The sequence below is a fragment of the Amborella trichopoda genome, chromosome 1 (assembly GCF_054954075.1).
Source record: "Amborella trichopoda isolate Santa Cruz 75 chromosome 1, AtrichopodaSantaCruz75HAP2 v2.0, whole genome shotgun sequence".
Lineage (NCBI taxonomy): Eukaryota > Viridiplantae > Streptophyta > Magnoliopsida > Amborellales > Amborellaceae > Amborella > Amborella trichopoda.
Genome location: NC_142336.1, coordinates 167,993 through 228,940, shown reverse-complemented (window position 1 = coordinate 228,940; position 60,948 = coordinate 167,993). Strand labels below are relative to the sequence as shown.

At 34.7% G+C, this 60,948-nt stretch overlaps 3 protein-coding genes across 9 annotated transcripts; 1 reads left to right on the top strand and 2 right to left on the bottom strand.

Annotated features, from left to right (window-relative positions):
• Positions 1–23,420: 23,420 nt before the first annotated feature.
• LOC18425138 (NAC domain-containing protein 67) lies at positions 23,421–24,893 on the top strand. Its single transcript, XM_006829706.4, has 3 exons — positions 23,421–23,695; positions 23,820–24,124; positions 24,257–24,893. The coding sequence occupies exons 1-3, from the start codon at positions 23,512–23,514 to the stop codon at positions 24,710–24,712; spliced, it is 945 nt and encodes a 314-aa protein (XP_006829769.1). The 5' UTR covers positions 23,421–23,511; the 3' UTR covers positions 24,713–24,893.
• Positions 24,894–25,143: 250 nt separating this feature from the next.
• Positions 25,144–38,086, bottom strand: LOC18425137 (rhamnogalacturonan I rhamnosyltransferase 1). 7 transcript variants are annotated; one of them, XM_088861415.1, is made up of 10 exons: positions 37,991–38,086; positions 37,619–37,876; positions 36,973–37,334; positions 28,592–28,659; positions 28,355–28,443; positions 28,108–28,270; positions 27,713–28,002; positions 27,393–27,597; positions 27,152–27,309; positions 25,144–25,784 (listed from the first exon to the last, which is right to left on the bottom strand). In XM_088861415.1, the coding sequence occupies exons 3-10, from the start codon at positions 37,301–37,303 to the stop codon at positions 25,505–25,507; spliced, it is 1,584 nt and encodes a 527-aa protein (XP_088717541.1). In that variant the 5' UTR covers positions 37,304–37,334; positions 37,619–37,876; positions 37,991–38,086; the 3' UTR covers positions 25,144–25,504. The 7 variants fall into 7 exon arrangements, with proteins under 7 accessions (XP_088717541.1, XP_006829768.1, XP_088717622.1 ...); XM_006829705.4 differs by lacking the exon at positions 37,991–38,086 and having other exon boundaries at positions 37,619–37,907; XM_088861496.1 differs by lacking the exons at positions 37,619–37,876; positions 37,991–38,086 and adding an exon at positions 37,440–37,566.
• Positions 38,087–52,210: 14,124 nt separating this feature from the next.
• On the bottom strand, positions 52,211–59,698 carry LOC18425136 (cytochrome P450 716B1). Its single transcript, XM_006829704.3, has 5 exons — positions 59,507–59,698; positions 53,350–54,385; positions 53,127–53,259; positions 52,945–52,999; positions 52,211–52,846 (listed from the first exon to the last, which is right to left on the bottom strand). The coding sequence occupies exons 2-5, from the start codon at positions 54,305–54,307 to the stop codon at positions 52,532–52,534; spliced, it is 1,461 nt and encodes a 486-aa protein (XP_006829767.2). The 5' UTR covers positions 54,308–54,385; positions 59,507–59,698; the 3' UTR covers positions 52,211–52,531.
• Between the last annotated feature and the right edge of the window lie 1,250 nt (positions 59,699–60,948).

The window sequence follows — 60,948 nt, the reverse complement described above, 5'->3', positions numbered from 1 at the left end:
TTTGGGCTGGTGAGTATATAGGATTAGAAGCATGTGCTTCTGGATAGGTGATTTGATGAATGGGTGAGTGTGAAGGTGAACGAATTGCCAAAGGCGAGGGTTCCCCTTCATATGGAATTATACTTCTCATGGGTTGTTTATCTCGGCGAGAAGTGCCTCGAGAACCCATTTGATTTGATAAAGGTGAGAGTAAAGTATTAGTATTATTCTTATTCGCCTCGAACAGCTGTAAAGCAAGGGATAATGGCGAATCGTCGTTGGAGTCAGTGTTGCCCCCTGCAAAAAATCAGGAAGAGAATTAGAAGACCCGGGAAGGTGTTCGATGGAAAAATCAAAGGCGGACAAGATAGCCTGCCATCGGGCAAATATTTGTTTTGAAACCAAATTTTGAACATCTTTTTGCAAAATATCTTTGGCTGCTTTGCAGTCAGTGCGTATTAAGAAATGTTGATTTAAAATACCACTTTGGAATTTAAAAACACAATGAACTATGGCTAAGAGTTCTTTCTTGACCATGGAATAATGAGTTGAGTGGGATTCCAAGCTTTAGAAGTATAACGAAGTAATTGTTCTTGAGAATCAATTTTTTGTTTAAGAATGCCTCCTAAACCTTTGTCAAAGGCATCACATTCTATAATTTTGAAAGCAGTTGGATGAGGAAGGGATAGACATTCTAGAGTCTTTACCTTGCGCTTAATTATCTGTACTGCTTGAGTATGAATATTTTTCCATAGTGGAGGATTCTTTTTGAGTCTATCATATACAGGTTTAGAATCTAAGGCAAGGTTAGGATAGAAATCACTAACATAATTTAAACATCTAGGAACCTTTGAAGTTCCTTTTTATCAAGCATTTGATCAGGGAACTTATTAGCAAATTGTATTGATCTATCTATAGGAATAATAGTTCCATGATGGATCATATGACCTAGAAATCTAATATTGGTTTTGAATAAGGTTATCTTTTTTGCTGAGACGACTAATCCATTAGTTTGGATAGCGTGTATAAAAGCATTAATGTGTTAAATATGTTGATCGATAGATTCAGAGAATATTAAAACATCATCAATATAAACAATCATGAAATGATGATAAGCATTAAAAACATCATTCATTATTTTCTGAAATTCTGATGGAGCGTTCTTTAAACTAAATGGCATAGCGTTCCATTCATATTGACCGAATGGGACATTAAATGCTGTTTTATATCTATCTTTTTCTTGGATTTGTATTTGCCAATATCCAGATTTCATATCAAATTTTGAAAAGATACTAGCTTGAGCAACTTTATCTAATAGATCTTTTTTATTAGGTATAAGATATCTAATCCATTTTAAAACTTTATTTAAAGGTTTATAATTCATGACTAATCGATGAACTCCTCGTTCTTTTTCAGCATTTTTATTTACATAAAAGGCTGCACAGCTTCAAGGTGAGGAGCTTGGTCTTATGAGCTTTTTATTTTGGAGATCAGCAATCTCTTTGCGGCACATATCTAATAAGATAGCATTCATTTGTATTGGTCTAGCTTTTGTAGGTATTTGTGTTTCATCAAATCCTTGTTCATATGGTAAAGTAATAGTATGCTTTTTCCTTTCCCAAAAAGCATTAGGGTGTTCACTGCATAATAAAGTTTCTATAGGATGTTGTATTGATTGGAATTTTTGTTGAATTGAAGGAGTTTGTATTTGTTCTTCAATAGACTTATATTTAATTTCTTGCTTTAAAGTACAAAGAAATCTTTCTTTATTTTATAACTGACGTCTAACATTATTTAATTCTTTTAATTTTGGTTTTTGTATAAAATTAAAATGTATTGGAATATTGTGAATGGTTGAAGATATTCCTGTTTCATCTATGGTTAAAGGATATAGTAAAGTAAGAAATGGGACTCCAAGTATTACGGCTTGGCTTAACCCTTTTACCATAATGAATGGTGTATCGATACATTGATAGTTGTTACAAACGGAAGCATTAGATAATTTGTATTTAATAAATAATCTACTTCCATCTGCTGTATTTAGTATTTGAGTAGTTTTATCAAAGTATTTTGAAGGTATAAGTCCTTCATTGATACAATTCAGGTCAGCTCCAGAATCAATTAGAGCTGAAGTTTCAAAGCTATAATCTTTTGCAACAATAATCTTAACTTGGACAAACCATTTTTGTATTACTATTTTGTCTATTAAGTTGACAGAAGGAATAGTTACTATTTGTGGTTTAGCTTATGAAGATTCAGGAATATCTGATGATGGATTTGGTTCATATTTCATCAGTTGATCCAATTCTATTTCATCTGTTTCTGAATCTTGTTGAGATAGTTGTTGTAGTTCTAATGATTTAATCCTATTCTTTAATTGAACTATTTCAGTTTTTATTTATTTTATTTCTTTTTTGAGATCTGAAATTGTAGGTTCTTTTTGTTGAGAAGTGTGTTGTTCACTTACTCTTTTCATTATTGAAGCAAAAATATATTCATCAGGAGACTTATTTATTGGAAGTGATTTTGCTTTATTTTTTGTGATAGAAATAAATTGAGTAATGACAGCTCTTTTTTCATCTGGATCAATAATTTTGTCAATAATATCTAAGATGAAATTATCTTCTTGAGTGAGTGTCTGTACATTATGTGTTGGTATAGGGCAACTACAACCATTATCTTTTATTGAACTGGATGATTCTGTATCTGAAATATTAGTGGAATCAGAAGAGTCTGTCTACATAAGATCATCATCTTGGATTTGATCTATATGAGAATTAGTAGAAGTAGAGGACGAAGAATCATAATTGATTATATTATATAATTTTGATTTTATTGCTTCATCTAAATTTAATGATTCTATTTTCTTTTTTAATTTACATTGATGTTTATAATGACCTACTTTACCACACTTATAACATACTGGTAGTTTTCTTTTTCCCTTTGTATTGGGAGAAAACTTATTAATGAGTTTTCTTTTCGATTTTTTATAATATTTTTTCTTATCCTTATTTTTAGATTTATATTTTTCCTTTTTATATTTTTTCTTTTTCTTATATAAATTATCAGGCATATTTTTCTTATCAAGATAATATCCGAATTGTTCGCAAAAGTCACCAAGTTCTTTTCGCTTAGTGATTTTTCATTTATCTAATTGTCTTTTGCGTTTCATATCTGTGCATAAGGCTAATCCCTCAGCACATATTTCTGCGGAGAGTTCTCCTAATGTATATGATAAATATACTATAACTCCATTATGTTTCTTTCGCAGTATTTCTTTGACTTTTTCAGCGAATAGATATGGTAAACCAGCTATAAATTTCTCTTTCCAGTGGTCTAGCTGACAGTCTTCTCTTATTAGTAATCTTGAGAAAAATATATCTTTATACCATTTATAATGAGATAGGGTAGGACAGCGTAAATTGGATAGCAGATCTTCTGATCTAGCTGCTAATAATGTTGTACTGCCTATAAAATGAAGTGTAATGGTATAGATTAGAGTGTTGACAGCATCACTCTCAGTATAAATTATTTCTTGGTTTTGTTCATTTCTGGCGGTCCATTGTCTAGTATTATTGAGGATTCTTTGTTTAGTTTCATCATCTACATAAAAATCCCACCAGCCTCGTAACCAGCCAGTAAATCCATTAACTATTGCTTTTGCAACCTCTTGATCAGGGTTGCCTGCCATTTTATTTGCAGAGGCATACATTGTCATATGTCGCATAACATCTAATATTTTTAATTCTGATAATCCATCTATTTGTCAGTTTACTATGGATCTGCCTGAGTATGATACTGCCTGTTGTATAGCGTCTTCTTCCATTTGTATATCAACAGGTGTAGGTCTCTTGTGATATGGTAAAGCCGTTATTGGTTTCCAATTCTTTCCATAAGCTATTCTATTGAGATCTATGGGAGTAGTATCCATAAATGCATTTTCTTGATTTTGGATAGTATTTTCTATAATAGGTTCTTCCTGGAGCATCATTTTTCATGCTCAGGTAATTTTGCTTTTCCTTTATCAGAAGACTCAGGAAGTGAACTAATAATAGTTGGAGGAGGAATATCTATTTTAGGAGAAGTATTCCTTTAATATCTAGCTGAGATAATTTTGATATTAATTGGTCCATTAAGGATTTATTATTTTCCCCAATGTGGAATTTATTTTTATTTAATTCCGGAGGTGGTTTGAACAAAACTGCCTTTGGTATAGGTGTAGCAGAAGGTTGTTTTGTTGAAACAAGTCTTTCTATTCTTTCTGCTTGTTTACCTAGAGATTGCATATATAAATTAATATAATTATTCTGTTCCACGATATAATTTCCTTAGGTAAGATTTTATATGGAGTGGCAATAATATCATATCGTGATTGTGGTTGTGATGGCTCATCCTTAACTGGGATGGCTGCTTTTAGTATTATACTCTTCTCAGGTGGATGAGTACTAGCAGTGGTTGTACCATCTGTACTGATATAAGTTTTCTCTTCTAATGTTTGAATATTTTCAAATGAAGGAATAGTAATATTATATTGAGTACATACTTCTCTTAACCATATAAAAAATCCTTGGTTTAACCTTTCTTTTTTAAGAAATTTATTATATTTTTTATGCATTAATTCTATTAATCTTTGTTGAAATGTTTTTAAATACCATTCTCGAATATGTTTATTTTCTTCAGATAAATAATCTTTTCGGATATATTCTTTATTAACTTTTCTCCGTTTTCTTTCTAATTTGGCCGCTAAATATGCCGCCATATATTAGTCAGAATATTGGTCATATGGATCGATTTCTTTTTCTATATCATCTTCGATTTGCAGAGTTAATATTTGAAAATCTTCTATACTAGGTTCAGGAGTATTGGCGATACTTGCTTCAAGAGTATAGGTAGGAATAACAACATGATCAGTTGTTCTACTTATTCCTTGGAAGTGTAAATCTGACCGTGGTATGGATTGTATAGATGAAGAAGAGTGGGTAGGAGGAGGTAGTATTATAACATCAGGATTAGTAGAATAAGATTTTCTACTTGGTATTTTATTTTTTATATTTCTTTTTCTATTAATATTGATATCATCCTGTACTTGTAATTGTTGAAATTTTATTTCAATATTACCATCCGGATGTTCAATTATTTGATTTGGAATACTATTTTTCGGTACTTCTTGGGGCTGATTTGCATGTTGTAAGGCCCATGACTGTGGGAGGATAATATCTGACCACTTAATTGTTTTGGGTACAATCATATTGGATTTTTCCATATTTTTTTGAAATGATATGGTTTGATCTTTTTGATCAAATTATCATAAATGACATTGAAGAAAATATTCAAAATTGGAATATTCCTAAGGTACCAATGCATGACATTTACCATAAGGGATCATTTAAATTCAAGATGGGATATGCCATCAAGACAGTAAAAGAAAGTTTATCTGTTACTCAAAACCAAGAAGATTTTCAACTACTATCAAGAAAAGTTATTGAAAAACATAAAGAAAATAAGTACAAATATTTACACATTGGCCTTATACAAATAGCAGTAAAACCTTTGACCCGACTAGGGTCGAACACTTCTGTGCTTGTATGCCTAAGAGATACAAGACACAATATCTTCACAGACTCGCTACTTGGCGTGGTTGAATCCAGCCTTTATAGTGGTCCAATATATTTTAATTGTTTTTCAAATTTTTCAGCCTCTTTAACTGATCCAAATATTCTAGATATACTAACAATAAATTTAAAAACTCATGGTTTTAATATGCTCCATGGTTCTCAAAATCTAGCAATAGTATATAGAACATATTACAAAGTCATGAATACATAATGTTAGAAGTCAGTTACAAAATAAAGAAAGATTTCTTTGTACTTTAAAGCAAGAAATTAAATATAAGTCTATTGAAGAACAAATACAAACTCCTTCAATTAAACAAAAAATCCAATCAATACAACATCATATAGAAACTTCAATATGCAGTGAACACCCTAATGCTTTTTGGGAAAGGAAAAAGCATACTATTACTTTACCATATGAACAAGGATTTGATGAAACACAAATACCTACAAAAGCTAGACCAATGCAAATGAATACTATTTTATTAGATATGTGCCGCAAAGAGATTGCTGATCTCCAAAATAAAAAGCTCATAAGACCAAGCTCCTCACCGTGGAGCTCTGCAGCCTTTTATGTAAATAAAAATGCTGACAATTGTTTTGGGTACAATCATATTGGATTTTTCCATATTTGTTTGAAATAATATGGTTTGATCTTTTTGATCAATTTTCATAATATTTGGACATAAAGTATTCATGACTTTGTAATATATTCTATATACTATTGCTAGATTTTGAGAACCATGGAGCATATTAAAACCATGAGTTTTTAAATTTATTGTTAGTATATCTAGAATATTTGGATCAGTTAAAGAGACTGAAAAATTTGGAAAACAATTAAAATATATTGGACCACTACAAATGCTGGATTCAACCATGCCAAGTAGCGAGTCTGTGAAGATATTGTGTCTTGTATCTCTTAGGCATACAAACACAGAAGTATTCAACCCTAGTCGGGTCAAAGGTTTTACTGCTATTTGTATAAGGCCAATGTGTAAATATTTGTACTTATTTTCTTTATGTTTTTCAATAACTTTTTTTTATAGTAGTTGAAAGTCTTCTTGGTTTTGAGTGATAGATAAACTTTCTTCTATTGTCTTGATGGCATATCCCATCTTGAATTTAAATGATCCCTTATGGTAAATGTCATGTATTGGTACTTTAGGAATATTCCAATTTTGAATATTTTCTTCAATGTCATTTATGATAATTTGTTCTTTGTTTTTTACTCTAAGTGTTTGAGATGAGGTTGCATTATTACTTGTAAGATTCTTAATTAAATTTGCCATCCGTAGGTTGCGGATAATGACAATCTGGATATTCAGGGGTCCAGCGTTTTCCCTAAGCGGCTCTTCCTAGCCTTGGCGGCACTTTGCAATAGACTTTCCCTTGTCTCTTGTCTTAACTCTCGGACCAACTTTCTTGGATGTAAATTTAACTTGGTTTCTTTAGTAAATATGTAACTGTTATCTCTTACTTATAGTTTTACTGTTAAAGAATAATATTACTGTTTGGTCAGTCTAACTGTTTGCACAGTTCCACTATTGGACAGTTCTACTGTTTGGCTCTGATACCAAATCGCCCAGGATCTACAGTCCTAATGTTTGATTCTTAATTTAATTAGAATATGATGTTCATTATGATGTTTATAAGAAGTAGACTGATTTAGGCTAGAGTAAATATGTAAACAAGAGACTATTGTATTTAACAAGTTCTTGTAGGATTTTGTAATAATTAAGGATAAAAAAGAATATGCAAAATAAAGGGATAATAGAGATATCAATCACGAACCATTGAGCATAAGATAACTCGCCAATCTTTATACTGAATAAAATTTTAAACTGCATTTTATCATGATATAAACAGATAGCACAACTTTTATAGCAACTGTATAGTTTTTACATCAAAGTAACAGAGCAACTGGAATAATACAACTATTACAAACTCTTGAAGAAAAGAAAAAGAAAAGATAGAAAATTGAAACTTACTGTGTACAAATACAATAACTGGAAAATAGTTTCTAGTGTTGTGGACAGTATGAAGGGAGAGATTTTAAGTTGCAGTCACACATAATGGATATAGAAAGAAAAGTGAAGCATAAAACTTGATCATATGTTTAGAATATGATGAGCTATGAAGGTCAGGATAGCTCTGATGTTTGATGCAATACTCCGAACTCAGAAGAATAGTAATGAACTGAGCAAGAATGGACTCAGAGAAATAGAAGAGAGAGAATTCAGAGAGATTGAACTCAGAGAGAGAGAACTCAGAGAGAGAACTCAGAGAGAGAGGCAGGGAGTAGAAGAGGATAGTTGAGGTTGCTGAGTTCGACCTTGTTGAAATGAGGTGAGGTCCTTCCTTTATATAGGCGAGGGAGGTTGCTTCGGGACGAAGCAAAGTGACACATCAAAAGGAAGGGAATCAAAATAAAGAAGGGATTCCTTTGTCGTGAAGTAAAAAGAGGTTCAGCAAAAAGGGAAGAGACAAAAGAAAAAAGAGAAAAGACAAAACAGAAAAAGCATTATGTATAGTGCTCTATTTGTTTGTTTCCCAAGTGGCTACAGTAAGCGCATCTTGGTATAGTGCTTCTTGTCGGAGACGTGGCCATGGGGAACAGTGTCTTCTTATCTTATATGATAGTGGGTGCAGTGCTTCGAATCTTGAAACAGTCTTTTTATCGTTTTCTGTCGGCGGGGTTTTGTCTCTTATGGATCTTTGTCGGTGGAGACTGTTCCTCTTTTGGATTATTGGTATTGCTGTTGGTGGTGATGTTGGTAGAGACTTTTTTCTATTCACGGTCGTTGACTGAATTCGTCTGGATCGTCTTCTTTTGGATCTGTCTCTTCTTCTGGATCAGCTTCACTCAATTGAAGATATCTATTGGTGTGAAGTGGGGAAGACTGTACAGTTTCTTCGGAAGATACTGGTTTTCTTCCGGCCTCAGCAAAGATTTCTTTCATTTGTTTTTTTAGTTCTTCCTTAGATGCATTGGGATTGGTTTGCAACATATTTCGTAAGTAGGTTAGAAAGTCAAAAGAGGTATTGTCTGTATTTGGGCTTGGCTGGTATTTAGGTGTCTGTTGGGGTATTCTTTTTGGTGCGGTACTGGTGAGATCCATTTTGAAAATGTCCCACAATTTTTACAAAGATGGTTTTCCCCAATCGAGGAATATAGGTATAGTCATTTGTATTATTGACTGAGATAGTATAGTCCCATTTCATTATCCATGGGATCTGATATAATGCCATGAAGTATAGGTGAGTGTCAATTGTATTGTCACTATTGTTGTATTGCACAAATTGTTCCTGCATGTTTTTGAAAGCAAGAGGTAGAACCAAAGATGTTGAACCCCACACCAAGAACCAATTTTGAAACCATGTGGGGAATCTTTCGAAAACAGGTAGCCGGAACTGAAGATACCAGCTGTGTGTGTTATTTGGATTTTGATAATAAAAGAATTTATGCCAGAATTTTATGTATTCGGCATATTTATAATATTTATACGAGAAATCTGGGTTGTGTAATTTCTTTCCCTGTGCGGGATTGCAACCCCACTCGTCATATCCTGGGCGATTTGGTATCAGAGCCAAACAGTAGAACTGTCCAATAGTGGAACTGTGCAAACAGTTAGACTGATCAAACAGTAATACTGTTCTTTAATAGTAAAACTATAAGTAAGAGATAACAGTTACATATTTACTAAAGAAACCAAGTTAAATTTACATCCAAGAAAGTTGGTTCGAGAGTTAAGACAAGAGACAAGGGAAAGTCTATTGCAAAGTACCGTCAAGGCCAGGAAGAGCCACTTAGGGAAAACGCTGGACCCCTGAATGTCCAGATTGTCATTATCTGCAACCTACGGATGGCAAATTTAAATAGGAATCTTACAAGTAATAATGCAACTTCATCTCAAACACTTAGAGTAAAAAACAAAAAACAAATTATCATAAATGACATTGAAGAAAATATTCAAAATTGGAATATTCCTAAGGTACCAATACATGACATTTACCATAAGGGAAATTCAAGATGGGATATGCCATCAAGACAATAGAAGAAAGTTTATCTATCACTCAAAACCAAGAAGACTTTCAACTACTATCAAGAAAAGTTATTGAAAAACATAAAGAAAATAAGTACAAATATTTATACATTGGCCTTATACAAATAGCAGTAAAACCTTTGATCCGACTATGGTTGAACACTTCTGTGCTTGTATGCCTAAGAGATACAAGACACAATATCTTCATAGCCTCGCTACTTGGCATGGTTGAATCCAGCCTTTATAGTGGTCCAATATATTTTAATTGTTTTCCAAATTTTTAAGTCTCTTTAATTGATCCAAATATTCTAGATATACTAACAATAAATTTAAAAACTCATGGTTTTAATATGCTCCATGGTTCTCAAAATCTAGCAATAATATATAGAATATATTACAAAGTCATGAATACTTTATGTCCAAATATTATGAAAATTGATCAAAAAGATCAAACCATATTATTTCAAACAAATATGGAAAAATCCAATATGATTGTACCCAAAACAATTGTCAGCATTTTTGTTTACATAAAAGGCTGCAGAGCTCCACGGTGAGGAGCTTGGTCTTATGAGCTTTTTATTTTGGAGATCAGCAATCTCTTTGTGGCACATATCTAATAAAATAGTATTCATTTGCATTGGTCTAGCTTTTGTAGGTATTTGTGTTTCATCAAATCCTTGTTCATATGGTAAAGTAATAGTATGCTTTTTCCTTTCCCAAAAAGCATTAGGGTGTTCACTGCATATTGAAGTTTCTATATGATGGTCAGATATTATCCTCCCACAGTCATGGGCCTTACAACATGCAAATCAGCCCCAAGAAGTACCAAAAAATAGTATTGCAAATCAAATAATTGAACATCCAGATGATAATATTGAAATAAAATTTCAACAATTACAAGTACAGGATGATATCAATATTAATAGAAAAAGGAATACAAAAAATAAAATACCAGGTAGAAAATCTTATTCTACTAATCCTGATGTTATAATACTACCTCCTCGTACCCAATCTTCTTCATCTATACAATCCATACCACGGTCAGATTTACACTTCCAAGGAATAAGAAGAACAACTGATCATGTTGTTATTCCTACCTATACTCCTGAAGCAAGTATAGTCAATACTCCTGAACCTAGTATAGAAGATTTTCAAATATTGACTCTGCAAATCGAAGATGATATAGAAGAAGAAATCAATCCATATGACCAATATTCTGACGAATATATGGCAGCATATTTAGCAGCCAAATTAGAAAGAAAACGGAGAAAAGTTAATAAAGAATATATCCGAAAAGATTATTTATCAAAAGAAAATAATCATATTCGAGAATGGTATTTAAAAACATTTCAACCTAGATTAATAGAATTAATGCATAAAAAAATATAATAAATTTCTTAAAAAAGAAAGGTTAAACCAAGGATTTTTTATATGGTTAAGAGAAGTATGTACTCAATATAATATTACTATTCCTTCATTTGAAAATATTCAAACATTAGAAGAGAAAACTTATATCAGTACAGATGGTACAACCACTGCTAGTACTCATCCACCTGAGAAGAGTATAATACTAAAAGCAGCCATCCCAGTTAAGGATGAGCCATCACAACCACAATCACTATATGATATTATTGCCACTCCATATAAAATCTTACCTAAAGAAATTGGTAAGAAGCAGGAATTAATTCCTCATATCGTGGAACAGAATAATTATACTAATTTATATATGCAATCTCTAGGTAAACAAGCAAAAAGAATAGAAAGGCTTGTTTCAACAAAACAACCTTCTGCTACACCTATACCAAAGGCAGTTTTGTTCAAACCACCTCTGGAATTAAATAAAAATAAATTCCACATTAGGGAAAATAATAAATCCTTAATGGACCAATTAATATCAAAATTATCTCAGCTAGATATTAAAGGAATACCTTCTCCTAAAATAGATATTCCTCCTCCAACTATTATTAGTTCACTTCCTGAGTCTTCTGTTAAAGGAAAAGCAAAATTACCTGAACATGAAACATTGATGCTCCAAGAAGAACTTATTATAGAAGATATTATCCAAAATCAAGAAAATGCATTTATGGATACTACTCCCATAGATCTCAATAGAATAGCTTATGGAAAGAATTGAAAACCAATAACGGCTTTACCATATCACAAGAGATCTACACCTGTTGATATACAAATGGAAGAAGACGCTATACAACAGGCAGTATCATACTCAGGCAGATCCATAGTAAACTGGCAAATAGATGGATTATCAGAATTAAAAATATTAGATGTTATGCGACATATGACAATGTATGCCTCTGCAAATAAAATGGCAGGCAACCTTGATCAAGAGGTTGCAAAAGTAATAGTTAATGGATTTACTGGCTGGTTCCGAGGCTGGTGGGATTTTTATGTAGATGATGAAACTAAACAAAGAATCCTCAATAATACTAGACAATGGACCGCTAGAAATGAACAAAACCAAGAAATAATTTATACTGAGAGTGATGCTGTCAACACTCTAATCTATACCATTACACTTCATTTTGTAGGCAATACAGCATTATTAGCAACTAGATCAGAAGATCTGCTATCCAATTTACGCTGTCCTACCCTATCTCATTATAAGTGGTATAGAGATGTATTTTTCTCAAGATTACTAATAAGAGAAGACTGTCAGCTAGACCATTGGAAAGAGAAATTTATAGCTGGTCTACCATATCTATTCGCAGAAAAAGTCAAAGAAAGACTGCGAAAGAAACATAATGGAGTTATAGTATATTCATCATATACATTAGGAGAACTCTCCGCAGAAATATGTGCTGAGGGATTAGCCTTATGCACATATATGAAACTCAAAAGACAATTAGATAAACAAAAAATCACTAAGCGAAAAGAACTTGGTGACTTTTGCGAACAATTCGGATATTATCTTGATAAGAAAAGTATGCCTGATAATTTATATAAGAAAAAGAAAAAATATAAAAAGGAAAAATATAAATCTAAAAATAAGGATAAGAAAAAATATTATAAAAAATCGAAAAGAAAACTCATTAATAAGTTTTCTCCCAATACAAAGGGAAAAAGAAAACTACCAGTATGTTATAAGTGTGGTAAAGTAGGTCATTATAAACATCAATGTAAATTAAAAAAGAAAATAGAATCATTACATTTAGATGAAGCAATAAAATCAAAATTATATAATATAATCAATTATGATTCTTCGTCCTCTACTTCTACTAATTTTCATATAGATCAAATCCAAGATGATGATCTTATGTGGACAGACTCTTCTGATTCCACTAAAATTTCAGATACAGAATCATCCAGTTCAATAAAAGATAATGATTGTAGTTGCCCTATACCAACACATAATGTACAGACACTCACTCAAGAAGATAATTTCATCTTAGATATTATTTACAAAATTATTGATCCAGATGAAAAAAGAGCTGTCATTACTCAATTTATTTCTATCACAAAAAATAAAGCAAAATCACTTCCAATAAATAAGTCTCCTGATGAATATATTTTTGCTTCAATAATGAAAAGAGTAAGTGAACAACACACTTCTCAACAAAAAGAACCTACAATTTCAGATCTCAAAAAAGAAATAAAATAAATAAAAACTGAAATAGTTCAATTAAAGAATAGGATTAAATCATTAGAACTACAACAACTATCTCAACAAGATTCAGAAACAGATGAAATAGAATTGGATCAACTGATGAAATATGAACCAAATCCATCATCAGATATTCCTGAATCTTCATAAGCTAAACCACAAATAGTAACTATTCCTTCTGTCAACTTAATAGACAAAATAGTAATACAAAAATGGTTTGTCCAAGTTAAGATTATTGTTGCAAAAGATTATAGCTTTGAAACTTCAGCTCTAATTGATTCTGGAGCTGACTTGAATTGTATCAATGAAGGACTTATACCTTCAAAATACTTTGATAAAACTACTCAAATACTAAATACAGCAGATGGAAGTAGATTATTTATTAAATACAAATTATCTAATGCTTCCGTTTGTAACAACTATCAATGTATCCATACACCATTCATTATGGTAAAAGGGTTAAGCTAAGCCGTAACACTTGGAGTCCCATTTCTTACTTTACTATATCCTTTAACCATAGATGAAACAGGAATATCGTCAACCATTCACAATATTCTAATACATTTTAATTTTATACAAAAACCAAAATTAAAAGAATTAAATAATGTTAGAAGTCAGTTACAAAATAAAGAAAGATTTCTTTGTACTTTAAAGCAAGAAATTAAATATAAGTCTATTGAAGAACAAATACAAACTCCTTCAATTCAACAAAAAATCCAATCAATACAACATCATATAGAAACTTCAATATGCAGTGAACACCCTAATGCTTTTTGGGAAAGGAAAAAGCATACTATTACTTTACCATATGAACAAGGATTTGATGAAACACAAATACCTACAAAAGCTAGACCAATACAAATGAATACTATCTTATTAGATATGTGCCGCAAAGAGATTGCTGATCTCCAAAATAAAAAGCTCATAAGACCAAGCTCCTCACCTTGGAGCTGTGCAGCCTTTTATGTAAATAAAAATGCTGAAAAAGAACGAGGAGTTCCTCGATTAGTCATTAATTATAAACCTTTAAATAAAGTTTTAAAATGGATTTAGATATCCTATACCTAATAAAAAAGATCTATTAGATAGAGTTGCTCAAGCTAGTATCTTTTCAAAATTTGATATGAAATCTGGATATTGGCAAATACAAATCCAAGAAAAAGATATATATAAAACAGCATTTAATGTCCCATTCGGTCAATATGAATGGAACGTTATGCCATTTGGTTTAAAGAACGCTCCATCAGAATTCCAGAAAATAATGAATGATGTTTTTAATGCTTTTCATCATTTCATGATTGTTTATATTGATGATGTTTTAATATTCTCTGAATCTATCAATCAACATATTAAATACATTAATGCTTTTATACACGCCATCCAAACTAATGGATTAGTTGTCTCAGCCAAAAAGATAACCTTATTCAAAACCAATATTAGATTTCTAGGTCATATGATCTATCATGGAACTATTATTCCTATAGATAGATCAATACAATTTGCTAATAAGTTCCCTGATCAAATACTTGATAAAAAGGAACTTCAAAGGTTCCTAAGATGTTTAAATTATGTTAGTGATTTCTATCCTAACCTTGCCTTAGATTCTAAACCTTTATATGATAGACTCAAAAAGAATCCTCCACCATGGACAAATGTTCATACTCAAGCGGTATAGGTAATTAAACGCAAGGTAAAGACTCTAGAATGTCTATTCCTTCCTCATCCAACTGCTTTCAAAATTATAGAATGGGATGCCTCTCACAAAGGTTTAGGAGGCAATCTTAAACAAAAAATTGATTCTCATGAACAATTACTTCATTATACTTCTAAAGCTTGGAATCCCACTCAACTCAATTATTCCATGGTAAAGAAAGAACTCTTAGCCATAGTTCATTGTCTTTCTAAATTCCAAAGTGATATTTTAAATCAACATTTCTTAATACGCACTGACTACAAAGCAGCCACAGATATTTTGCAAAAAGATGTTCAAAATTTGGTTTCAAAACAAATATTTGCCTGATGGCAGGCTATCTTGTCCGCCTTTGATTTTTCCATCGAACACCTTCCCGGGTCTTCTAATTCTCTTCCTGATTTTTTGCAGGGGGCAACACTGACTCCAACGACGATTCGCCATTATCCCTTGCTTTACAGCTGTTCGAGGCGAATAAGAATAATACTAATACTTTACTCTCACCTTTATCAAATCAAATGGGTTCTCGAGGCACTTCTCGCCGAGATAAACAACCCATGAGAAGTATAATTCCATATGAAGGGGAACCCTCGCCTTTGGCAATTCGTTCACCTTCACACTCACCCATTCATCAAATCACCTATCCAGAAGCACATGCTTCTAATCCTATATACTCACCAGCCCAAACCAAATCTGCCTCCATACCGACTACACCTAGATCTGCATACATCGAAAGAGCCTATCTTATGGATATTACCATAGATGAACAACATATCCATACAGATCCCATCAAACTTGCACCATTATATTTATTGAACCATCTCAACCCTACCAATGGGGTAAAAACCAGAGAATATTATGAGGCTATACTCATGGAAACAGGGTCCATCTCTGTCGTCCATTATTTCCAGCAGAATACCAAAATAATTGCTCATTCCAAGGTTCAAATAAAAAAGCTACTTTCCTATGACGAGTGGGGTTGCAATCCCACACAGGGAAAGAAATTACACAACCCAGATTTCTTGTATAAATATTATAAATATGCCGAATACATAGAAGCCTGGCATAAATTCTTTTATTATCAAAATCCAAACAACACACACAGCTGGTATCTTCAGTTCCGGCTACCTGTTTTCGAAAGATTCCCCACATGGTTTCAAAATTGGTTCTTGGTGTGGGGTTCAACATCTTTGGTTCTACCTCTTGCTTTCAAAAACATGCAGGAACAATTTGTGCAATACAACAATAGTGACAATACAATTGACACTCACCTATACTTCATGGCATTATATCAGATCCCATGGATAATGAAATGGGACTATACTATCTCAGTCAATAATACAAATGACTATACCTATATTCCTCGATTGGGGAAAACCATCTCTGTAAAAATGGTGGGACATTTTCAAAATGGATCTCACCACTACCGCACCAAAAAGAATACCCCAACAGACACCTAAATACCAGCCAAGCCCAAATACAGACAATACCTCTTTTGACTTTCTAACCTACTTACGAAATATGTTGCAAACCAATCCCAATGCATCTAAGGAAGAACTAAAAAAACAAATGAAAGAAATCTTTGCTGAGGCCGGAAGAAAACCAGTATCTTCCGAAGAAACTGTACAGTCTTCCCTACTTCACACCAATAGATATCTTCAATTGAGTGAAGCTGATCCAGAAGAAGAGACAGATCCAAAAGAAGACGATCCAGACGAATTCAGTCAACGACCGTGAATAGAAAAAAGTCTCTACCAACATCACCACCAACAGCAATACCAATAATTCAAAAGAGGAACAGTCTCCACCGACAAAGATCCATAAGAGACAAAACCCCGCCGACAGAAAACGATAAAAAGACTGTTTCAAGATTCGAAGCACTGCACCCACTATCATATAAGACAAGAAGACACTGTTCCCCATGGCCACGTCTCCGACAAGAAGCACTGTACCAAGATGCGCTTACTGTAGCCACTTGGGAAACAAACAAATAGAGCACTGTACATAATGCTTTTTCTGTTTTGTCTTTTCTCTTTTTTCTTTTGTCTCTTCCCTTTTTGCTGAACCTCTTTTTACTTCACGACAAAGGAATCCCTTCTTTATTTTGATTCCCTTCCTTTTGATGTGTCACTTTGCTTCGTCCCGAAGCAACCTCCCCCGCCTATATAAAGGAAGGACCTCTCCTCATTTCAACAAGGTCGAACTCAGCAACCTCAACCATCCTCTTCTACTCCCTGCCTCTCTCTCTGAGTTCTCTCTCTCTGAGTTCTCTCTCTCTAAATTCTCTCTCTTCTATTTCTCTGAGTCCATTCTTGCTCAGTTCATTACTACTCTTCTGAGTTCGGAGTATTGCATCAAACATTAGAGCTATCCTGACCTTCATAGCTCATCATATTCTAAACATATGATCAGGTTTTATCCTTCACATTTCTTTCTATATCCATTATGTGTGACTACAACTTAAAATCTCTCCCTTCACACTGTCCACAACACTGGAAACCATTTTCCAGTTATTGTATTTGTACACAGTAAGTTTCAAATTTCTATCTTGTCTTTTTCTTTTCTTCAAGAGTTTGTAATAGTTGTATTATTCCAGTTGCTCTGTTACTTTGTTGTAAAAATTATACAGTTGCTATAAAAGTTGTGCTATCTGTTTATATCATGATAAAATGCAGTTTAAATTTTTATTCAGTATAAAGATTGGCGAATTATTTTATGCTCAATGGTTCATGATTGATATCTCTATTATCCCTTTATTTTGCATATTCCTTTTTATCCTTAATTATTACAAAATCCTACAAGAACTTGTTAAATACAATAGTCTCTTATTTACATATTTACTCTAGCCTAAATCATTCTACTTCTTATAAACATCATAATGAACATCATATTCTGATTAAATTAAGAATAAAAAAATAGGACTGTAGATCCTGGGCGATTTGGTATATATATATATATATATATATATATATATATATATATATATATATATATATATATATATTGTATCTTTATATTAAGAGAAGGGTTTCTATACTTCCCCTACTATATAGAAGATATATACTCTTCCCCCCCCCCATCCAACCGTCCAATTTAGATAAAGTGAGCCACTAACCTTTTGATCTAGATCTGATGCCCTAGAGTATTTTATTTTTTACAAATTCTATGAATATGAAATTTGGTATGTGCCACCATCTTAATGGGGTGCACCTAAAAAAATATTTTCGATCAAATACAATGATCAAAACACCCATGAAGATTTAGGGGTATTTTGGTTATTTTATTTTATTGAGAATATATTTTTTATATTTTTCATAGGGGTGAGTTAAGAGAGATTGAGCACCCAAAATTTGATGTCAAATATTTTGTAGAAAGAAATTAAAATAAAATAGTGTAGAGGCATGACATTATAATTGAGGCCATCTCTGTCATCCATTCAAAATAGACGGTTGGATAAGGAGAAGTATACAAATTTTATACAGTGGATAAAATATAGAAAACTTGCCATTATATTAAGCAGGGCAAAATACAATATTGAGAGAGCACGTTTAGTATGATTGTAAACATGAAAGTTCATCATCCTATTTTTGCATTTGCATAATATTTATGTGAAGAGTCACAAGTTTCTCGGAAGAAACTCAATGTCCATTAATCATATGACTTGTCTTTTATAGATAAATTATATATATGAAAATGTAGAAATAAATCATATATTCCTATGTTATACTCAGACTTACCACAAATACAAGATATTGTATCTACCTTCCCAAATATATTGATTTCAATATACACGTTCTATATTAACCTTATAGACAATATATACTTTCCTTTCACATTCTCCCTCAAACTCAACATGCTATAAGAAAGAGTAAATAGAGTTTGAACATTAAGTTGCGGAGACGAGCAATTGGATTTTCAAGTGCATACTCAAATTGCTTGATCAACAAGCACATAAATCAGTGGTGAAGTGGTCTTCAGAAACATAAGGCAAGAACATAGCGGTAAATCAGAGTTCAACAATGAACAAAAACTTAAAATATTCACCGGAGACAAAAAAACAGTCAAGACAGTTGATAAAACATAATGGTACTTGGAAGAACCACCAGAACTCGACGTGGATCTGAGACAGATTTAGCAGCTCGCAGATGAGAACAAACATGATCGAGTAATAAGGCAACAAACTCAATCAAACAACATAAAGATGAACTTAGAAAATTTACTTCTTATTTTTTTTTCTTTTTTTTTGCTTTTTTTTTAACAAAGAAAATTGGATGCCACAACTTACAAAAGTGCTTTTTCATAATTTCAACAGTTTACTGGAGCAAACCTAAAAGATTGAGATTCTCCATTGAGTCAAGCAAGAAACAATATGACTCACCAACTGTTGCAAGACAAAATGAACAGAGTACAGCCATGAAACAATATGGACCACACCACCTTCTTCATTTGAAGTTGCTAGTCTTTTCAAAAGCCTCACTTTACCAATACATAAGACTAACCGAAGTTTTAGAAAACCAGAAGCCATGTGGAAGTTCTCCCTCTCTCTCTCTAAAATACGAACAATGAGTAAAAAATTACTAAGTATTCTACGACAAAGGTAATTTTACAATTGAAATAAAGAAGAAGCAGTTTTCACGGTTACTAAAAGTGGTATACCATCACACAAGCAGTTTTCAGGCAAGCGAGGAAGTAACATATCTACCACAGGGGGCGTTTTGATTTCACTAGGGTGATATTGTATGGGTTTTGACAGCGCGCAGTTTTGCAGGCGGTATTCAAGTACTAATAAGGGCATGGTGGTTTTTTGATGAACGGTTTCAAATGGTGGTTTCAAGAAGTTGGTTTTTGTACCGTGGTTTTTCGAGGACAAAGAGTTCATATCTGGTGGTAGAACGGTGGGTTCAAGGACCTTTTAGGATTTCAATCGGGGTGGAGGAGAACAAACAAATCAAAAAGTCGAAACATGATTTGGCAAATAGACAAACCAGATAGTGCTCGACAGATATGACAGATCAGAGAATCTAAACACGACTCGACAAAGAGCTTAGAGAGGTGTGAACTCAGATGATAAATATACACAATAAAGATGAATCTAGCTCTGATGTCACCCGAAGAGTTTCTTTAGAAATTGTGTCCATTAATCATATGAATATACATATTTATTTTTTATAAACAAATTACATATAAAAAAATATAAAAATAAATCACAAATTCCTATACTATATTCAGACTTACTATAAATATAAACCCTTCCAAATATAATAATTCCAATATACACCTTCTATTGATCAAATAAACAACATATATACTTCCATTTCACAATTTCCTCACCTGAACTTTATTAGCCCTTTTCAACCACAAGGTTTATCCAAAAGTATATCCACTCCCCTAGGCAAGAGAAAGGAACCCCCACGCACCCACCCTCCTCGTCTCCTATTGGCGGCGGCGCCTCTGTTCACAGCATATCTTGCTTCCACGATTCATTGAATACCAAAGCCTGAAAACTAAAAAATGGAGGAAAAATTGAAAGGTAAGTATGCCCCTCTATTTTTAATATTTTACTATTATTCCATTTCGTTTCACCACCCAGTGCAGTGCTCTAACTGGAAAAGTTTCACAAGGCAATAATAGCATGAATATGCGTGGGTTCTGTTGAACCAAAACTGTTAAAAAGTTTAGATTTAGAGTATACACCGGGAGTAGCTCAATAGAACTTTTTAACTTGTCTTTTCACATTATGCATTTATCTTCTTCAGTGGATACATTAATTTCTCTTTCTCCTTGTTTCTCCTATCCCTCTCTTATATCCTTTTCCTCTCTCTCCTTCTTTCTTTTGTTAATTACTCATTTACCGTTAACATTGAAAAAGAAAAATATTTTTTTTAAAAAAAAATGTATTGCCGTCTTAAGAGCATTTTGAGAGGGTGGAAGGGGGATCAAGAATTTAAGATGTTGTTTGAAAATGCAAGAGCTGTCAATGGGCTGGGCCTGGCCCTAATCCCCTTAGGGCCGGCCCAGGCTCGTTCCAAGCTTGGTCCGGCCAAAGAGGCCCTAGCCCATGCCAGGCCGGGTCAAATAGAATCAAATAAAATTAAAGGAAGAAATAAAAGAAAATAAATGTCCATCTTGGGCCGAACTCGACTGGCCCTGTAATAGCCCTTGCTCTACCTTCGGGCCAAATTTTGTGGCTCAAGCCCTAGTTTTTAGGGTTGGGCTGGCTAGCCCATTGCCACCCTTGCAAAGCCTGGGATGTCCATGAATGCATGATGATTCTTTGATTAGAGCAATGATTTAAAAAATGCTGGGTCGGCACGGAATCGCTCAGTTCGATCTGGAAATTAATCATCTCATACTAATCCTGACAATATCTAGGAAAGCGTCTTGATCTAGAAGAGAACTGGCAATTTGCTACAGTAAAACATCGTTTTTCTACAGTAAAAATGCCATTTTGCTACAGTTTAAACGTTGAATCACCGATCTTGACCGGTTTTGGGCCGATTCACTATTATTGCACGTTAATTCATGGGTTCACTGTTTTTTCTGCACAACAAAAATGTAATTGGTATTCACCGATCTGGACAGGCATTTGTGATGCCCGATTCGGGTCTTCGATCCGTTCTCTAAATGACTGGATAAAAGTGAATTCGTTAGTACTAAGTCTTCTAATAGTATGTGACCACCCACGTGGCCAGGGATATACACACGTTTATGGCAAGGCCAAGAATTAGCTTTTGGGGTGGGGACCGTGTGTGTACCATGTGGCAGAGGTCGTCGACATGAAATTATTTAAAAGAAGAAATTTAAGCTCAAGCGTTCCATGAGCATTGGAGTATCTTTTAACTATCTAGGTCTACCGTTTTGACAGGTAACAAAAAGAAATAAATACTTGACCAACAAGGAAAAGGAATCCAATGGGCAGGTTTATCTTGTGCTTCCACACTTTAATCCTCTTACTATGACTATGACCAAGCAACAAGAAGGGAAAGACTTGTCACTATATCCACTCATAATCCTCATTAGTCCTATGCATTTTTGTACAAAAATATCATTTAAAGGGAAATTTTATCAAATTAGAGCAACGTTTAACTATTTGACATCATAGGGGTAGTCATTGATAAATTTCGAAACCTGCATGCATCTATCATGTAAATGCACCTAAAACTTTACCAACTAACTTAATGTTAAAAAGGAAAAGTTTATATAAGGTTGCGACCTTAAAATGTAGAATTGAGGTGTATCTCAAAAATCTATCATAAGAGCTTGTTTTGAGCTTGGAAAGCCCTCTAATTAATCATCTCGACATTTAGGTGTATGACTATAAAAGAAAAAATGAGTACGAATCCTAAAAATTATGTATCTTGTAACACATTATTTGGACTGTCTATTTTCATGAATTTTAAATATTTATAGATCTATTTGATTTGAGCCATTTTTTGGAGCTTAAGATTTTATAATTAGAGATGAAAATAGATTCTCAAGCCACCCTAAGAAATTTTGACACCAAAATTATATTTATGATAAAATTTGAAGGCACGCTTTAATTTGATTGTTTAAGGTTGCAACACCTTCTTAAAAACTATAAACCCCAAAAGGAAAAATACTATATTATTCTATTGTTTCGGAGATTTTACGAACTTTGAATTTGTAATATTTTCAAAAAGTAAAAAATAAAAATAAAGATTATAATTCGTCTAGGATAAATATAAGTAAGCATTATCGCTAGGTCCATTTCCAGATTTGTAAGCACACAATTAATTAAGTTATGGAAGGACACGGTTTCTATGCGGCATATTGTAGAAATACGGGCTTATCGATAAATATATTTCGTAAAATATAATTCGATCTTAATTTTTAGAGAATATATAATATTCAACATGGAGATTATAAATATGAATAAATAAATTTAAAAATTAAAAATAATAATTATATTAAAAAAATATTTGGACACCGCAACAATTTTCGCCAACTAAGTCCAACATAAGAACGAAAAGGCTCCCCGACTGCCGCCTTCTTGTTTCGTGGAAACTCAGTAAGAAAGAGAATATGAAAGCGTGCGTAGGCGCGGGCGTCACAAAGTGACGTAATATTAGGAAAGGGAACCGTTATTCCCATGCGGCCCAACTGCTGAAATGTGGCCTGGTCGACGTCGCCAGCTTGGCTTGGTTCAGTGAACGGGGGGCGGCCCAAAACAAGTTTTTACTACAAATATACAAATTTTTATGAATAAGAAAAAGCAAATGGCAAAAAAATGAAAGAAAAGACAAAATTGGAAGAGAAGGGGGGTCTGTATGTAGATTTTGCCCACGAGGACAGCGTGCGTGCGTGTGTGGGACGAATGGAATTGTTTGACTGCCACCTTCATTTCGCCGACGAGGACCACTCCCCTCTTTTTCTCATATCAATCTAACATTTATTCTTCTCTTACGTTTATTTATATATATGTATATATATATACATGTTATATGTGCCATGATCTTGCACTTGCTCTTCTTCCTCCACAGCTGCTTTGCCGCAGAGGTTTTTACGATTAGAAGACATAGAAGTTGACTAGAGAGAGAGCAAAGAAGGATGGCGGGTGTTGCAGGAAGGAACGCAACGACGGAACTGAATCTGCCGCCTGGGTTCAGGTTCTTCCCAACAGACGAGGAGTTGGTGCTGCACTACCTCTGCAAAAAGATAACCCATCTTCCCCTCCCCGTTCCCATCATCGCCGAAGTTGATCTGTACAAGTACGATCCGTGGCAGCTCCCTGGTAACTAACTGCATCACTCACTTCCTGCTTGCTGTTAAATACTCTCTTTTCTTTCCTTCACACGCACACATACATATATCATCTTACCTATTGTTTTGATTTGACAATGTCATGGATAATGCAGAGAAGGCGTTGTTTGGGGACAAAGAGTGGTATTTCTTTACCCCTCGTGACCGCAAGTACCCCAATGGTTCCAGACCCAACAGGGCTGCCGGCACTGGTTACTGGAAAGCAACTGGGGCCGACAAGCTTCTCCGCCCCCAAACTTCCTCAAATAGGCAATGCGTTTTGGGGATCAAGAAGGCGCTTGTGTTTTACGAGGGTAAAGCCCCCAAGGGCCAAAAGACCAACTGGATCATGCACGAATACCGTCTCGCCAACCGCCCTTCCACCCCCACCACCAATTACAAGAAAGGCACCAGCTTGAGGGTGGGTAACAATAACACAACCGCATTGAATCAGTCATCCCTCTAGACTTGAGCTAATAAATATGATCACTGTGAGTGAGAAAAATCAGAAAGAGACATGTTCTTAACTAACAAAGCCCTAACATTTTGGCAGCTTGATGAATGGGTTCTGTGTCGGCTGTACAACAAGAAGAACAACTACAAGAAGATGTTGGAGCAAACGGAAGAGGAGTCACTTGCCGAAACAATGGATTCACTGGAGGCCATCGATGAGAAACAACTGCCCCTTCGAGACTCCTTCACCAACGCAGACTCTCACATCTTTCGCTGCGACATAGTAGGGGAAAGCTTGCCTGATATGGTCGATCTATCACCCCAACCAGCTTTTGGGTTTGGAGGCGAGGCAACTGCACGTGTGATGATGAAACCACCACCACCACCATCCACAGGAGGAGGAGAGAGAGGAATCGTAGACTGGGTTTCCCCCTTTCTGGGTTTTGACGATCTTCAATACACATTCCCCCCTCTAGGGGAGATAACAAACACAAACAGCACCAACAACGATTATTATTTTTCTGCTTACTACCCAAAGGACCTCATTCTCATTTGACTCCATTTTCTAGCAGAGACAGGAAAATGTACAGTGTAGAAACTTTAGAGTGCCCTTCATTCTTGTATACAATTGTCCATACATTTCTTTTTAATTCTTGTATACAATTATCCATAATTCTTGTAGAAACTTTTGAATTTGCTCATAAATGATTTGGCAAAATCTCAATGGCCTTCCCGCCCATTCTTTTGTGGTTATTTATTCTACGCCTAAGATTAAGAGCACTTTTGATTTTATAATATGGATGGAACTACTTTCCTCTCATGTATCTCCATCTTCTTTGATATTTAGACTAAAAATTTCCTTTTCTTTATTTGAAGCTAACCACGGGCCATCAACCGTAAGAACCTAGTCAAAGTGCTGCCTCCTAAACTTGCGACTAGAATCAAATACTTCAACCAAAAGCTCCATTCACAGAGAGAGACAATATAGATTGTAAAGTCACCAATCCATTACTTACCCCAAAAATAAGTCACCAATCCATTTTAAAAGGAAACAAGGTGAAGGAATCAATCATTAAAATGAAACTGATGAACGAATGACAAGAAAACATGAACAGCCGCAAGCATAATGCGCAACAGATCAAGCTCGCAGTATCTTCTTCAAGTGTATAAATCATCAGTGTGGTCGGCGTGGCTGGAGACCCTTCCATTGGCTGGCCGCCTCCTCTAGAAGCAGTCTCCAAAGAGTATTTCACATGTTTTCGTGGTAATAAGATAAAACCGTTCCTCCGTGGCATGGATGCTCATCTTGTTCAGGCCCCAGCTATCAAAGACACAAGGAGCCAATTATTCAGGTATTGAACACCCTGAGGTCATCATCACCACCATATACTGCTTCAGTCATAGAGGAGCTGCCAAGGCATTCTTCAGGGTTTGCATAGAAATAGTCCTCTTCTTTTGGTCTCTCTGCTATTACTTTCCTCTTTGTCGGCTGACCAATCCGTTGCCTATGCACTCGTCTAACGGCATCCAAGAACTCATCCCACGTCAGTGTGTTGTTGCGGTGCATATCAATGAGCTCTACCAGCTCCCTCCGATCCAATTGAGCAGTCTTGCGGAATCCCAAATACCTGCAGCAGCATTTGTATCCCTCTTGAAATCCAAGCAAGCATCTCTCCATCTCCATCTCTCTCTTGCTCTCTCTCTCTCTCTCTCTCTCTCTCTCTATATATATATATATATATATACACACACACACACATACACACATATGAGTATCCTTAAGGTACTCAACATTTTTGAATACTTGATACGCCCCACCATATACTAATTTTTTTGTCTAAGGGTATTTTAGATACTTAATCAGGTAAAGTAGAAATCCTTTATAAAAAAAAATATATTTATTGACTATAGTGGAGGATGACATCATCTACATGAAGTATCACATCACCCACATCCAGCAATAATTAATTGCTCCATGTGGTTTGCGCACCAGCAAGTCTATCGAATAGTCAGACCGGATGATTCAAATTCGATCTCAGCGTATGCAACAGCTTGTTGGGTGGGTACCTTTTTATTTATGATGTTTTTATAAATCCTTTTGAGCTGAAAATATGGGAAAAGAAATTTTGAGAGGCTCACAAAATCTAGGGGCACAAAAAAAAAAAAAACTAGACATCCTGTTGTTTGGCCAACATTAGCTGGCTGGCCCATAATATCTTTTATATATTGGGAAAGTATATGATGAGACCATTTACCTTTAGTACAAGGTGGTCACAACTAATCTTGACCATTGGATGTGAAATTGGGTGGCTGCATTTCTTGTATTGACCAAACTCAAAGTTCAAAATAATTTTTCTCGAACTTTGTGACACACCCAAGCTATTAGATTTCACATCGGATGGTTATAAGTAATTGTGACCTCTCTATACCAATGGTAAATGGTCTCAATGTATACAATCTATATATATATATATATATATATATATATATATATATGAAAAAAGATTTCCTAAGCTACTAGCTATAATAAATAATATAAGCGATTACGCCCAACTGTCGAGTCTTTCATCACGTGATTCAAAATTCATATCATTATTTTAATTTTAATCTTCTTTTTATAAATCAAAGTAAGATGAAATTTTTGGTGTATATACCTAGCATTATTGCACATCATATAAAATATAAAACAATTACTTTCAATAATTTAAAATGACCAAATTACCCCTGTCATTTTTTAGGGGTATTTTGGTCATTTTATATTTTAAGAAATATTTTTTATTGTGCGCCCTATATTTTAGTACACACATCCAAAATTTTATTACGATCTGATTTCTAGAAATTCAGATAATGGTATGAATTTTGAACTACCGGATGAAGATCCGACAGCTGAGAGCTAGTAGCTTGTACTATTCAGTATAACTGGTAGCTTAGGAAATCTTTTTCCAATATATATATATATATATATATATGAATGATTTCACCGATATGCACGAACCTGCGGTGGCCTTCCACAAGTTTTGCCATATTTCCATCATAACTGGGAACAAAGACATCACTTTCTATAGCAACCAAATAATCAAGCGCTGCCATTTGGGTTGAATGGTTCAGGAAAGGCTTCAATTCATCAGGGCTAAGGAGCATCTCCTTCCTTACCTGTACGAATTGGCAGAACGATATCACATTGGTGAAAGAAAATAATTGTATGTTTCTTTGCCCAAGATAACAAACATACTCACTATTTTCGGATATGCAGCTCTTAGAGATGCAAGCCTTCTTTCACCGCCATAGATCTCCCCTGAAGCAATGTAGATTAGAGTATCCTTTTCGAAGCCCAATGCCTTCAGAACTAGTGCAGTTTCCTCAGGAGTAAGGGGGCATAGACCCTCTAATCTTTTCTGCTCTGAATCAATCTCTTTCTCTTTCCACCATGGGTACGCATATCTGAAAAGAAATAACACTCCCAGTCCATCAATTCTTAAAATACACCCCCAACATCAAATTATCAATCAAGACACAAAATACAGGGCACTTCAAATGACAAAAATATGTGGCAAACCTCATCCTTGTGAGCTCGGCAGTCTCTGCCTCAGAGCAGCCATTAGTACAACCAGAAAATGCTAGCATATCCATCTCATAGCGTAGATGAAGGACCACAAAAAATCCACTCTCTCGAAGCATTGAAACAAGTTTCCTGCCCAAGGCCTCAATATGAGGAGTAAACCTCAACGCCTGATAATTGACCCGGCATCGTAGCATCTGGAGCTCGAGAGGGAGGCCATTGTTTGCCAAGCGAGAATCCGTCTTGTTAAAATGTATCACTTTGTATTTATGGAAAAGAGGTAGAATCTGCAAGAGTACAACAGGTTCTTAGAAAATATTTCAGATGTCCCCATGAAGAAGAACAGCAAGCATTTCAATATGCCCATGCCTGTCAGTTTTGTCGAATCTGACCTGTTTCAAATAGTACTTCTCATTAGACCAGCTTACTGGAGGCATCGAGAATGAGGTGCTACGAAGCTTACGATGTAGTTTCTTTGGAAGTGATTTTACAATATGCACCTCATCTCTCAATGAATTAATGAAGTGCTTGACATTAAAAATATCCCCAAAATCACTGCATAAAGATCAACGCTAGTAACAGGTAAGAATGATCATCAGAATGCTTAAAACCCATTAGAAGATAACAAGAGTGCCATACCTAGGGTCAGCCCAAAATGATGTCTTATCAAGCTCGGGAACAACTAATGTCAGATTTAAAAAACGAGCAATGGTCACCATATCACAGATCTGCAATGAACTACTTACTACATCAGTATATAATCCACATTTTTTTATGCTCAAGAAAGTACGATATGACAGTTACAACACATGCAGTCTGACTGATTGCCTAGAATACACTAGGAAACCATATTGCAGTCCAAGGTAAATTACATACTGCAGCTCGCATTTGATTCAGACCTCCATTGCAAGACACTGTGAGGTAACCATTATTTTTGTAAACCCCTGCAATGTTACCACAATGTCTTTCTCAATATTACAGGAGAAGTTTGATATAACTAAAAAGAAACAACAGCAAATTAGTAACTAAAGCAAACATTTTCTAAAATGAGGACCATCAGTTTTAAGGTTTACAGGAAAGGGTTTAGGGTTTAGCGTTATGGCCTCACTGAGGATATGGCCTTTAATAGAACAGAATGGAGAACCGGGATTCATGTAGCCGACCCCAATTAATTGGGAAAGGCTAAAATGATGATGATGTTCAATTTCTATACATATATTTTATTTCTGCAGCAGAATAACATTAAGCATTTTACCGGTTTTTCAGACAGCTCAGCAATATTACTAAATCTGCCCAAATCAAATCCTATTACAAATAGCAGAAGTAAGGTATTCCGGCACCAAGGGGCATAACATGAGGCATTTGTATGCCATGCAATATCATGTTATTGCCATATTCATATCCCACAAAATTCCTGGAGTTATCTCCAAATACATCCCTTTCAACAATGCTGATCCAATGTAACATACAACTTCCTAATTGCTAGCAGTCAATACTAACCAGGCCCATTATTTGGGCAAAACTAGCTTAATTAATGTAATTTAAATAAACAAGGGTTCCAAAATATCCATCATATAAAGGAGAAAAAAATTATTGGCCCTTGGTGCCAATAAAATTTTTATTCAATGAAATAAAATGCCCTTAAGTTGATCTCACATCCTCATTTCATGAAAAGTAACATGTAGAGAGATGACGACACAATTAAGTCTAAGGCTAAAACTACGGTAGGCCTCTTAGCCATATTCATACCCCACAAAGATGCATGCTTCTGCTTTTGGAGAGAGTTTCTTTCTTGACTTTTGCTTACATGGACATAAGCATAACATTCAAAAGATTGCAGAATAGAATAGTCTGCACGCTTGAGAAGAGTATTGCTCTTTATAATACTACTCAAATCATCGTAATGAGAAATGAAATAGTTATCTAGAGGAGTATTGCTTGTTAGATTGAATACCTTTATGATGACAATGATCCATCTAATGAGCAACCTAATGCTATGCCAAAGGTCAAAAAACCCAATGAGCAGCCCAACTTCACACCAAGATGATTGTGTATCATAGATGAAATATGAGACAGCATCATGAAAACACGGTTAGCAACTTGGCTGAAATGGAGAGGAAGCAACCTGAAAATACACATATAGCAGGGGACTAAGGTGGAAATGCTTAAAATATGGGTGTTGAGTCAAGAGGACAGCACACTGAACATGGGAAAGCTGCCACAATTAATGAAGATAATGCAGCAAATCAAGGCATTCTCATATCTGCATATACATGTCATCCTATAGATCGATGTATAAGACATGAAAACTTCACAAATGATTATCAAGCATTATATACGAAGCTCTCAAACTAAAGGTGCCTACCAGCTATTATGTGGCCGTAAACAACCTGAAGAGGGTTGAAGCTATGGCCAAAGAAATAGAAAACATGATCTTGAACAGCATGTGGAGATTGTGAAGAATCCTATTGGAAAGAATGTTGTGGCCAGCAAGGGGGAATGGTATATGAGATAAAATATATTTCGGATGGAAGTATCGAGCAATTCAAAGCTCAATTAGCAGCAAAAAATTTTAATCAACACCATGGATTGAGGAGTTATGCATGGAGTAATCCCCCAGGTTTCAGTGAGAAGAATTTTCTGGAGTACGTTTGTAAGTTAAAGAGATCCATCTATGGATTGAAGCAGGCTTCTCTTACTTTGTTTCAAATCTTTTATCATGCAATAAGAGATTATGGATTCATAAGGATCGCAGGTGATCATTATCTTTTCATCAACAGAAGCAGCAGATATATTGTGATTATTCCCATATATGCTGATGACATCTTTATTACAGAAAGTTTTTCATATCTTATTGCTGACATCAAGAGATTCCTTCATGACAGATTTCAGACGAAATATTAGGATAGCTACCATTCAAAAAATGCTAATGAGAGGTGTGGTCTCATGGCATCCCACAGATTGAGTGCTCCTTTACAAAAAATGATAGTACAAAGATAAGAGAGAAGGAAGAAGAGCGGAAGAGGAGAGGGAGAGAAAGTAGAGCGAGGGGGGAGAGAGGGGAGAGAGAGCGCTCTGGGGAGACAGAGATGCACACTATCAAATAATCATTGTTGTACGAGAAGAAATGAGTAGAGAGTACATTAACTCATGCAAAGGCCACTAATTGCAGCATAATCAAGAAACCCAAAATGTCGAGAAAGAACCTACGCATGGATATGGATGAGTCTAAAAAATCCATGATTTCCAATACTAATCACATCACACACATGTTTGGGGATTGAAGATCGTGGTATTGAAGGTGTTTGCCAGGAAAGACCTTATCAATCGACACCCACACCAGTGGTCGCATAATGTCATACAAACACATGATATTGAGCTTCACAGTGTCACCACCCCAAGAAACCAAGGCAAAAAGACTAAAATACAAAGCTATGAACAATGTTTCCTGGCCATATTAGCCTATCAACCCCAACGAGAGGAATGAAATAATATACACTCTAACTTCTCAACGTGCTCATTTAATGATATCTAACGTGTCCCCCTTTCTCCAAAAAAAAAAAAATCGCACTTAAGGAATCTTTAAAAAAAAATGAACGTCACTCATCCACCAAACTGCTCTGACCTCAAAGCAAAAATCAAACCTAAGAGGCCATCTATCTGACTATGAAAGAATAATAGGTAGCCATGCTACACATCAAACTAGCATTTTAAATCCCAAACCCCATATAATGATGAAGCTATGAATGTAAAAAAGCTACAAAAGTGAAATGTTAGACATAAATTACTAAGATTGAGTTGGCAAAGAAATGAGAAAAAAAATTCCTAGGATTGAGTTGGCAAAGAAAAGGCAAACTAAATCAATCCCTACGTTACACACATTTTGATTCCATGTTATTGACGATGCAAGACACCTATGTGTGTATGAGTGTGCACATTTTGATTCCACATTGTTGACCATGGAGGGCGCTTGTATGTGAGTGTGTCTGTATCTGTCCGAGTGCGCATGCGTGCTTGCAAGAGTGCGCGTGTGTGTGTGCATGCATGTGCATGCGTGCGTGCCTACGTGTGTGTGTGTGTGTGTTTTTTTTGGGGGGGGTGTGCATGTGCATTCACCAATTTGCATGTGTATGTGTATGGGTGTGTGTGTACGCGCACATGTGCAAGCGTGCATGATCAAATAATATCTAAAAATTACATTTATGTCAAGGTCATATAGGATCTAGAAAATATGAAAGCCTTTGGAAAGTACATTCAAAACAAACCCCACAAAACAATTTTTGGGTGTCGATCATGCCAAGCCACTGACTAAAATCTAACAAGTTTTCCATTGTGATCATAAGTAGTGCTCCCTCCCTTATAAGGCCAACTTATTCATTTGAACAAGCTCAATGGAAAAATTTCAAGCAATGTATGATAGGAGCTATGAATGAATTTGTGACTAATGTCATTGTTTTAAAAGACATGCAAGAGTATTCATGTAAGGCGACTTAGCGAAAGCCAGAAGCACAGAAATCATTCATAGATAGGAATCACAAAATACATTTCTTTTACTAGAACAAACCAAAAGGAACATCAAGCAAATCAAGATAGATTTGGAAAACCTGAGAAATAAAGGGAATGACGCTTTTCTACCCATCTGTAAAAGTAGGGAATGATGCTTTTCTCCCTATCTGCCAAGGCATGGTGATCTTTAAAATGTAAAATTTGTGCTGGAGAGAAGACCAATCCGTGGTCCACTAAATTACTCGCTGTGACTTTGCAAGGTACATAAGGAGCTCCATATTGCAGCACTACGGTATTGAGTGGCCCACACAAGGTTCCACTGCTGATCCATTTACTGGATGGTTGACGGGGTTTATTACCAAGAGGAGTCAGTTATGGTGGAGGTTTTGCATACTATCAGTGTTTTAGAAGTCGGAAGGCATGCCTTAGCTGCCTAGGCAGGCGCCTCAGATGGGGCAGGATCATACGAAAACCCTGGCAAACATCAATGAGAGAAATGCTACAGTGACTTCTCTCGTAAGCCAAAGGCTATCAACTGTCCGATAAAAAATCAGATGGTTGAGCACGTGTAATACTACTTTTATTTTAAATAATTTTTATACAAATCAGATCAACCTGAAATTCGGAGCGTGTGTAAATCACACCACCATGCCCCCAATAAAAATATTAAAGACATATTTTACATAATTTAAATGGGCAAAAACACCCCTGTATTTTAGAGAGGCAGTTTGGTCATTTTTAATTGTATGAAGTATTTTCTTAAATAGTTTTATTGGGAGTGCGAGGCGAGGCGCATCTACCTTCCAAATTTCAGCTCAACCAAGTTTATAGAAAGAAAATAAAAATTTGCACACCCAAATACACTCCTAATTATTTGATCAAGACTAGGTGATTAGGGTGGTGGGGGGCCACAACATGATGTCTTGAGTTCCATTCCTACATGAGTAAGGGACCCCTTCCATGCTGAATTACCCCCAAAAAATAATAATCATAAATAAATAAATAAAAATCATAACCATCCCATTCATTAGGCCCATGAGCAAAATTATTGTAGCATTTTGCTAATGAGCATTTGGTAGGGTTTTACCACACACACACTTAGTGTTACATGGACACCGATACGGGCGTCCGTATCTAGTATGTAACAAAGTATCTATTATAAGGGGCTAAAAACCCAGTACTTTGAGACACATCCGAACAAAAAATATTTTAAGGTATATTATATAAATTTTAATTTATTAGCATCTAAAACATAATGGCGTGGTGATAGCGCTGACGGCGCAAGCGATCCTGGTTAGGACGTTCCTCGATCAAGTCCCCCGCGAGTGAGATTTTTGCATTTCTCATTAACTACAGTTTATATTTTAAAACTTATTTAAATTGTGCAAGTCCTGATGAGACATTGTCACAATAGCACTCCAGCTAATCGCCTAATAGGTCTTGGGTTAAAGACCTGCGTTGGTCGGTTTAGGAAGGGGTTTATATTTAATGCTAATAAAAAAGTAATGCATTGCCAGGAATTGAACCACTCTCCCTTCAATGTCAGACATCCATGCTACCACATGGACCCTTGTGTGTATATGTTAGAAAATCACCCAACACTTCAATTTAAATTATCGATAGTAACTAAAAAATTGTTGAGAGAGAGAGAGAGAGAGAGATGGGGCAGCATGAATTTGCATGTGTGTGTGAGAGAGACATGCTAAGGCCAAGGGGAGCCAAGGTGTCGGGCTTGGCCCCTTGGCCAAGGTGATAGGTGCCAGCCTCAGAGAAACTTGGCCACCTAGGTGGGTGCCTAGAGGGCTCCCCACCCTAGGTGACTGCCTATCCCTCTGCAAGGCATCTCGAGTCTTGGTCCGCTTCAAGGAGGTGGGCGCTTAGAGGGCTCCCCACCCTAGGTGACTGCCTATCCCTTTGCAAGGCATCTCGAGCCTTGGTTCGCTTCAAGGAGCCGAGGCAGGATGCCTTCTTACGCCCTGCTTCCTGTTATGTGGGGGGGCTAATGATGGAGTGGAATAATAATACTTTTAACGAGACGAGGACGAGTAAGGAGGTATTGTGGGATCCCGCATCCAAGATCAAATGGTTACTTAGTAAGTTTTAAGGAGTTATGGGGTTATAAAGCTATAGACTTCGAGTGTGATTGGAAGGAAATTTCCTCACACCATTTGGTGGTAGGCCATCCCCTATTTGGTATTCTGGAAAATCTGGACCATGGGTTCCTCAAGTTTAATATGATGGAAGCTCTCATGGTAATCCATGGGTAAGGTGGGAACAGGGGCATACTTTGAGATGTGAAGGGAGCGAAGATTCTATCCTTATCCAGACCTATTGGATGTTATGACTCCTCCTCGCCTGAAGCCAAGGCCTTACATACTAGAGTGACATGCTCTCCGATGGATTCCAGGTGGTACTTAACAGGGATTGTCTATGGGCGAACAAGTTGGCATTGAAGGAAGCACTCCCACAGATCAATTATCTTTAAGGAGAAATTTTAGTATTCGTGCTCATCAGAATGTTTCCTTCTCTCATATTAAAAATAGTGCCAACTCAAAGGCTGATACATCAGCTAATGATGGTGTAGGTTGTGAGAGTTGAAACATAGAGAGAGTCATATCCTACGGGTATCCCTTGTTATATGGGTACACTCGTGTAATTTCAACATAAATTAATTAAATTGTCACTTATAAAAAAAAAAAGTAGAACACAATAAAAGTCAAAAAGGACTTGAATCTAGATTCATGCCTTTATCAGTTACTAAATCGTCTGCATCACTGACACAGCCAAGAAGAATAACCACAAAGCATTTAAGCTATAAATCAATACATGCCAATTTATCCAAGCTCTAATGGCATAAATAATACTCCTTACCCTCACACTAAATAAATATAATCAAAGTGAAAGCAGTCCACAGCCTGTCCACATGACATGAGATGTAGACCTTCAAGAATATGGCCGGGGGTTCCCTCAAGGCTTACGTTGAGGCCCATTAAGGAATATGACCAGCATCCGTAAGAGCCCCAAAAGGAGCACCGGGCCTGGAGTCATGCACCTTAATCATAAAAGATGACTTGTATATTAGCCATTAACAGCCCTGCTTGAGTAGAGGACGTTTGCATGTGACAGGTTTACCTTTTGCTGGCTTTCAACAGGATGCTTAGGTAGTCCAGAAAATAGAGCACATCTCATCTTACTGGGCAATAATTCCTCAAATATAATTAGATTAACATGACAAAAATCCAAGTACTGGCATGCATTATTTTCCTTAGTTAAGTTTTAATTTTTGGACGGTTTTATGCCTTTGTGGAGAGACACATGAAGCAATATGGCATGCCCGGTATAAGAATACATAATGTGTAGTGAAAAATGAGACGCATTTGAGAACATATGGTTTGTGAACTTTGAAACAGCATATTCAGAGAAAACATATTTATATCAGTGTGGCTCAAATTGCAAGTAATTCATGTCTTTCCTTGCAAATAATCACAAACAACCATGTGTGGTACAACTTGTTTCACTTAATCTGGCCGTTTACAAGGACAATTTTCTTTATCTTTTCTAAATTTTAATTAGAAGACACTAATAATTTTGGCATTTACTTTCTTATGTGCAACATCCCAGTGTTCTAGCAACCATCGAGCACAATTCCCTGCATTTTAGCTGAGATATCGCCATAAAGCTACTCTCCACCAAGTTGTGAAGCAGCCAAACTTTCCATTTCCAATCTTCTCATGACCAGCATGATTTTGAAATAGTGTCCCCATAGCACATCTCACGAGATCCAAATATAAGTAGGATATCCCTTAAGATGCCTTTGAAATAGTTGTCACAGTTGAAAGTGAAGTTGCAACAAGATAATGGTGGCCGCTTGCATCAGTTCAAAGCAGGCAATAACACAAGGCACTGTGAAACACAACCCACGGCTTCAGCTTCTTTATTTAGGAGGATTAAATCATTCTTTATATTACCCAGCCATTTTTAGGTTAGTTACACAACAATTATGCAACTTCCGCATTCTTTTCTGATAGCCATACAGTTCTGGCAGAGCATGTGAATATGCTTTGGACTACCTTCAAACCTCAGCAGATTTCTTTGACATCTTCATAGGCTTGCCCAAAAGAATTATCTTATGACACTCTGCCTATCACCTTAAAACATTATCCCTAAGAGTTAACTCCTAGGAAGACTAGAGAACCTGCATCAAAGACCCTCTGCCCCGGCACTCCAAAACATTAACCCTGAAGACTAGAGAACTTGTATCGAACAATCTCTCCAAGTTTTAATAAACACCAAAATGGGGTTTTCACACTTGAAAACATGACAATCAACTTTTACCCTAATTATATGGGCATTTGTTGCAATGGGGCAATTGCCTGCACAGACCTTATCTTTGACAAATTTTCTCACTGCCTTCCCATTTTCTGTCACACCATGCTTTTTCCAAGAGTGAAATTCTCTATTATCAACACCAGCATATAAACTCAAATTTTCACCTAATTAAAAACTAAATTTCTGCAAAGTGAAGCTAAATTGGCCATAGCGATTTCAGTTCAAAGTGGAAGAAACCAGCACTACAAACCATTCATTTTCCAAATGGCAACGCATAAACAAGATTTCACACACATTAGCATTAACTTCAGATGTAAAGAGAAAAGAAAAGAAGGACAAAACGAAAAGATAGAAAAAGGATTGAAGCAATGAGGTAGACAGGAATGTGGTATGACGAGAAAAAGAGGAGAGGGGGAACTCACTGAGAGGAAGAAGGGCAGGTGGCGAAGAAGCAGCTTTTTCCCCATGAATAGAAAACTGAGCAACACCACCTACAATCGAAGACGAAGCATTGGAAGAAGAGAAAGCAGCTGATGATGACGAGGTTGCGAAATGGTGGTGGCTACGATCGAAGCAGGTGGGGAGATGGGGGTGCCATAGCTCACCGATGGCCATCAACTGAATGAGCCCCGTCCATAGCAGGATACTAGAACTCAGCCGAACAAACCAGACCTTAACACAGCGCCTCCTGCTACTGCTGCTCCCTGACCTCACCTTCCCCCCTGTGAATTTGAGATCCAGCTTGTCCTTCATCCTTCTCCTCCTCAAACCCTAATTTCCCTCCCTGCAACAACAAGCAACAGTCTCCCACATCAAAATCAACCTGCATTTCTCCACCGAAAAAGATCCAAGGAAAAAGATTGTTTGTTGAGATGGAAGAGGGTCATACGGTACCCAAGAGACAAAGAACAAGTCATCCACAATCATCACAGACAAATAAAGAAACAAAGACTCAATCAAGAAAGCAAGAGAAAGCCTCCTGACTCCTCCCTGCTACTGCTCTCTCTTGCTATGCAACACAAACAAACAAACAAACAAACAACAAAGAGAGAGAAGCGAATACCCAACCTTATCTCAAGTGGAAACCGTGCTCCTTCCCGTTGGATCCTATACTTCATTCTTTCTGAGGAGAGAAGAAACAGGGGTTCTTGGAGGAAATGGGACGGTTGCCGCCGTAGCACTAGTTAGTAAAGACTCACTACCTCCCTTCTTTTTACACTCAAAATGCGGGTCTTTCTCTCAACCGCTCCTCCCTAGTAACTGCCTCCACTCTATTAAGCGCTCTCTCATATCCCCCTCTAAGTCGTCGCTTTAGCTGTACTCCTCCTGCACACGCGCCATTTTCTCACTTATCCTTAGGGCTGTTAATGGGCCTAACTTAGCCCTGCTCTTGTCCCCACCAAAACATCAAAAATGAATCAAAGACAAAAAAAAACATACCAGGCCCATTTCCTCTCTCTCTTCATCAATCCATCCGGCCTCCGGTGAATCCACCCCTCGGTTCTGCCCCAAAGTTTGCCGCCACCGCGTTATTTCTTAACAGACACGTTCCGTGCTTGGTTTATCACTGTTTTCGCCTTTTGGGATGGGTTGCGGCCCGCGCCCGTAGATGCATGGTGGTGCGGCTTTCGCGTTATAAAATGACTCAAAAGTAAACTTTTATCTCTAGTTTTAACATTTAAAATTTTAAAAATGCCCTGGATTTAGGAATATATAATTTTTTTTGAAATAGACTGTCTAGCGAACATATTATAAGATATATTATTTTTAAGAGTTCAAATTTTATCTCTCTCTCTCTCTCTTCGTGTCCAAACTTCTCATATATTATATAGCATATTATACGGATATTTAGTTATTTTTAAGTTATAATCTTATTCTCTAGAAGGTATAGGCGAAAAGGTCTAGTCAAAACTTGGAAAGAATTTTTATATGCGCATGTTAAAACTATGAATAAATTAAAACTTCTACAGTAACATTTGGCTCAGGCAAAGGAGAAATTTAAATATAAAATAAAAATAGCTTTTACGTATAGATCGGTTGAATTATTCTTTAGTCCATAAGTTCTCGAAAAGTTTAACGCGATGTTCACCTCTATGTTCAGCATTTAAAAAATTGAACAATTTTTTTTCATTTGTTTTGACTTAAGGCGGTTTAATGTATAAAGTATCTAACAAACCTATTAGTGTATAAACTATCTAACAACCCCATTAGTGGGGCGGTTTGATTGCAAAACATCAGATGGCCTACACATTTCGGGCCAATATTGTGTATGGGCGGTACGATGTTACAAACATCGGGCCTCTTAGATTCCTATTTTTAAAAAATATTTTAACGGTCCAATGTTTTGCAACATTAGACTACTCTTGAAGTGTAAAAAAACTTACAGTATAGTGCGGCCTGATGTTTTCATTGCTAGACCACCTACATATAGGGTTGTTTGATATTTTGGACATTGGACCGTGCCCTATAAAAGTCAAAAAAAAAAAAAACTTGGAAAAAAAAAAAACTAGGGTTAGTACTTCATGGTAAACATACGAACTTATAGACCAAAGGGTATATTCGGTTAATTTTACCGGTTTTGTAAGTTAATAACCCTAAAAAGTAAGAGAAAGTATATAATGAGACCATCTACCTTTGGTATAAAGTGGTCACAATTAATTTTAACGAATAGATAGCAAATTGGGTGGCTGCATTTGACCAAAATAAATTTTCTAAAATTTTGTAGCTCTCAAGTTTACATGAGATACTTGAAAGTAATTGTGGCATTTTTGTACCAGTAGTAAGTAGTAAGAATGCAGTAGAAAACTACCACAGCTACAAAAATAAATATCGAATGTGAATTTTTTATGTGAAATAAAATGGGACAGGCAATAGATCGAATGAATTAAATAGAATAGAACATGCAACGGGTAAAAGACACATGTTTTACAGAGGAGTATTTACTTCAAAGGCGGGAAATTGGCTTTTCCTATGTCACCAATGAATGAACCACTTGCCCGCAAACTGGGACCCTATCAAACACGTATTCAATACTTTTCCACAATCGCTGGCGTTGACATGCTTTACATTTAAAGGGAAGCATGTGCAATATATATATATATATATATATACTTTTAAGATTCCTAATTAAATTTACCATATATAGGTTGCGGATAATGACAATCTGGACGATTAAGGGTCCAGCGTGTTCCCCTAAGCGGCTCTTCCTGGCCTTGGCGGGTACTTTGCCTAGACTTCTTTCGTCTCATACCTTAACTCTCGGACCAACTTTCTTAGATGTAAATTTAAGTAGGTTTCTACAGTAATATTGTGACTCTTACTGTAACAGTTTTACTGTTCACTGTCAAGCTCTGATACCAAAACACGCCGGGTCAAAAATAAGGAAGAAATAGTCATCAATGATGTTGAAAAACATATTCAAAACTGGAATATTCCCAAAGTCCCAATAAAAGATATTTATAAAAAAGGAACATTTAATTTTAAACTTGGATATGCTATAAAAACAGTAGAAGAAAGTCTATCCATAACTCAAAATCAAGAAGACTTTCAACTATTATCAAGAAAAATAATTGAAAAACATAAGGAAAATAATTATAAATATTTACACATTGGATTAATTCAAATTGCTATAAAACCTTTGACCCGTTTAGGGTTGAACACCTCAGTGCTTGTATGCCTAAGAGATACAGCCACAATAAGTTTACAGATTCACTTCTAGGTTTGGTTGAATCCAGTCTATGTAGTGGACCCATATATTTTAACTATTTTTCCAATTTTTTTGTATCTTTAACTGACCCTAATATACTAGATATATTAAGAATAAATCTTAAGACCCATGGATTCAATATGATACATGGCTCTCAAAATCTAGCTATAGTATATCGTATCTATTACAAAGTTATGAATACCCTTTGTCCCAATATCATGCAAACCGATAAGAAGGATCAAACCATATTATTTCAGACAAATATAGAAAAATCAAATACTATTATACCTAAGACTATTACTTGGTCAGATATTATTCTACCACAAACATGGGCACTTCAAAATGTGAATCAGCCCACGGAAGTACCTGTCAATAATATCCCCAATCAAATAATAGAACATCAAGATGGAAATATTGAAATTAAATTTCAACAATCACAAACACAAGATGACATAGAAGTCCATAGAAAAAGGAATAAAAAACCAATGGATCCAGCAAGAAAATCTTGTCATACACCTCCAGATGTTATAATCCTTCCATCCCCACCACTACCTACAACATCTTCAGACTTACAACTACAATGAGTAAAAAGAACAGCAGATCATGTAGTAATACCCACATATACATCTACGTCTGAACCTGACCTAGCAGATTTTCAGATACTCACTTTACAAGTTGAAGAAGTTGAAGAAGATATAATCAGTAATGAATACCTACAAAAATACTTAGCTAATAAATTAGCAAAAAAGAAGAAAAAAGTAGATATCGACTATATCAAACAAGATTATCTAGCCCCAGAAAATCAAAATATTAGAGAATGGTATTTTAAAACATTCCAACCAAGATTAGTAGAATTATTCCATAAAAAATATAATATATTCTTGAAAAAAGAAAAAGAGACAAAAGGATTTTTTATATGGTTACAAGAAATTTTTACTCAATATAAAATTCCAATTTCTCAATTCAATGCTATTCAAACAATAGAGGAGAAAACATATATCAGTACGGATGGAACTACAACTGCTAGTACTCATCCTCCTGAAAAGAGTATAATACTCAAAGGTGCAATACCTCCTATAAGTAAAGGAGAACCACCACAATCTCTATAAGAAATTATTGCAACACCATATAAAGTTTTACCCAAAGAAATAGGGAAAAAAACAAGAATTAATATCTCACATCGTAAAATAAAATAATTATACCAATCTATACATGCAATCGTTAGGAAAACAAGCGGAACGAATAGAAAAACTGGTTACTCCCCAAACTAAGGGAATAACTCCTTCTATTCCTAAAGCTGTTTTATTTAAACCACCTCTAGAATTAAATAAAACCAAATTTCATATAGGTGAATATAATAAAACCCTAATGGATCAACTCATATCAAAATTAGCACAATTAGATATCAAAGGAATACCTTCACCCAAACTTAGTATTCTTATACCAATACCCAGTATCTCTATACCTCTACCTACTATTCCTGAATCATCAGAGAAAGGAAAATTGAAAATTCCTGAGCAAGAAGAACCGATGAAATCGACTTTTATGGATACCTCAAACAATGATTTAAATAGAATAACCTATGGTAAAACATGGAAACCAATTACAGCATTACTATATTATAAGCGGCCTACACCTGTTGATGTCCAGTTAGAAGAAGATACGATACAACAAGCTGTTTTCTATTCAGGAAGATCAATTGTCAATTGGACAATAGATGGTCTATCAGAACTCAAAATATTAGATGTAATGAGACATATGACTATGTTTGCTTTAGCAAATAAAATGGCAGGCAATCCAGATCAAGAGGTTGCCAAAGCAATAGTCAATGACTTTATTAGCTGGTTAAGAGGATGGTGGGATTTTTATGTTGATGATGAAACCAAAAATAGAATCATCACCAATACAAGACAATGGATGGCCAAAAATGAATAAAATCAAGAAATAATATATACTGAAAGTGATGCAGTAAACACCTTAATATATACAATCACTCTCCATTTTGTAGGCAGTACAGCCCTATTGGCAGCAAGATCCGAAGATCTACTGTCCAATCTAAGATGTCATACACTCTCTCATTATAAGTGGTATAAATATGTATTCTTTTCACGACTACTGATAAGAGAAGATTGTCAGTTAGACCATTGGAAAGAAAAATTTATTGCCGGTCTACCATATTTATTTGCCGAAAAAGTCAAAGAGAGATTACGAAAGAAACATAATGGAGTTATCATTTATTCTGCATATACACTTGGAGAATTATCAGAAGAAATATGTGCTGAAGGATTAGTTTTATGTACAGATCTTAAGCTGAAAAAACAACTTGATAAATAACAAATTACTAAGCGAAAAGAGCTTGGTGATTTTTGTGAACAATTTGGTTATCATTTGGATAGAAAAAATAAACCAGAAAAGTTATATAAGAAAAAGAAAAAATATAAAGAAAAATCTGAAAAGGATAAAATACATAAACAATATAAGAAATCTAAACATCAAAAGTTCATAAAAAAGTTTTCTCCCAATAATAAAAATAAAAAGAAAATACCAGTCTGTTATAAATGTGGAAAACTTGGCCACCATAAACATCAATGTAAAGTAAAAAAAAAGATAGATGCTTTACAATTAGAGAAATCAATCAAATCACAATTATATCAAATAATTAATTATGATTCATCAAGTACAAATTCAAGTGAATCTCTCATAAGAAATATTCAAGATGATGACCTGATATGGACAGAGTCATCAGATGTCTCAGATTCTTCAAATACTTCTACTGATACAGAATCCTCTGATCAATGCAAGCATCCAACTGTGCTCGTCCAATTCCTTCACATAATCTTCATACTCTTACCCAATAAGATAATTTAATTATAGATCTCGTTGAAAAAATCACAGATCCCGAAGAAAAAAGATATGTTATTACAAAGTTTATTACTCTAGCAAAAACAAAAGCAAAAACACCTCCTATAAATAAATCACCAGATGAATATAATTTTGCTTCTATTATGAAAAGAGTTAATGAACAACACTTCACTAAACAAAAAGAACATTCTATCTCAGACTTAAAACATGAAATAAATGAAGTCAAGAAAGAAGTATTTCAATTAAAAAATAAAATAAAATTATTAGAATTGTAAAATCTATCCACTCAAAATTCGGATACAGATGAAATAAAATTCAATCATCTAGTCACTACATATATTCCTGATTCTCAAAAAAGTCTTCCAGAAGAAAAAGATCTTCCAGAAGATACCCCAAAAACTTCAGGACCTAAACCATTGCTCCTCACAGAACAATCTACTTCAATAAACCTTATTGATAGAATTATGATTAAAAAATGGTTTGTTCAAGTAACCATTATAGTGGCAGAAGATTATAAATTTCAAACATCAGCTCTCTTAGATTCAGGTGTTGATTTAAACTGTATCAATGAAGGACTGGTACCAACAAAATATTTCGACAAAACAACTCAAATTCTAAATACTGCAGATGGTAGTAGACTTTTTATCAATAACAAATTATCCAATGCATCTGTATGTAATAACCATCAGTGTATTCAAACACCTTTTATCATGGTCAAAGGACTCAGTCAAGCAGTCATTATTGGAGTCCCATTTTTTACATTATTATATCCAATATCTATAGATCATACAGGAATAACATCCACTTACCAAAATGTCCCAATACATTTTGAATTTATCCGTAAACCAAAATTGAAAGAAATAAATAGTGTCAAAAGTCAACTACAAAATAAAGAAAAATTTCTTTGTACTTTAAACAAGAAATCAGATATAAACATATTGAAGAACAATTAGAAACTCCTTTAATAAAACAAAAAATACAACAACTTCAACAACAGATAGAAACTTCTATTTGTAGTGAACAGCCCAATGCTTTTTGGGAAAGGAAAAAAACATAGTGTTAGTCTTCCATACGAACAAAGATTTAATGAAAGACAAATCCCTACTAAAGCAAGACCAATTCAAATGAATACTACTCTACGAGATATGTATAGGAAAGAAATTACTGAACTCCAAACTAAAAAGCTTATTCAACCAAGCTTATCACCATGGAGCTGTGCAGCCTTTTATGTCAATAAAAATGCTGAAAAGGAACGAGGAGTTCCTAGAATTGTTATCAATTATAAACCATTAAATAAAGTCTTACAATGGATTAGATTTCCAATACCAAATAAGAAAGATTTATTGGATAGAGTAGCAAATGCTTGTATATTCTCTAAATTTGATATGAAGTCAGGATACTGGCAAATTCAAATTACAGAAGAAGATAAATATAAAACCGAATTTAATGTTCCATTTGGACAATATGAATGGAATGTTATGCCATTTGGATTAAAAAATGCTCCATCAGAATTTTAAAAAATAATGAATGATGTTTTCAATTCATATTACCAATTTATGATTGTTTATATTGATTATGTGTTGATTTTCTCAGACTCCATAGAAGCACATATGAAACATATCACTACTTTTATATCTGCTATCAAACAAGCTGGACTAGTAGTCTCAGCAAGAAAGATGACTTTATTCAAAACCACTAGGACATAATATTCATCAAGGAACCATTATTCCTATAGATAGATCAATACAATTTGCTGATCAAATTCTAAACAAAAAAGAATTACAGAGATTCTTAGGATGTTTAAATTATATGATTGATTTTTATCAAGATCTTGCCATAGATGCTAAACCTCTCCATGATAGACTTAAGAAGAATCCTCCACTATGGAGACATATCCATACCCAAGCAGTACAAATCATTAAAAAGAAAGCCAAAACTCTCCCTTGTCTTTCTCTTCCTCATCCTACTGATTTCAAAATAATTGAATGTGATGCCTCAGAGTTGGGTTTAGGAGGAATCCTAAAACAAAAGGTAGATGACCATGAACAACTTCTCAGGTATACTTCTAAAGCTTGGAACCCAACCCAACAAAATTATTCTACGGTTAAAAAAGAATTACTTGCTATTGTCCACTGTGTGACAAAATTTCAAAGCGATATTCTCAATCGTCAATTCCTTATTCGAACTGATTGCAAAGCCACTAAAGATATTCTGCAAAAAGATGTTCAAAACCTTGTTTCCAAACAAATATTTGCTCGATGGCAGGCTATACTTTCTGCCTTTGATTTTACCATTGAACACCTTCACGGACCATCTAATTCCCTTCCTGATTTTCTCACCCGTGAATTTTGCAGGGGGGGCCACACTGATGTCAACGACGTAGAAACACCACTAGCACTTGCACTACATCTCTTTTCAGCTAATAAACATAATACTTTGTCCAATCCACCTACTCTCATGAGCTCTCGTAGCACTTCTTATCGCAATGAGAAATGCCCTTTACCAATAATGCCATTTGAAGGTGAAACTCCGCCTTTGGCTACCCTTTCACCTTCCATCTCACCAATTCACCAAATAACCTATCTAGAGGCTAATACATCCACCCCAGCTTATACTCCTGCTCAATCAAGGCCGATCCAAAGGCCTACTGTTCCTCGTTCTCCATTTATTGAAAGAGCATATCTCATGGATATTACAATCGATGATCAACATACTAGTATGGATCCTATTAAACTTGCTCCCTTATATCTCATAAAGCATTTAAATCCTACCAATGGAGTAAAAACTCGTGAATACTATGAAGCCATTCTAATGGAAACAGGATCCATCTCTGTTGTCCATTATTTCCAACAAAATATCAAAATCATTGCATATTCCAAAATGCAGATCAAGAAATTGCTTTCTTATGAAGAGTGGGGTTGCAATCCCGCTCAGGGTAAAAAACTACATCATCCTGAGTTTTCGTATAAATATTACAAATATGTCGAGTACATAGAAGCCTGGCATAAACTATTTTATTATCAAAATCTAAACAATACTCATAGCTGGTATATTGAATTTCGATTACCAATTTTCGAACGGTTCCCAAATTGGTTTAAAAACTAGTTTTTAGTATGGGGATCAACCACTGCAATTTTACCTCCTGCTTTTCAAAAAGTGTAGGAACAATTTGTTCTTTTCAATAATATTGATAATAATACAGACAATCACCTTTACTTTGTTGCACTCTATCAGCTCCTATGGATTATGAAATGGGACTATACCATCTCTGTGAATAATACAGATGACCATACTTATATTCCTCGTCTTGAAAAAACCATTTCAGTAAAATGATGGGATATCTTCAATATGAATCCCACAACCATATTACCCAATCGCATATATATAATCCCAATTCAAGTGGACATAATACTGCCAACACCTCTTTTGATTTCCTCACATATTTGAGAAATATGCCCTAATGCTTCAAAAGAAACCCTGGAGCAACAAATGAAGGAAATATTTGCCGAAGCAGGACGAAAGCCAGTCTCCTCAGATGAAACCGTACAGTCCTCACCAGCTCGAACCAATCGATATTTTCCCCTTAAAGAAACGAATCCTGAAGAAGAAGACGATGACCCAGACGAATGCAGCCAAAGACCATGACCCGTGACCCGTTGCTGCCAAAATAGCTACCAAGATTTACCTACACCAATAAATACTGTTCCAGGATGCCATCATCGACATACAAGACAAAACAAATACTATTTCAGGATGTTGTTACTATTCCCATCGACATATCGGACAAAAGAAGTACTATTCTAGAAGTTGTCACTGTTCCCACTACAATAAAAAGACAAACGTTGCCGACATGTGGCGACAAAAAGATTACTGTTCCCAGATACCTTTTTGTCTTCATCCCCGACCAACAGAATATGCTTTTTCCTTTTTTACTTTTGTCTTTTCCTTTATGTCTCATCATCCCTCTTTATGTCTTTTCACGTCTTGTCCTTATTTTCCTCTTTTACCATTCTTTCAGAACGAAGGCATTCCCCTTCGCCTATTAAAGGCACTCTCCTGCCTCTCTTTGAACAAGGTCATTCGGAGCCTCTCTCAGCTCTTCTCTCTTCTCAACTTTTATTCTCTCTGAGTTCCAGCTCTCTCAAAAAGTTGTTGTTCCGACCTTAACAGCTCATGATTCCCAGGTCGTTTTTACATCACTAAGACCCAGGTTCTATCTTTTCCTCTTGCTTATATTCCTAGTATGTGTGATTGTAATATGTCATCACTTCTCTCACACTGTCCTCCACACTGGAAACTTTTTTCCAGTTATTGTATTTGCACCCTGTAAATACGTATGTTTTGTAATTCCTTTTCTACAGTTTACTTACTATCCTATGTTTTGTAATTCAGTTGTCAGTCTGTAATCTTACTCTCTTTTCTATAGTTTACTTACTATCCTATGTTTTGTAATTCAGTTGTCAGTCTGTAATCTTACTCTCATATATTTTGTAATTCATATACAGTTTGTATAAAACACAGTTTGTACTTCAGAAAATGTCAATATGCAATTCAAATTAATCTTTAGTATCAAAATTGGTGATCACACTCACACACAGTGGTTTGTGATAGATATTTCCATTTTTCCCTGCATATGCATGCTCTTATTCTGTCTTAATTACTATCGCATACTCCAAGAAATAGTACAGTATAATAATCTAATATTCACATATTTACTCTAAAAAATATCCATAAGACTTCACTGTAGATCCCGGCGCGTTTTGCATGTATAGATTGGTATAATTATTTTGTTCTACGATGTGAGGCATTAATTCTTGTTTTTTTCCCTATTTCTTTGGGTAAAACTTTATAAGGTGTTGCAATAATATCATATAGAGATTGTGGTGGTTCTCTTTTACTTACAGGAGGTATTGCACCTTTGAGTATTATACTCTTTTCAGGAGGATGAGTACTAGCAGTTGTAGTTCCACCCGTACTGATATATGTTTTCTCTTCTATTGTTTAAATAGTATTGAATTGAGGAATTGGAATTTTATATTGAGTACACATTTCTTGTAACCATATAAAAAATCCTTTTGTCTCTTTTTCTTTTTTCAAGAATATATTATATTTTTTATGGAATAATTCTACTAATCTTGGTTGGAATGTTTTAAGATACCATTCTCTAATATTTTGATTTTCTGGGGCTAGATAATCTTGTTTGATATAGTCGATATCTACTTTTTTCTTCTTTTTTGCTAATTTATTAGCTAAGTATTTTTGTAGGTATTCATTACTGATTATATCTTCTTCAACTTCTTCAACTTGTAAAGTGAGTATCTGAAAATCTGCTAGGTCAGGTTCAGACGTAGATGTATATGTGGGTATTACTACATGATCAGCTGTTCTTTTTACTCATTGTAGTTGTAAGTCTGAAGATGTTGTAGGTATTGGTGGGGATGGAAGGATTATAACATCTGGAGGTGTATGACAAGATTTTCTTGCTGGATCCATTGGTTTTTTATTCCTTTTTCTATGGACTTCTATGTCATCTTGTGTTTGTGATTGTTGAAATTTAATTTCAATATTTCCATCTTAATGTTCTATTATTTGATTGGGGATATTATTGACAGGTACTTTCTTGGGCTGATTCACATTTTGAAGTGCCCATATTTGTGGTAGAATAATATCTGACCAAGTAATAGTCTTAGGTATAATAGTATTTGATTTTTCTATATTTGTCTGGAATAATATGGTTTGATCCTTCTTATCGGTTTGCATGATATTGGGACAAAGGGTATTCATAACTTGGTAATAGATACGATATACTATAGCTAGATTTTGAGAGCCATGTATCATTTGGAATCCATGGGTCTTAAGATTTATTCTTAATATATCTAGTATATTAGGGTCAGTTAAAGATACAGAAAAATTGGGAAAACAGTTAAAATATATGGGTCCACTACATAGGCTGGATTCAACCAAACCTATAAGTGAATCTGTAAACTTATTGTGTCTTGTATCTCTTAGGCATACAAGCACTGAGGTGTTCAACTCTAGACGGGTCAAAGGTTTTATAGCAATTTGAATTAATCCAATGTGTAAATATTTATAATTATTTTCCTTATGTTTTTCAATTACTTTTCTTGATAATAGTTGAAAGTCTTCTTGATTTTGAGTTACTGATAGACTTTTTTCTACTGTTTTTATAGCATATCCAAGTTTAAAATTAAATGTTCCTTTTTTATAAATATCTTTTATTGGGACTTTGGGAATATTCCAGTTTTGAATATGTTTTTCAACATTATTGATGACTATTTCTTCCTTATTTTTGACTCTAAGTGTTTGAGTTTGAGGTACTGTATTACCTGTAAGATTCATAATTAAATTTGCCATCTGTAGTTGCAGATAATGACAATCTGGACGATCAAGGGTCCAACGTGTTCCCCTAAGCGGCTCTTCTTGGCCTTGGCGGGTACTTTGCCTAGACTTCTTTCGTCTCTTGCCTTAACTCTCGGACCAACTTTCTTAGATGTAAATTTAAGTAGGTTTTTACAGTAATACTATGACTCTTACTGTAACAGTTTTATTGTTCACTGTCTGGCTCTGATACCAAATATATATATATATATATATATATATATATATATATATATATATATATAAAATATAATATAGTGTATTTTATATTTATTTTAATATATAATATATAATAAAATATATTATATGTGCAAATATATATATTATATATCATAAAAATATCTATTAATAATTTAAATATAAATATATAATCTATATTACAATATAATATATATAACACAATAGTGCACTTTATATTTATTTTATTATATAATATATAATAAAATATATTACATTACATAAATATATATAGTATAGAATAAAAATATATTAATAATTTAAAGGGTGCGGTTTGTATAGAGCCGAGGCTCTAAATAATCAAAATAGAGCATACCTTCAAATAGTGCCGAGAAATATGGTTTCAATGCTGAAAAGTTTTGTGATAGTTTTAAATTATATTTTCATATTTAATCATAAAATTTAAAGTTTCAAAAATAGTGTAGATCGAGCATATCTATGAAAACTAGAAATTGACGGTCCAAAAATGCGTTACAAGATGCACTATTTCAAAAACTTGAAATTCATTTCTTTTTCATGTCCATGCATCTTGATGTCGAGATGATCAATTTGATGATATTTAGGCATCAAAACAACCTCTTCTAGTTGAAGTTTTGAGGTAGGCTCTAATTTGATTGTTTAGAGCCTATGCTCTATATAAACTTTTCCCTACTTTAAATATAAATATACTATATATATATATATATATATATATATATATAATATTTTACTTTATATTTATTCTATTAATATATATTTTTACTATATAATATTATAAACATATATTATATAAATAAAATAGATTATATATTATATATAAAATATATATTATTTATAACGTAATACAATATATAATATAGTATATTTTATATATTGATTTAAATTGATTTTATTTAAAAAAATTAGAATGAAAAAATTGGATAAAAAATGCAGGACGGCAAAAAAACTTCATATAAAACTATCGCTAATATATCGGATTAGGCTAAACAAATCGGAGTCAAAAAATCAAATAAATTTATAATGTTAGAAATTTTGAAATCCTAAAAAATAAAAATTATGTCAAAGCCATCAATAACTAATTCATCCATAAAAACTTTACTAGACTAATATAATTAAGTCAATTAATTTATTTACCTCGTGACTCTCATCCAATCACCCAATATTAAATACATAATTAATCAGTATATACCATATAAATCTACCCATTAAATACTTTAAGAAACATCAAACCTATTTATTACATACTAAAAACAAATATACTATATAAATTTTTTCATTAAACCATAGTGACAAATATACTATATAAATTTATTCATTAAATACTTTAACTATGGTATAGTGACAAATATACTATATAAATTTATTCATTAAATACTTTAACTATGGTATAGTGACAAATATACTATATCAATTTATTCATTAAATACTTAAACATCATACCTAGTTCTCATAACCATTAGGGCTTATAGATAGAGAAGAAGGAAGAAGGAAGAGGTTAGGAGCTTCACAAACCGTAATCGAAGAGGCCCGATTTTTAGAGAGAGAAAAGGAAGATGAGACGCTAATTTGAGATAGTTTGAAGAGAGTTTTTCTCTTTGGGATGTTGTTTAAGAGAAAACCCCAACTATACTGATTTGTGAAGAGGCCCTAACTAATTTTTAGAGAGACAAAAGGAAGAGGGTTCTTCATTTTCTTGGGACAACAAGAAGCAAAGTTGAAGGATTAAGTTTAGGTAACTAATCCTATATGTACAATTGCTAACTCCGGTAATTTACAGTTTACACGATATTGTTTATCTTTGTTATCACATAATAATAAAAAAAAATATTGATTGCTTGCTCATGTAGTCACATTCTCTGCTTCTCATTCACCAGTAAAAGACTATGTTTTGAGCTCTAATTTGTGCCATAAACAGTATTTTCATAAAAATAATAATCACAAATGATCAAAGAAATATGCATGTATATGATTTTCTTACAAAATTATTCGCTATAAACAGTATTCATTCACACAATGATTTTCCAAAATAACAAGTGGAATATGCATCTATTTGTTTACGTTTTTTTAAAAAAGGGGAAAAAAAAATTCATACCTTCAATCTGTAACTGTGGCTTTGAAGAACACAGTGGGTATAAAAGTTTATATTTTAGGTTTTTTTTTGAAATAATATTGTTTTTCAAAAGCAACGTAGCAATAGCTGCAATACACAAAACAGGAAAAAAAAAGAAAGTCTCAAAAAAAAATATAGGTAAAAAAATGATATGATTTTTTGGCTTGATTTAAATCGTATTATGAAAAAATCGTGTTTTAAATGTTTTTATAAAAACTACGTGATTTTTTACCGACTTTTTCCAAAAGTTACCGTTGAAAATTGTTTCCATAAAAATACCGATTTTTTTTTTAAAAATCACCGATTAAACGACGATTTGTCAACTATGGGTAGAATAGGGTTTGAGGAACCAAGTTCCTATTTTAAATTTCATCAAATGGAACTTTTTTTATTGAGCACAAGGGAATAAGGAAGTTCTTTACTTTGTACAATAATAAGAAGTTCCTTCTTCGTCCCTAACTTCATGTTATCAAACACACCCTTAATATATTTGTCATTGTCGCTACAACTTGAAATGGAACTATCAATAGCGATGTCACTACGAATTAACTGTGAATGCAACCATTAATGTTAATGTGATTTCCAATTACTACAAAGGTTCCCAAAGAATTCATTTGAGGAAGAAATTTTCTTAACACCTCATGCTCTTGAAATTGAACGTGCAGCAGCAGTTGCAAGTAGATGGTCGCTAGTGTTTGAGGTGGGGGTAGAGGTTGATGGGCAGGCCCTTGGAGGGGGTGGGCATGGGGTCCACGCTTATGAGCTCGTGGGGGAAGAGGAGCTCCCACCTGAAATTGGTCACAATGTTGTGAAGGAATACGAGTATCTGAATGCGAGCAAAGTCTTTGCCAGGGCACATCCTAGGTCCTCCGCCAAAGGGGACGAAGGTGTAGGGTGCAGGAGGGCTGTCTCCCTCCACCTCCTCGAATCTCGCCGGGTTGAACTTTTCCGGTTCTGGGAAGTGCTTGTCCATCTTGTGGGTCGAATTCACGCTCCAACCGAGCTGAAATTATTCCTCTTCTACTCATCAGGCCAGGCCCAGGCACACAAAAGGGTTGTGGAAATTCAGAATACAAGTGTGAGTTGTAAAATGGCAAATACCTTCCAGCCCTTGGGGATGGTGTATCCGGCGTAGGTGAGGTCGGTTGAGGGCTTCCTATTGTTCCAAAAAAAAAAGACTAGAAATGAGCACTTATGCAATATGCAGTTTCCTACATTGCACAATATACAGTAAAAAAGCGAAAAAGAAAGATTTTGTTTGTTTGTTCGCTTGTTTTTAGTACCTTAAAGTTCCTTGAATGGGAGGAGAAAGCCTCAGCACTTCATTCACCACGTTCCAAGAATACTTCATCTTCTGAATGTCTTCCCGGTTCAGAAACTCGCCTTGGGCCTTTGATTTTGCGATCTCCCTTTGCTCTGCAAATGCAAAGCCTCTTTCAAAAACACAAGGGGACCAATTCAAGGAGAAAAACAGCGGGGAGAGGCGAGAAGAAAAAAGGGAGCAACCTTGTAGGACTCGATCGTAGCAATGGGGGTTGTGGGCGAGGTGGAAGAGGAGCATGGCCATGGTAGAGCTGCTGGTGTCATGGCCGGCACTCAGCAAGAGGATTACATTGTCAGCAATCTGCTTGTCCGTCAGCGAATTTCCCTCTTCATCCTTCACCTTCATAAGATGTGACATCAGATCATCCTCTTCCTCTGCTCCTGCTATGTAATTGCTCCTCCTGCTTTGGACCACCTTCAGCAACTCTGCCCGTAGCAAGTCGCCGGATCTGGCCGCCCTGTAGTACCTAGTCCCCGGAAAATAGATGGGAAGCTGGAAGGCCCCCTTGGCCACCGTGCTCAACTCCTCCAGTAGCCTTGCTTGATCCTCTTCTGACCCTATGCTTGTGAACAACCCGCACGCTACAGAGAAGGCATACTTCTTTATGAGTGGAAACGCGTGCACCACTCCCCTGCCCTTCCAATCCCTCTCGATGCGCACCTTGCAGAGGAGATCAAACCGAGCAACGAGCCTGTGGAGGGTGTCTGGCCTCAGGAAAGGGACCACCACCATCTTGCGAACTCTCATTGCCTCCTCCCCCAGCTTCGTGAGGAAGGAATCCCCGAAGAGGCGGGCGAGTGATGAGGGCCAGCAGGTTAGGAGGAGCCCCTTGCTCTCATTCGAGAAGAGGAACTTGTTGCCATTGGGGCCACAGAAGGTGGCGGTGATCTCCCCCAAAAGGTGCGTCTTGAAGACATCGGGGTCATGTCTAAGCATCCTCTCTTGTACGAACAACTCGGGTTTCCCTGAGCGGCCAGAACGCAGGATGGCCAACGTCTCTCCGACTATGGGCCATCCCAAGCTTCCCGGAGGCTCACAGCTAGTGCGGTGATTGGACCTCCTCGTCCTCGACTTGAACCACGCCACCGCCACCGCCAGAGTCGCAATGGCCAGGGAGAAGAACATCAACTCCCCCTCCATCCAATTCCCACCTTGCCTCTTTGATTCGCAATGATGGTGGATTGCGTCTTTGATTCACAAGAGTAGTGGATTCAATTGCTGCACCATGGAGAAGAAGCAAATGGTTGAATTGACCAATTGCAAAATACAAGTCGTTGTCTATTCATTTTAGTTTATTCTTTATCATTTATATTATTTAAACCAATAGTTTAAAAAGCGGATCGGTGATTTGGATCGGGGGCACGTTAAAAACCTATTCGGATTGGCGAATGGACGATCCGGATCGAGAATCGGCTGGATAGGTCAGATTAAAGCTTTAAAAAAATCCGAAAAAATTATTAAAATTCATTATAAATATTTTTTTTTAAAAAAATTCAATAAGAAATGAGGGTACTCCATTAAGAATTTTCATTTCTTTGCATGAATATGCGAATATTGATATGTTCTTTTTCTGCATGAACTAATATTTACCATTTAATTTACATGACACAAATGGATAAACATAGAATTATCATAGAATAAGTATATCAACATACATGGACTACAATAAAGCATATAATTAGTAACATATGATCTAAAAATAAAATGACAGATGACGTCGTTCTTCTTCTTGATCACGTTGGTGCCATTGATTGAATTCGTTTAACAATTCATTGATTTGATCTAAAAACGAATCATCGATATTAGTGATAATATGTTTGGGTAGTTCATGTAGTTATACTTGTTGTAATTTGTTATTGCAAAATACTTCTATTGACAATAATATTTTCGTACATATCAATTACAAACATACAGGATAATATAATAAAAAATGCAAGCTCCAAACATGGCTACAACTCAATTATCAAGAACATACATTTTTGCATTAAAAATTTAATAATAAAATTGAAAAAATACAAGATAATATAATTGTCATACATGCCACGATTTTTTTACAATGATATTCACTTTAATTCGTTCCGATAATACAATTTAACAACATGTATTTTTTGCGTTCAAAATTTAAAAAATTGAAAATACATTTTTAATGCAAAACTACATTAAAAATATAATACAGTTTTGCATTAGAAATATAATAACATGTAAGTTTTTGCATAAATATTCTATCAGCATGCAATTTTTTCAACAAAAACTTTAACAATAAAAATTAAAAATATGGTTTAATACCTCATGACAATCAAAACCTGGTCACTATTTTCATATCTTTTCGGAAAATCACGATTTTTCAAAAAAAATTGATCATGTATTAAAAAAAAAAACCAATAAAAACAATTCTTCATAGAGCCACCTAACATCAGTCATTCCAACTAAAAAATACATTAACAACAAATTAAAAAAATTCAGTTTTGCATTAAAAATATAATAACATATATTTTTTTTCATAAATAATCTATCAACATACAATTTTTTTAACAAAAAATTTAACAATAAAAATTAAAAATATGGTTTAATACCTCATGATAATCAAAACCTAGTCAGGATTTTCACATCTTTTAGGAAAATCATCATTTTTCAAAAAATTTGATCATGGATAAAAAAAAAGTACAGCAAACTCAAAGAATAAAAATTAAAAATATGGTTTAATACCTCATAATAATCAAAACCTTGTCATGATTTTCACATCTTTTCGGAAAATCACAAATTGTCAAAAAATTCGATCATGGATTATCAACAAAAAAAAAGAAAAAGAAAAAAATTTTTATTCACAGAGCCACCTTACATCAACCATTTTAACTAAAAAATCTACCTCCAAACGAATAAATTCCATCCAATTGAGTGTATGTTTTGATAAACAACACTATAAGGAATCAAATAAATTATGAACACAATATCATCAATAAATCAAATCAAATCGATTAAATTGAGCAAAAAAAAAAACAACGCAATTCTTCACTGACAACAGTCATTAAATCTAAAAAATGAAGCTCAAATTGAATAAATCAGATCAAATTGAATGCATCTGATTATAAACAAGACTATAACAATTAAAAACCCTAGAAATCTAGTGTGAAGATGACACGTACCAAATTTTATATTCATGCAATTTGTAGAAAAAAATAAAAATAAAATACTTTGAGATGTCGAATCTAGAACAAACGATGAGTGACTCACTTGATGTAAATTGGACGGTTGGATAAGAGGAGAAGTATATATGTTATATGATGCAGGGGCAGTATAGAAAGCTTTCTTAGAAAAAAAAGGTCACAGAGAGTTCATGTTTGCATCACAAGCAAACATAAAGAGAAAAGACTCATTTACGCTCTATCCCCCTTTTTAAAAGTTCTCCCACAAAGATGCGTCTTTTTATTTCCTTCTCGAAGGGCATGTTTGATAATAGGAAGTTAGGGGAGGAAGAAAGAACTTCTCCATTACTGTACAACTCCCATTTGAAATTTTGAATAATATGGGCTTTGGTGCAAAGTAGATAAACTGGATACATGGGTGTATCTTTTTAGCCTATTTTTCAGTTTTGATTATTGGGAGTCCTAAAGGCTACTTTCGAGCTACTAGACGCCTAAGACAGGGTGATCTACTTTCACAGTTCTTGTTTTTCATTTATGCCAAATGTTTTAGCCTAATGCTTAGAAATATTGAAAGTGCTGGTTGTTTTAATGATTCAGAGTAGCAAACAATGGTCCATGTGTTTCACACCTTCAATGTGCAGACGACACACTAATCTTTTGTGGTCTTACTTTGGATCAAGTTAATAATGTTGATACATTTCTTAATTGTTGCGAAGTAGCTATGGGGTTGAAAGTGAATATGGAAAAACTTTGTAAATTGGCGTACATTGCGATTATTAATGGTGAGAGAATTGGTTGAAAGTTTGGGGTGCAAAACAGATGTCTTCCTCATCACCTATTTAGGTTTACCTATATCAGAATCTAGGCTACGTATTTCGCTATGGGATAAGGTGTTGCAAAGGGTTCAAACCAAATTGGACTTATAGAAATCAAAGTACTTGTCTAGGGCTGGGAGGGTGACTCTCTTGAGTGGCCAATATTCCGGTATATTTGATGTCTTTGCTGAAAAAATGCCTAGAAGTGTGACATGAAAGTTATAACAGATTATGTACAATTTTATGTGGGGATCTTTTGAAGGTGGAAATGCATATCATTTACTGAGATGATATAGAGTATGCACTGCTAAGATAAAAGGTAGATTGGGGATTAGACAACTTCAGGTTATGAATGATGCTTTGCTGTGTAAGTGGTAGTAGCGAAGTCTAATTTCTAAGGATCACCTGTGGTATCAAATACTTGGTGCTAAATATGGGGTGGACCAGTATGGTTTTTGGATTGGTGGGGGTAGGGGAAGTTTGAAGAGATCTATTTTCTGGAAAGATATCTTTCTATGCAAAAATTTGATATCTCGAAACATTCGATGGGGAGTTGGTATGGGAACAAAAGTCTCGTTTTGGCAACACATATGGGTTGGAGAATTTCTTTAAAGCTAGCTTGCCCTGAGCTTTTTAAGAAGGTAGTGAATCTGGAGGCAAGGGTGAGTGAGGTCTATTCCATATTGAATAATAAATAGGTGTGGAATTTATGTTTCCCGCACAATAGAATGGAGGATAGAGCTGTCTCATATTATGTGGCATTATTATGGGAGCTTGAAGAATTGTACCTATCACGGGAGATGAAAGATGAGATAATTTGTGATTTAGAAAGCGATGGAGTATTTACAGTTAAATTCATGTGCTCTCTTTTATTTCATGATGGTGGAGATGGATGCTGCCTTAGTTGTCTCAGATATGGAAATGGCCTATTCCACATAAGGTGTATATTTTTATATGGTTGGCAGCACAAGATAAGGTGCGACAGTTGATAAGCTCATTAAGGGAGGCAAGATATTGTCAAATATTTGCCTATTATGCAAGTCAGACAAGGAGTCAAATGCCTATCTTTTTGTTCATTATCCTCTTAATTTGCATATTGGTGTAGTTTTCTAAATCTGTTTGGATTTAGTTCGTCTCTCCCATTAGGTGTTTTGGGTATTGTCTCTCATTTTAGCTTTCCCAGTTTATCTAATGTGGGCATTATTATTTGGAAAGTTGTCAAAGGGGTTGTGTTATGGGAAACACAGAAGGAACGGAAATAGGAGAGTTTTTTAAGGGATTTCTTTGCCCTTTAAGAGGATTCTCAACAACGTTTCCCTTTCTATATGGAGATGGCTAAGCGTAATTAGAGATTTTCAAGGTATCACACATGTGGATGTTATGTGCGACCATCATAATCTTATACATCTAATAACACTTAGCAGTAGATCAGTGGGTAGATGGTCTTCTCTTGTTGAGGGATCTTTTAAGCTAAACTTTGATGGAAGTTCATTTGGTAATCCGGATAATGCTGGTATTGGAGGAGTGATTAGAGATTCGGTTGGAAGAGTTATTCTTGGATTTTTAGGACCTGTAGACCAAGCTATAGCAAACTTTGCAAAAATGGCAGCGTTGCTACATGGTTTGAAAATCTTTATAGAGAAAAATATTGGTAGTTGCTATGTAGCAAAGGGTGATTCCATGAATATAATTAACTGGTGTACACATAAGCATAAGGTGCCGTGGACTATGAGGTTGAGGTGGTGCGAGATCTTGGATTTGACAGGAGAGCAAGCAATTTCTTTTCAGCATGCTTTCAAGGATGCAAATTCGTGGGCTGACTCTCTCACTAAGAGGGGAGTTGCTCTTTCTACGCTAATCGTTACAACTGATATTGATATGTTGCAATCTGTTTAGATAATCAATAAATTTCTTAACTTTTGTCAAAAAATATTAAAAATAAAGCCTCATCTCAAATCCTTTTCAGGAAAGTACTTTAGGCAACGAAAATCTCTATAATGGCTTTAAAATCAATTTTCAATACTGAAATTAAAATTTGAAATTAAAAGAATAGTATAGATCTCACGGATCTACAAACACTTATTTTTAAAGCAAAATGGACTGTTCAAATAACTATTTGCTGGTAATCCTAATTTTTTTTTTCATTTTAGATCAATTGAGATGGATCATATTTGGATATTTTGTTGTTAAGATGTTTATTTGATCATGTAGGAAAGTTTTGATCAAAATTATGCAGTTTTTTGATGCATTGAGTGATAAAAATCACACATTAAGAAAACAAGAGAAAGCCTCCTGACTCCTCCCTGCTACTGCTCTCTCTTGCTATGCAACACAAACAAACAAACAAACGAACAACAAAGAGAGAGAAGCGAATACCCAACTTTATCTCAAGTGGAAACCCGTTGCATCCTATACTTCATTCTTTCTCAGGCTCTCTTTTAGCGGTAGAGAAGAAACAGAGGTTCTTCGTGGAAATGGGACGGTTGCCGCTGTAGCAGTAGTTAGTATAGACTCACTACCTCCCTTCTGTATTTACACTCAAAATCCGGGTCTCTCTCTCAACCGCTCCTCCCTAGAAACTGCCTCCACTCTATTAAGCGTCTCTCCTCTAAGTCGTCGCTTTACAACTTTAGCTACACTCCCCGTACACACGCGCCATTTTCTCACTTATCCCTAGGGCTGTTAATGGGCAGAACTTAGCCCTGCTCTTGTCAAAGACAAAAAAAAAATACCAGGCCCATTTCCTGTGTCACCAATTTTTTATGTGAAATAAAATGGGACAGGCAATAGATTGAATGAATTAAATAGTATAGAACATGCAACGGGTAAAAGACACATGCTTTATTGAGGAGTATTTACTTCAAAGGCAAGAAATTGGCTTTTCCTATGTCACCAATGAATGAACCACTTGCCCGCCAACTGGTCCCCTATCAAACACGTATTCAATACTTTTTCCACAATCGCTGGCGTTGACATGCTTTAAATTTAAAGGGAAGCATGTGCAATATATATATATATATATATATATATATATAAAACATAATATAATATATAATAGAGTGTATTTTATATTTATTTTAATATATAATATATAATAAAATATATTATATGTACAAATATATATATTATATATAATAAAAATATATATTAATATTTTAAATATAAATATATAATCTATAAAACAATATAAACAATATAACTCCTTGGATTATCTGCTAACCACTCAATCAATTACTTCTTCGGAATGATAAAAAAGGGATCACTTGGTTTTCTTTTTTATATGCCCGCACTATTCCTACATTTTCTCGATATATCCCGGGATTTATATAGAAACGAAATGTCCGAATTTGTGAAATCAATACAATTACAATATGAAATCCCGAATAAAAATCATAATAAGAAACCTATGAATTGAAGGAGTTGACATTAGATTTCTTTTTGATTTATTTGAATAAATATGAATGTAAATCAAATAGGAGTGCTATTTACATGTGCATTTTATATTTATTTTATTATATAATATATAATAAAATATATTACATTACATAAATATATATACTATAGAATAAAAATATATTAATAATTTAAATGGTGCGGTTTGTATAGAGCCGAGGCTCTAAATAATCAAAATAGAGCCTACCTTCAAATAGTGTCGAGAAATATGGTTTCAATACTGAAAAGTTTTGTGATAGCCTTAAATTATATTTTCATATTTAATTATAAAATTTAGAGCTTCAAAAATAGTGTAGATTGAGCATATCTATGAAAACTTGAAAATCTTGAAAATTGACGGTCCAAAAATGTGCTACAAGATGCACTATTT

Coding starts and splice junctions, on each gene's coding strand:
- LOC18425137 (XM_088861415.1), bottom strand. CDS start 37,303: ATGAAGGACAAGCTGGATCTCAAATTCACAGGGGGGAAGGTGAGGTCA. Junction 28,444..28,591: donor TGAATCAAATGCGAGCTGCA/GTATGTAATTTA, acceptor AGTTCATTGCAG/ATCTGTGATATGGTGACCAT. Junction 25,785..27,151: donor CTTGTGGAAGGCCACCGCAG/GTTCGTGCATAT, acceptor ATGCTGCTGCAG/GTATTTGGGATTCCGCAAGA.
- LOC18425138 (XM_006829706.4), top strand. CDS start 23,512: ATGGCGGGTGTTGCAGGAAGGAACGCAACGACGGAACTGAATCTGCCG. Junction 23,696..23,819: donor CGATCCGTGGCAGCTCCCTG/GTAACTAACTGC, acceptor TGGATAATGCAG/AGAAGGCGTTGTTTGGGGAC. Junction 24,125..24,256: donor AGAAAGGCACCAGCTTGAGG/GTGGGTAACAAT, acceptor ACATTTTGGCAG/CTTGATGAATGGGTTCTGTG.
- LOC18425136 (XM_006829704.3), bottom strand. CDS start 54,307: ATGGAGGGGGAGTTGATGTTCTTCTCCCTGGCCATTGCGACTCTGGCG. Junction 53,260..53,349: donor CTACGATCGAGTCCTACAAG/GTTGCTCCCTTT, acceptor TTGCATTTGCAG/AGCAAAGGGAGATCGCAAAA. Junction 53,000..53,126: donor CCCATTCAAGGAACTTTAAG/GTACTAAAAACA, acceptor TTGGAACAATAG/GAAGCCCTCAACCGACCTCA.